Source organism: Ananas comosus, linkage group 14 (genome assembly GCF_001540865.1).
Source record: "Ananas comosus cultivar F153 linkage group 14, ASM154086v1, whole genome shotgun sequence".
In the NCBI taxonomy this organism is placed as follows: Eukaryota; Viridiplantae; Streptophyta; class Magnoliopsida; order Poales; family Bromeliaceae; genus Ananas; species Ananas comosus.
In genome coordinates this window covers 3,185,730-3,246,677 of record NC_033634.1, presented here as the reverse complement: position 1 = coordinate 3,246,677, position 60,948 = coordinate 3,185,730, and the positions used below count along the sequence as shown (strand labels likewise).

Here is a 60,948-nt window from a genome sequence, read left to right as displayed (position 1 = left end):
CAAGTTGTTCAAGTAATGATTCCTCAAATTATGACGAGACCTTAGAGCTATCACCACCCTACAACCACTAAGACCTCCATAGAAGGCAAAAAAAAAAAAAAAAAAAAAAAAAAATGGGTTGAAGGCCTAGGGCAAGTTGGGTGAAGGGTGGCAAAAGCTAAATCTGACACTTCGAGGGGAAGCATTTCTTGAAGAAGATCATGGCTGCAAAGAAAGAAACACTAGGGGATAAACCTTGGAGTGGAAACCCTATGAAGAGAGAAATTATTATCTCAATTTGGGCCACTAGGTTAGCTAAAGATTGCACTAATTTAAAAGACAACACATATTCTTGAAAGTATTTCTTTTTTGTCTGTAGGCGGGATCGTTCTTCTTGTAAGTTTTTATCACTTGATCACCAAAAGAGATAAGAGTGAAAAATTTGCATGTGTGAAATCCCATCTACGACAGCAACAAATTTAAACCATGTTTGGTTCAAGGGATAAAGAAAGCATAAGAGTTTTATTCCCCCCATTCTTTCAAACAGTGTGAAGAATTTACTATTCTTTTCTCCTAGTTAGCGGATTATTCCAAATTGAATCAATTCCTACCCATCTCAGTTGTTATATCTATTCCAAGAATACACCAAAATAGCTTGTTCTCGAGCCAAACGGTATCTTAGGATATACGTAGCATTTTCGGACTAGCCAACAACAACACATGCTATATTATCCATGGTGGGGTGAGAACAAGCTAGCGCACTTTATTGTCTCTAAAGAGTGGTACCACACAAGATCAAATAGTAATAGAATATTAGCCATTGCCACATCACCAACATCATTATCATCAACACCACAAATCAACAACATCATGCCATGTGAGACTACTTACATCCCTGCTGGAATGAGAATATAACAAAAAGGATGAATTAGGACTACAAAGAGGCCAAGGGGGTGAAAAGGAGTGGGATTATGATAAACTAGGCCTTGTTTTTATTTTATTTTATTTTTTGGGGCCATGTCCCCTCCATCTCACTACATTCCCTTTCCATCATTGTCCCCTTGTCTCCCTCTCTACAACTCTTTGCAAGGAGCAAAAGCCTCATCCATCCACTCCAGCACATGCTTTAGTCATATGCACTATCCATTCCTTTCCATGCATCCACAATGACCTTGAAAGAAGATAATGATGAGAGACAGAGAGCAGGTTGAGAGTGAGAATCAATTTGCAATGCTAATGGATGGTGTTTATGGAGTTTATTTATAAGCACTAATGTTAACAACATTGATTTCACTATTCGCGAGACCGATTTATCAGTTTCCTTAACATCACATCAAAAACACACATATATTGATAAAAAAGCAACCCCAGTGAAAAGAAACCCTGCCATGTCAAAGTATAGCACTTTACTATCATATTTACCAGTAGTAGTAGTTTTACACTTTGAATCATAAGATGGTATGCTGCAACTGTACTACACCACGGGCGGCCTTTCGAAAAATGTAGGTAAATCTCACAGCTGTGATATTGGTGTATTTATCTACATAACTGCAAGCATGTGGACTTAGAAAAGATCGTAACAAATATGATGTTATTTCATCACCATCCAAGCTTAAGTAGAAGGGTAAAATGCACAAGAAGTCCCCAGTACTTGCACAATACTGTGACTTGGTCAATAAGCTTTTCACTCAAAACCCGCAAAAATTTCGTAGATTGAAACAAGAGTAACTTCATTTCATATCATGTAAATTTCCATTTACCATTGCAACTTAATTATACACTCGGCACACAACAAAACCATCTGATTCTTACTAAGTGGATGAATGAATAAAAGTATTTAGTTCGAACTGAAATAAGCAAAACTACAATTAAAAATCAGACCTGCTGTGTTTATTTAACTTTCTTGAAGAAATAGAAGCTATCAAGGTTGCCCGAGGAGTGACGGACGGTAGAAAGCGTGGCTTTGCCCTATTTCGATCCGTTCACGAGGGTCGTTCATGGTTTCGTCTCTTAGAGCTTGAAGAATGTCCCGCGGATTAAGTTCTCTGCAGATCTCAAATCGAATTAATAAACACTGTCCTAAAAAGAAGAAAACTTTATTAGTTTCTATCCGAGAGAACGTGTCAACCCTAATGATGATTCCGGCTTGTATGGTTTGAGCCAGAAATGGCTTCTGGAAAGAGCTACAGACAGTGGCGAAGAACAGTAAGTATTTAGAAAAGAGGCCACAGTAGAAACTCCAACTTGAAGATTCTGCTTGTGCTCCAGAATGAAGTTGTTGAGGAGATTTAAATGAGAATAAGTGCTTCTTTGAACAGCTTTCTTCGAACAGCATTTATGTAGATGCTCTAGATGAACAAACAGGCCGGGATAGGGTCGTGCTTAAGGTTTAACAGGAATCAATCAATTAGGCCACAAGTTCAATGGATGCAAAGCAAATTGTTATCCAATCAGTTTTATATTTTTAAATAGCTAGCATCGAAAAGAAAGAAAGAAAGAAAAAAGTATAGTAAATCATTTATTTTCACTCTAATTGATAAACATAACATGATGGGTTAGTGTTAGAGCATAAAAGTAGAAAGGAAAGCATGCATGAAAAGTTCCTTATTCAAATGATTTTCTTTCTTTTAATTAACGGCTCAAGAAGAAAATGTATAGTGAGGTGTGACCTCTTTATGAGTATTTTGTAGAGCCTTTTCAGGATGGGGCACAGTTCAGCAGGAGCAACAGGTTTGTTTTCCTTCGGATGCAACACGCTTAAGCTGGGTTGACTGAGTAGCTCATAAAATGCGCCAATTGCAGAGACACCCTGCAAGATAATATAATCAATAAATAATCAATGGAATTTAACAAATTATGTAAGGGAGGTAGTGCAAATAGTGCAAGAAAACTCTAAGAGCAAGATAATAGCACACTTCTGTCAAGGTAAGTACTAAACAATCCTACCAGATGTAAAATTCAAATTTTCATGTTTGCCCTTCGAAAACTCACATTTTTTAAATATTTACCCTTGTAAAATGAGCTTTGGTACAAACAAAAGAAATGCCCCTTTGTCAAAGTGCTTGACTAAATATATGTACAAAAAAAACCACTGATAATGTGAAATGGTTGACTATCGCATTCAAGATAAGGAGGTTTTTAGTTCTTTTTTCAGAACAGGAAAATTCAAATTACAGGACTATTTATGTAAAAACATGTAATTCTGAAATGGATAAATCTAACTCTGTGGCATATATGTGCAAAGGACCCTATTATTTTTTTATGTTGCAAATTAAAGTACAAAGTATAAACCGTTTTGGGAAATATCTAAATAAGAAGTTCAAAAGATCAACCTGAATCATCCCTTTGCCTTTGATACTATCACCCATGTCAGGGCTCAGCTCACCCTTGGCGAGCATTTGCCCGTACCACGCATTGCGGCCTTTCAATAGGGTTACGTATGTATCAGCTAGTAGTGGGCCCGCAAGTTTCTCCGGCTGTTCCGTCAACAAGTGGGTGATGAATATCATCTCCGATGTGCAGTGAGCAAAGTATACTGATTTGCTTGTCGCACTCTCATTCGTCAGTGCTGCTACCATACCTGAAAACATAACATATATATAAATAGTTAGGATTCTGAAAAGAGTGCTAATGAATCAGGAAACCTGTTCAATCAATTTCAACCGCTAAGTTTATGTGAATCTTGTTAAGTGTTACTTGATAAATTAAAATAAAGCAGTATGTATAGAATAAAATCCTCATATTTTTTTTGCTGAAACTATTGCCAATGTTTCTTTTTCCTGTTTATGTCCTTCGGAATATGACAAACCTTTCAATGAGATACGTATTTAGGACTAAGTCCTTGGATGGAAAATCCTAGGATTTTCAATGCGAAATATTTATCATGACTACTAACAAAATTACAACACATTCTACTGCATGACTTGTACGCTTTTACATACAAATTAATGTTCTAAAGATCCATCTCTCCCTTCATGATCTCTCTTTTCTCTTCGCTTCTCGACATATTATAGATGCTGAAATTAGATAACTCAGGCTAGACTTAAGAGCTTGAAAGATATGTGGAAATAGCAGTCCACATGTGCCATTTCTCTCCCATGTAAAAATTCTTTCAGAATTCATTGTGTTCATACTGGATATTTGCAATCTCATGCATTGATTGTGGATCTAGAAGCTCAGTAACAAACTAGCTACTATTAGCTGCTCTATCTCATGCCTGTGCTATGCATTTATTCTCTAATTTTCGAAGAATTTGATCCATGAAACCAAGCCACACAAGCTCAAAATGAAAAGATCATAATGTGTAAGCAGCGAACTAGTCAAGTAGCAGTATTGGCAGATAGATTTACCAGCACCAATAGCATAGACATTCTTCAAGCCACCCATAACTTCATGAGTGACAAGATCACTATTGTCCCACACAATGAAATGTGGCTGCCTCAAAAAGTTTGCGAGAGGTTTCCTCCACTTTTCCGCCCCACAAATTCGAGCATTACCATACTCTTTGTTGTAAATTTCGGAAGCAATATTTGGGCCACCGAGATAAAGAATGTTCTCAATTGGAACTCCAGCTGCATTACATGCCGATATTCAGAAGAAGCAAATAAACAATATTTTGACAAAGTAATACAAAGTAAGAACAAACAAAAGAAAAACACAAAGAACAAATAAATGTATTTATGAAAATGAACAAGGTATAAAACTTAATACTGAGCAAGAATAGATTAGTTTTGCATGAGATCAAAGGGGAAAACATCAAAGGCTAATTATGATGGCAAAAGAAATAAAAGATATAATACAATAAAATCCAATAACCACCCGCATGAATTGTCAGACTTATTCTGAATTAAATTCAATAGTTACCAGTCATAAAGTAAGAAAGAAATATGAAAAAAAAATAACAATCCTTCCCTATAAGGATTAGTAACCATTAGTTATATTATGTTAGGTTTCATATTTTTATGGGTAGCACAAATTTAATGAAGATGATGATCAAGAACACGTTTGAAATTAGTTCAGGTTAGTAAATAATATAGAAGAACAGAAAGGTAACAATCCTCTCCATACAGCACTATGTTAGAAATTATATGTTACAAATACAAGTAGGCTTCATCTTTTCAATGGCTGGTGAAAATTGGATCAAGTTCAATGAGTACAGAACAAACAATGCATGAAACTTGCCCCTCTTAGAACTGTCCAATTACAGGAACACAATATAGAAGCTCTTCTTGTCGTAACGCACAATATCTTGTAGTTCAGTCATTCATGAACATTATTCAATATACCAAAAGTGAAAAATAATATATTCCTTAATATATCCAATATTCTACTCATCTTCTTATAAAGAATAAAAACAACTCTCAGCTGCAAATTAGATGATGAAAAAATCAATACACTACCCTTGATGAAACGGGGAGAGAGAGAAAGAGAGAGAGAGTTTACTTGCAGAGCTGATCATCAATGTCGGCGTTATTATACGTGGAACAGGATCTAATGACGCCTCTATACCTTTTGCAAGAGATATAATGATGGGCACGCTAATCCTCTCCTTCCAATACCTACTAATCTCTTCAAACACCTCCCTCGTCTCTGTTGACGGCAAACCATTCACCACAATGTCGGCGTCCCACACCGCCTCCTGCAAATTCGTCACCACCTTCATCGGACAAAGCGGTGTCTCAATCATGTTCAAACAAAAACCGTCTCTCAATATCTCATCTGCATAAAGCGTTCGATCACCAAGCCGCGCTTCGACATATTTCAAGTACGCACATCGACGGATCAAGCGGCGTAACACATCCTCTCTTGAATTTATCACCTCGAACAGATGTTCAGCCGTGGACCGGTCTACGGCCCGGCCAGGTCGGCGCCATATCCGGATTTGAACCTTCTCACGGAACGGGCCGTAGGCATCCTGCAAGAGGGCGGCAAAAACACTGCCCCATGCTCCAGCGCCTATGCCGACGATCTTCAACAGATCGCCATCGGACTTGCCAAGGAGGCAGCGGAGCTCATCTAGCCGCTCCTGGGCATTCCCATTGGAGTGTTGCAAGGATCCATTGGTGTGGATAGAACCTTGATCAGCTACGAGATTACCAATCATCTTTTTTCGAAAGCAGTGAATTACAACAATATTTTCAATGAAAAATGATGGATTATTTCCTCTTTCCAATCAACAAATGCTTGAAATACTCTTAACTATCTTATACTCGAAAGCTCAAGTTTTTGCAATTCTAACAATCTGAGGATTCAAATTTTCTCACTTCTCCCCAATACTAAAACCATAGATTTCTCCCAGGAATCCAATTTTCCTAGAATACAACTCCCCACCTCTATCATGCAAATGATCTCAAAACCCTTACAAACCCACAAAAAGATACCACCTTTCTCCCAAGAACCCGAATCTACAAGATACAATACAACTCCCCCACCTCTATTATACAACTGATTTTTCCCAAAACCCTAAAATCCCCCAAAAAAATTCCAGCTTTCTCCACTTGTTACGCCTCCAAACCCTCCCAAATCGATCGATTCCTCTTACCAACCTTATCAACCCCCTCCCCCGAAAACGCCCGATCTCTTACCAAATCAAAACCCCAATTCCCAAAGCGCTAGGGTTTTGGTCATCCACCGCAACCAACCCCCAACGCCACACACTCAGCTAAAAACCGAGGGAGGGCGAGTTCGGGATTTACCTAATCGGCCATTACTCTCGACCGTTCCCGCCGCCTCTTTGGAAGGCCCGGCATTGGGGTTGGGGGAGGGGGGAGGTGTCCCTTTAATGGCGAGCTCGAAAGGGAGTGGTAATGGCGGAGGCGAGAGCGAAAGCGGGGTGGATTTGGGGGGATGGGGAGGTTGGGTGGCCGCATTAATGGCGTGGAGGGATGGTGCCAACTCCCCCATCGCCATTAATGTTGGGGGGGGGGGGNCCATTAATGTGGGGGGGGAGAGAGCTCACACAATGAGAGGAGTTGCTCCTGGGAAAGGGAAAGGACAAAATCCAATAACTGTAATAATAAGCATATAATAGAAGCTGTCTGGCTAAATTGCACTTCTAGTCCTCAATTTTTCGTTTACAAAATAGTTTTCTGCCCTAAATGCCTCACTTCTGTTTTTGCCGTCAGTCGAAAAAATAATAATAATAATAATAATAGAATCGGAAGAACTTCAATTTTATAGCTATAAAAACAAATAGCAATTCTTGTTCGCTTGAAAATGTACTTTAATGTAAACTTCACCTCCGGTAGTTTTCAAACTTTTGTTTTGCTGAAGTAGTTTTCTGCCGTAAATGGCTCACTTCTGCTATTACCGTAACTTCACCTCAATTACCGACAAAAAAAAAAGTAAAGAAAAATTAATGAAATATTAACGATAAGAAACTTCAGGTTTTACATTGTTCACTTCGTGGCAAATAAACAATAGACCTGAAAGAACTTCAATTTCATAGCAACAGAAACAAGTAATGAAAGAAATGCAATTTTTATCTGAATTCTAGTTCTCTGCAAAATTTACTTTAATCTAAATCTCTCCTTTGGTAAAACAAACAAGCTGTAAGGCTACCGACGCTTTACTCCTCAAATTTTAATTTATTGTAAGTTTATGCCTCGAACTTTTTAAATTGTCACTACTAAATCATACAATCCAATTTATTTATCTTTGTAAATACAATATTATCGATTATAATACTACCATATAAGTACTACATTAGATTCATCACTATTAAGCCAACTAAATTGGGCTATAAAATTTAATTATTATATTTTTAAAAATTTGAACCAAAAAATATAATAAATTAAAATTTAAGGACCGCAACTTCGAACACTAAAAGTTTGAGGACCAAACATGTGATCTCCATACTCAGATTTTTGGCTATCTAAATTTTTTTTCTCCTTAAGTTGAAAATGTACTCAAATCAGTTGGAAAATATCCAGTTGAGCTTTTTTACCATCAAATACAATCAAATATTGCCATGATTTTTCTAATCTAACTATGTAAACAAAAAAATAATGTTGCAAAATATTTACACCAAAATAACAAAATACAGAGCCAAATTAAATTAAACTAATAAATGTGGAAGGAAAATTGTATAGATTTATTATATTATTATAGATATATATATATATATCTGTATCCAAGATAACAAGATGCATATTTATTTCAGTTTAGTTAACCGATTTATTTAAGAGGCTAAAACTATAACCATATGGAAAAAATCAATTTTCAAAATAGGGAGGTTTATTTACTTGAATGTCAAAGGATATTCTTTCAAAATAATTTATACAGTATAAAAAATTTTTAGTTGACTAATAATAAAAAAGTTTAACTTTTGCTCCTTAAAAAAATCTTATTTATTATGATTCGGTCAAATAGCATATTTGAGTGAGGCTACTATACTATCGGAAGCACGGAGCCTTCCGTGCTTCTAGCTCGTTTTCGATGTTGCGACTTTCGAATCGTCGATCGGCTCCGTTAAACTTGATCTAGAGTATTTGAAGTACCTAGAAAATAAATTTTATGATTTTACGATATCATTTGCCTAGTGAACGAAGGGGCTCAAAATCAACGGCTGAAAATAAAAATCTTACAAAATGTAATAATATGATATTAAAATTTTAAATCAAAGATATTGATCTTGTTTTATATAGTATAAAGAATTTTCTATCAAAATTTCACATGATTTGGATATTTCTACACCGTTAAACTTGCAAACGGCTCACTACGGCCATTGAAATTTGTTGATTTTGAGCCTATTCGATCACTAGGCAAATGATATCGAAAAATAATAAATTTATTTTCTATGTACTCCAAATACTCTAGATCAAGTTTAACGGAGCCGATCGATGATTCGAAAGTCGCAACATCGAAAACGAGCTGGTAGCACGGAAGGCTCTGTGCTTCCGATAACATGGTTGCCTCACTCTAGCATATTTTATCTATAAGATGTTTTATTTTATTTAAAAAAATAATTTGAAAGCTGAATATGATATACTATTCTAAATATTTGAGCATACTCCTTATTTGCTAAATACAATAAATTTTATAAGTAAATTAAAAAACTATGTTGAACAAAATATTCATACATGAAATTCTTTCCATAGTGCGTGAAATTCATAATTTGAAATTTAGTAGTAATTTTGTGAAGATCCATTTCCTGCTCTTCAACCTTCTCAAAGAGTGGGCATGGAGAATTTCTGATTTAAAATTTAGTGAAGAAAAAAATTTATAAATTGAAAAAATTATTATAAAATATTAATTAGGGCCTTCCTGGACAAAAATTTTTGAGAAAAATATTTTAGCTAACCAACTAGTCCGAAAATTTACTAATACTTTTCTTACAACATTTGAAATAATTATATGTCTCATAAAAAAATTATAGGATAGAATGATATTTTAGTATAATTTATAAATACAAAGGAAGAAAAAGATAATAAAGGTGCTTAAAATTTTGTTAGTCATTTATTGTGCCTTTCGGCGTAAAAGTTTCGACTCTGTCCTTACTTGCAAAAAAACACTAATAAAAGCACTTTTGGAGAAGTCACTGTACATTCAAACGTCACACTTCTATATTGTTGGAAATAGTAGGCAGCGGAAACTTACAAACCGGATAGCCAACGTATCCGGAAACCAAAATCGGATCGGATTGCTCGTTTTACAAGCCTTCTTGGATCGTCCTTGTCTCAATGCAACATATATAAAATATAATAAGGCCAAATCTTCTAATTCGATTATAATATTTTGAGCAGTGACTAGACCTAAAAAGTTAAGAGAGTTAAGCGTGTTAGAGTTACAGTAGTTCTATAATAGCTGCCTCGTAGAGAGCGAGACGTCGCATCAAGCCACCATACAAAAACTCATTCCAAGATATTTGGCAACACTATCTTGGATTGGATCAAATTAAATAGTAAAAAATGAACAATCATCTTATTCTCTATCTAGCAATAGTGATGATCATAACTCTTGTGATGTTGCTCCTTGGCCAACTCATGCTCTTGTTAATTAATTTATTACATGACCACCATCATTAATTTTTCAATTTCACATTTATTGTTTTCTCAAGATAACTCATATATCTATTGACATCAATGTCATTAAATAATAATGGGAATGGTATTTTGTTCATTTTTTCTTGTAGAAAAAATATTTTGCTTATAAATAAATCCCACGATATTTTACAAATTATACAACTTAACGATTGAATTTTAATCTTGAAATTATAAGTCATACTTATATTTGTGTGACTTGTATTTTGTTCATCAGATACATATCGCCATATACGCTAGTTTGTAAAGTGTTGTAAGATGAGAAGAATTATTCACAGTTAAAATCTAAAAAAACTTGAATTTCAAAATTTATTGTGTTTTGTACTCTCTTTTTTTTTTTTCTAGGGGACTCTATGGTTTCTTGAAAAAGTGCGAACAAAAATTGTTCGAGAAATTTTTTTTATGATTTTTTTTCAATCTTTTGTTCATTTGGCTTCCAAAAAAAACTAGCTTTTTTGAAAATTTATTTTTCCAAATTTTATAAAAAACTAGTATTTTCGTTTTTCTAAAAAAAGCAAAAAATGAAAATATTAATTTGTCAGGAAATTAGAAAATATTTTTTTTAAAAAAAAATTTAGTTTTTTTTAAAACCAAATCGACAGTTGATGAATATGCATAGAAAATTATTCCATTATTAAATTTTTAAAAATATGTAAAGTCGTTAATGAAAATTTCTTTGCTTCAATTTGCTCAGAGTATGTATTTATATATTTTTTTGTTGCTCAGCTACTCAAAAATTAAAGTTCTAAAAGTTAATAAATATCAAATTTACCTCAATCCTCTAAAAATCGGTTTTTTAAATCCCAGAAAATCTAAGATTGTTTTTGTCACACTTTGATTATATCACAATTTTTACAGAAACAATATATGAAAGTTGAACTTTATAGAAATACATTTGTTATTACTATATTTATAAAGATCTGTACGAAATTAACACTTTTTTAACTTAAATTTGTGAATTGTTCGTCACGGACACTGCGACGGAAATATCGCAATAATAACAATAATGGTGATAATAATAATGATGGCAAGTCAAAACTTGAAAACTATGGTCATTGCAATTGCATTTTTCATGAATCAGTGTGACAAAATAGCTTTTTAATGCAAATCATTTATTAACCCAGGTTTTGACCCACACAACCACAATCCTCTCACCTACATGTTGACTTATTAATATCAAAATTTTGCTGCCACACAAAGTACTTGTCATCATAGAGGTGGGGAGTTGGTTCTAATCCAAATCAGATGCTTTAATTTTCCTGATTTTGACTCCAACTTGACTCAAAAAAAAAAAAAAAAATTCTATACAATTTTCCGTAAATATATCGAATAATAAATATATTCATATAAGTTCAACTTTTAATTTTTATTCTCACAAAAATTCAATGATATTCATATTTGTCCTTCTGGTTTGTTAACGTTAGAGTACTATTTATTTTTTAACAGAAGGTAAGTAAAATTACATTTTTATCATTACAAATATGTTCCTTCAAAAATTTCAACTATTAGAATTATACAAAAAATACCCTCCCAAAAGTCATCTTCTTATTTTATTAGTAAATAAAATTATTATAATATAAGAGAAATAAAAAGGTCAATTTATCTCATTCACTAACTAAGGTTAAGTATTTTACCTATAATTACCTATTTTTTTTTAACAGTAGGGGTATATTTAAAACTATTAAGAGTTTTACAAAAATAAAAATAAAAAGTTAAACTTTGTAGAAATATATCTACTATTCGATATATTTACAGAAAACTATATGCAATTAACCCAATATATATATATATAGAGAGAGAGAGAGAGAGAGACTGGTATGCTTCTAGATACGGAACCCTCCGTGCTTTCAAATTGTTTTAGATATTGGGACTTTCGAATCGTCGATCAGTTCCGTTAGACTTGATCTAGAGTATTTAAAGTATCTAAAAAATAAATTTCATGATTTTTCGATATTATTTGCCTAGTGATCAAAAGGTCTTAAAATCAATAATTTTAATGGTTGTGATAAGCCGTTTGTAAGTTTAATGGTGTAGAAATATTTAAATCATGTGAAATTTGGATAAAATTTTTTTTATACTATATAAAATAAGATCAATATCTTTGATCTAAAATTTTATACTATATAAATTTTTTTCGATTACTAGGCATATGAAATCAAAAAATTGTAAAATTTATTTTCTAACTACTTCAAATACTCCAGATTAAGTCTAACGGAATCGATCATCGATTCGAAAGTCCCAACATGAAAAACGATTTGAAAGCACGGAAGACTCCGTGCTGCGAAGCATACTAGTCTCACTCACTCTCTCTCTCTCTATATACAACTAGCACTGTAGCTTCTTGGGCTTGTTTATGTAACACTGTTGCTTGAGTGGTGGTATTGGAGAAGCACTTCCTCCCCAAGTCCCAACTACTGCTTGTTTGGATGCAAGTGATCAGCTTTGTACATTACTGTTGAATACAGCTTAAGCCGACTTTTCGAGAACAACAGTTGTTTCATATTAAGTGCAATCGATGTTATTTCGATGAGTCGACGAGAGCTGTCGATAGGAAGGGGCACCCACAAAAAGCCCCTCATAGTTTGCTGTATGTGGGCCCCCCATCGTCAATTGAGGTCGCCAATTCGTACATCTAGAATAGTATAAGGTAGTAGAAGATTTTGAGTTCGAATATTATTAGGCTTCTAATTTTATTATTATTATTTTTTTATTTAAGTCAAGTTCACCTCTTGAGTTTATAGAAATATTTCAAGCGAAAGGTGAAGGAGAGTGTTGAATATATAAAATATTGAAATATAATTTTTTGGTAGCTTAAGTTTCTACATAGAATAACAACTACTTTCTAATACTGGACTGTAATACGGTAAAAACACACGTGGCACTGTTGTTCGGAGCAAGAACAAATAAACTTCAAAACTCCTAATTGAAGCTTGCGCTATTATTAAGGTTTTGTTTGGGATTGCGGAGAGATTGCGTTACGTGCGGTGAGAAAGTACGTTGGAAAAATACCCTGTTTGTTTCCGTACGTAATATTACGTTCCGCATATTGCGATGAGTCGGTTACGATATATTTTCTGCGGCCCCATTGGAGAACGTAGAAGCATAGCCCTTTATGCTTTTTCCTCAACTCCATTTTATCTAATAGCGTTAGATAGACCTCAATACCAAACTAAGCCTAAGATCAAAATCAAATTTAACTGCAGGTCTCTTTTCATCTCATGCTTAAAATTCAACGGTCCATTTCTAAATTTAAAAAAGGAAAAAAAAAATTGTCACTAGGTAAGATTAAAATATGAGACAAAAGATAAATGGTTAGTATATGTATAGAGCATGAATATTAAGTTTTCTAATAATAGTAAATAAGTATATGAACGAAAAACAACACTCTAGAATCATTGTAAATTTTAAACTTAAAAATTTATGTATGTACTAAATATTGGTTAAAATAGATTCAACTTTCTATCTCATAATAACAATAGGTCTAACAGACTAATAAATTGAGTTGGATTAAACTCAATAAGTTGAGTGGACCTGCGGTCCACACTAGACCTAATAGCAAGAGACTCTAAAATAGATCTAACGTTTCGTTGAATTGAGTCAAGTCGAAAACAGCGAGCGTAGTAGCTAAGCTTTTAGTGTGATTGATAGTTTGATACGCTATTTCTATGATCACATATTTTTGAAATAGTTTGTTAGCGCTTACGATCTACACTGAATTGAAACTTAGCTTAGTGCTTAATGTCTCTTGTGCAATTTAACCAAGAGGAAATATTAAGGACCAAAAAACAAAACCACTTCATCCATAAAACAAATTAATCGGAGAAATTTGTTCATCCATCGTCGTTGGCTAGCAACACTTTAGGTACATTTTATACACTCTATCTTTAAAATTTTATTCATTAAATATGTTATATGACATTTAATTACTTAAAAGGTTGATGTCGAAATAATTATTTTTGGATATCCATTTATAAAAATATTAATTATTAAAAATATTTGAGGTTTCAATAATACATTTTTAAATTTCATCTATAGTTTTTAAATAATGTATGGTAAAAATATATAAAACTTACATGAATTATGGATTATTTAATTTTGCTTTCCAACTTTTAAAAATTTTAATTTTACTATTCAATCCTTGAGTTTGTTTGATTTGAATTAGTAAACGGCGCTTTAATTTTAAAATTTGAACGAATCATTTATAATTACAAATTTATTTACTATACTTCATACAATTCTTATAATTATAAATTTACTAAAGTAATTAGCTTAAATTTTGAAGTCACTCAAATTAAATAAATTAAAAAATAGATAGTAAAAATCAAAATTTTGAAAGGTTGAGTTGCATGTTCAGAATGGTCCATGGTGATTTTAAAACAGTAATATTTAAAAATTAGGGCTTTTTTGGCAAATGGCCCCCTAAAAAAATTTTATTTTAAAACTAACCCTAACAAATTTATAATTATAAAAATGACCCTACTCCTGCCACGCAGGCGCTACGCAAGCGCCACATGGGCTGGCTAAGAGGTTGCTTGCCAAGTTGAACACGGTGAATCATTCACACCCGGACCTGACCCGTTACATTCCTAAAAGAGAAGAAAAGGAATATATAAATATGAAACATGGTGATTAATTCACCGTATTCAACTTGCCAAGCAACCTCCAGCCTGCCCACGTGGCGCTTGCGTGGCAGGAGTAGGGTCATTTTTGCAATTATAAATTTGTTGGGACTAGTTTTAAAATAAAATTTTTTCAGAGAGCCATTTGCAAAAAAAACCCTAAAAATTAGGCTCAGTGCGTAAGGCGTATGGATACACCTGGTGCAGGGAATAATTTTTCAGCAAATCTATTTGGACGGCTCAGATCACTTTACATAAACCCATAACTCCGCATCGAGAAGCCCTTTTAAACCCTAACCTTCGTCGCCTCTTTCTCTCTTCCTCTCCCCCTTCTCCGCTTTCTAAAACCCTAATCCCCGCCTCCTCCCCCTCCCTCTCTCTCTCTCGAAGTTCCCGAAACCCTAGCTTGCGAATCCTCCCCCTCCCATTCGAAACCCTAGCTCCTTCGCTCGGGGAGGGGGAGTTGGGTGGCGATGGCGCTCTACCTCCTCTACGAGTCGGCGCCGGGGTACTCGCTCTTCGAGGCGCACGGCCTCGACGAGATCGGCCAAAACACCGAGGCCGTGCGCAACTCCGTCCTCGACTTCACGCGCTTCAGCAAGGTCGTCAAATTCGTCGGCTTCCACCCCTTCGACTCCGCCCTCGACGCCCTCAACCAGTGCAACGCCATCTCCGAAGGTATTGCATGATGCACCTCCGAAACTGTAACCCTAGCCCGATTCCTCTTTATAGACATCTCCCTGCCGCGTCAGATGCAGAAGCATTAGGTTGGAGAGCTTCTGCTTTTGTTCTCTGCTGCTGCTGCTGCTGCTTGTTGGAGCAGTTTGGGTTGACTGCCCTTTCCGAGACCCAAATTGATATCTTTGCTACTTTTTAGGGATTATGCCTGATGTGGTTCGGAATTTCTTGAAGCTTCTGCAGAAGTACTGCAGTACTTGAGCTTTTTGAACAAGCACTAACATCTTTGTCATAAAAATCTCACCCAGCAGCTTCCTGCTGCAGCAGAAGCTTCAAATTGGAGCTTTTGCTTCCATGAGCTCTCTGCCGCTGCGAAAGCTCGAGGCACAGGCTGTTGCTCTCTCCAAGTTTGAAAAGATGAGTTATTTGCTGGATTTTTGCTGTTGTTTAGGGATTATGACTGATGAGTTGAGGAATTTCTTGGAGGCCAGCCTCCCAAAACAAAAGGAAACGAAGAAGGCTAAGTTCAGCCTTGGTGTGGCTGAACCAAAGGTCGGGTCTCAGATCTCAGAAGTGACAAAAATCCCCTGCCAGAGTAATGATTTTGTTCTTGAGCTTCTTCGCGGCATTAGGTTGCACTTTTCTAAGCTAGTCAAGGATGTAAAGGTTGGAGCTCTTAACTGTTCAATTTTGTTGTTTTAATTTTCTTTTACTATTTTATTGAAAGGTGACAGTTTTCTGTTTCCTTTTGCCTTCTATGTTGTTAACAGCCATCTGACTTGGAAAGGGCACAGTTGGGTTTGGGCCACAGTTACAGCAGGGCGAAGGTTAAGTTCAATGTTAATAGGGTGGATAACATGGTTATTCAAGCCATTTTTGTACTTGATACTCTGGACAAGGATATCAACTCCTTCTCAATGAGAGTCAGGTTTGCTAGCATTTAACAGAAGATATTTGAGCCATGCTTCCTTGGCATTGAGTTCTTAATAGAGTCTCTTTGCATTACTTTGTACATTGGCAAATCTTACTAGTGGTGTGAGTTATCTGATATATGTGCCGAAAAAATTGTTATTGTAACCCTTCTTCTATGTCTGTTTTATGGCCATGGTGGACAAACTGTAATGCCAGTTTGACCTTTGATGGGATTTATCTTATTATATGACTGTTGGAAAAACCTGTAGGTTTCACCTTCTTTTGGTGCACTTTTAGTATTTGCTTGTAACAGTAAAAGAATAAATGTTGTAATTTCAGAATAGAGTAGAATATGAAAAATGGATTCCTCAAATCATTCTCGTAGTGTTCCTTCTCTCATGTTGTCATGTGTTATGGGATTTGAGTACTATTTTCTGTGGAAAATGCTACCACCTTAATGACAATCCTTACTTAGTTGTCCCTCTACTCTTAAAGTCCCGTGGGCATTTCTTTTTTGAATTCTATTGCATCTAATCTAAATTGCAAACTTTGTTATTTTGTAAATTAAGGTATTAATTATTCTTGGCTGCCATATATCTGAATTAATTGGGTTTAAAGCCTATATGAGTGAGAAGTTTGAAGCATGTTCTTTTTCACTGGATTGACTATTGTAACCAGCTACATTTTTTTTTTGGTCTTTAGTGCTGCTTGTCAATATCATTTTCTGTTATTTTCTGTGTTGCTATAATGTCATTTACTATTTTGTATTTGGATTAACTAAAGTCATAATGTGTGGCTCTCAACTTTTTCCTCACCGCTCTACCTCTGTTATGCAGAGAATGGTACTCATGGCATTTTCCAGAGCTTGCGAAGATTGTCAATGACAATTATCTATATGCAAAAGTTGCAAAGTTTGTGAAGAACAAATCCGAATTGTCTAATGATCATATTCAAGCTCTAACAGACGTAGTTGGAGATGAGGACAAGGCAAATGAAATTGTTGAAGCAGCTAAAGCATCAATGGGTAGAGTCTATAATCCATTCTTTTTCTATAATTGGTAAATTTTACACTTTAAGGAGCTTTTACAAGTATGGGCCTGCAAAATCATCTATTTTCCTATATTCCCCTATAAACATGAATTTTCATATATACGTTGAAGGTGCAGTTTCTTACAATATATCCTAGTTAAGTTACGGAGTCATCCAATTCATAAGATAAGTTGATTTTCTATCATATAGTTTTCTATAGAGGGGCTGATTTGTGGGTACACGCTTCTATGTGTAAGAAGCTAAGTTTTTGAAGTGCCCAGAGAAAGTTCTAATTCTGCTGGGAAATATATGTATATAGATAATTTTCCATAATCTTTGCCGTACCTTTTCAGGACAGGATCTGTCTGTGGTTGATTTGATAAACGTTCAGCAATTTGCTCAGAGAGTTATGGATCTCTCTGAATACAGGAAGAAGCTTTATGAGTATCTTGTCACTAAAATGAATGACATTGCTCCGAATCTGGCTTCTCTGGTTGGGGAAGTTGTTGGTGCTCGCTTGATATCTCATGCTGGTAGTCTTTCAAATCTAGCCAAGTGCCCTGCCTCCACTCTTCAGATACTTGGTGCCGAGAAAGCTCTTTTCAGGTTTGGTTTCTTCATCTGCACTGCATTTTCAGGCTCTTTTGTAAAGTTCGGCACTATTCTTACTAGATAGTGCTATTTGCTTCTTACATGGTTTTTGCCTGAAACAAAGGGCCTGTTCAGATGGCTGAATATTTCTAGGGATGTATCTTTTTTTTTGGTGCCCTTAAAAGGGGCATTTTGCTGTTGATTGGAGAGTCATAAGAAGATTTTATGATTGAGTGAGGTCTGAGTAATTGCTTTTTTTTTCTTTGTCCATTTTGTTTTTTGTTTTGGCCTTTTGGCATACGGCAAATCTCCTCACATGGAGCTTCTCTGTCCTAGAGAATCAGAATTGTTAGTTATATACACAAGCTAAGAATAAAACTCCATACTGTAACCACAGGAAGAAAATCACGACCAACGCAAGTTATCATGGAATAACCTGGACCAAAATATTTACTCTGCATGGTGATTTAATTAAAACCTTACTCAGTTGACCTCCCTGGTCTGACTTATAAATAATTGGATAGGAGCGTTTAACTCCACCAGGGAAAATCAGATTCAGATAGGAAAAGAAGTTTTGGATTATTAAAATCCTGCTTGTTCCAGGTCTTGTAATTTCGAAAAAAATGGTTGCATTTTTTATCTTTAAATATTCCATTGACAAAGTATAGGATGCACTGGGTTACTGAATTTTAATTTTGGAGTTAGTATAGGGTATGGATTAGGTTGATTATCAACGAGGAATCATTTATTCTAGCTATTTTCTGAGCTACTAGGACTTTTTCTTGCTGCCCCTATTAAGCAGGCTCGAATATAATATCATCATTCTAAGTTTGAAATCTTTAATACTGGAAGCCTCTAAAATTGTAGTGATATTAGGTTAGTATTTGTAATGCATGTGGATCTCTTATATCTGCAAAACATTTCATTATGTGTCCAGATTTTATGATCTTCTGCATATATAAATCTGAAAATAGGTGAGAATGTCTTTTCTGTGGTGCTTGTATTGTTTAGTAATCACTTTTTTTTGGTTGGTTATAGGGCATTGAAAACTCGAGGGAACACTCCAAAGTATGGTTTAATATTTCACTCATCATTTATCGGACGGGCCTCTGCTAAGAACAAAGGTCGTTTAGCCCGTTATCTTGCAAACAAGTGTTCTATTGCATCCCGTATTGACTGTTTCTCTGGTTAGTGCAAGAAACCTTTTTTTTTTTCCCCTTTTTTAATAAATCTATCTTATTTTGTGTATTTGTCTCTATTCTGAATTCTCAATGATAACATAATTCATTGTAGAGATGAATACTTCTATTTTTGGGCAAAAACTTCGTGAGCAAGTGGAGGAGAGATTGGACTTTTACGACAAGGGTATTGCGCCTCGCAAGAATCTTGACGTGATGAAATCTGCTATCGAGAGGTTGATGAACACTGACGGTGAGATTTATTTTAGTAATCTATACCTATACATTAATCCTCCTTACTAAATCCTACATGTACCCACCCCCTTAATTTGAGGAGTGGGGCCTACTTTTTTTATTTTTACTTTTTCTCATTTTCTTTAGATTTATTAAGGTTTAAAGAGGTTTTTTTTTTTATCCATTTTCTTTACTTTTTGGTCTTCCACCCTCTTCATTAAATTTGCAAATTCGAACATTTGTTGTGTTTCATATTCGGAGTAAATTAATTGATTAAAAGTGATATATATATATAATATTTGTAAATTATCTTGCATATTATTATGAGTTTTTTTAGTCATATCAATGGCAATATGATATTTTACATGATTATTGTGTTATAAAAATAATTTTAAACATCCATTTGCATGATATGTGATCTTTTTTTAACAAGATTGAATAATTTTGTTGGAACAATCGATTCTTTTTTATTATAGTTTTATTTTTTTTAAAGTGTTTGTTTATAATATAGACTATATTTATTATTTTTTGTATTAAATTGATATTTTATTCTTTATACGTTTTTACTTTAACCGTTTCTATCCACTGTAACACGCGGGTCGCTACACTAGTTGCTCATTAACCTTAATATCGGAAGATGGTTTAAATTATTATAGATTGTCCCTGAAATTCAATATTTATTTTAGTGCTGTCCTCTGAGTTCCAATTTTAACCATTTAGTCCCTGAAAATTTCCTTCTGAATAACAATTAAGTAGTTACACTTGGTTTAACTCTGACGAAAGATATTGCATCAGCGTCATTGTTAGAGTTTGCTGATATGGCATTTATTTTTCCTGAGATTTCAATTTATTGATGATGCTGCCATAGGCTAACAAAATAGCGTGATTATTTCGCTCAACAACATACAGCTAATATATTATGAACGATTGAATTCTGAGGATGTAATAGAAATTAGGGACCAAATTTCATGGACTTTGTTCTGCGAGTTATTATCTTTTAGTAGAGATGCATAGTGTTACTGTGACGTTCTGATGCTCAAACTTTTGTTCTCTAATTTACGATATTTTCCCCTTTACTCTTTCAATATTTCCTTTCTGTTTATAATCATTTATTGGCCGTCGAATGTAGAGGGAGAGAAGGAAAATGAGGCATCTGGGAAAAAGAGCAAGAAAAAGAAATCAAAGAGTGAGGCAGCAAATGGCGATCCGATGGACGAGGACCAACCGAATAATGTTGCCGACGGGGATGCTTCCGTCGAGCCACAGACGGAAAAGAAGAAGAAGAAGAAGAAGCACAAGCTAGAGGAGGAAATGGTTACAGAAGCCGTCAACGGGGCGAACGGTCACGAAGCGGAGCAAAACGGGACTCCCGACAGGAAGAAAAAGAAGAAGAATCGGGAACACGCGGAGGACGGAGATGCTCAAATGGGCACGGAGGGAAAGAAGAAAAAGAAGAAGAAGACCAAGAGCGAGGACGACGAGTAATTTTAGGTGTTAGTTACGTTATTTTGAAATCTTTTTGCTTGTTTAATGAATGGTTTCTGGGCTCCTTTTTGACAATCATCAGTTTAGCATTTGATGGCATTGTAACCCTACTTTATAAAGGTGCTAAGAGTCTAGTGGGCCTGAGATGAAACCACTGTTAAAATGTTTGAATCTATTTATATTTCAGTACTCTTTTTTTGAAAAACTATTGTGTGCAATTGGTGGTGGATCTTTCTTAATAAGCCTAAGTAGAATGCGAAATTTGAATTTGGATTCAAGTTTAATTTCAGATATGTTTGTCTACTTCCCCGTAGCATTATTGTTGACGTGTTGGTAAATTTAATTTATATTGTTGCCTTAGATTGCGCATGTGAATCAACTAAAGTTTTATATCGTGTAATTAATTCTTTATCCACTAGTTTCATGTCAATCAAACTATTTTTCGAGCTTCAAACAGTTTCAAACAAAATATGATGGAACATTTTAAAACAAAGTAGACGTGATAATTTAACCTTTTCTTGTAAACAACCTTCCTGAAATAAAATAATCTCTCACTTGAATATTTAAACAGGGAGATACATGATTAATACAACGACTGTATGAAAAATTTTGATATCTGTACTAAAATTTAAAGCTAAATTATAAAAGACTCATTTCTTAATGATCTTTTATCCTCTCTCGCTATTCTACTCTTTGTCATCATTTCAAATAAGTTCAAAAAATTCATAGTTAATTAAATAAATAAAAATATCGGGTTAAGTACAGTTTTAAGGCTATTAATTTTTTATTGTGACACCCCAATAGTCCCACATCGGATGGAAATGGGTTGTTATTGGGTTTATATGAGACTTAGACACTAGTAATAATAACTGGGCTTAAGCATTTTGGGCTGGTTGTTGGGCCCAACGAGTTATTGTTGCTAGTGGGCTGGGTCGTTACATTTATTGACTAAATAATAGTTAAAACAATAATTATTATTAGAAAAGTGCAGGGACTCTGTATACATTTTCAATTTTTTCTTTTTTGTTTTTTGGGCCTTGTTAGGAATATTCCCTTAATCGTTTCATAGCTACAGAGATCCCACCTATATAAACCCTTTTATGCGCTCCTTTTTGCCCCTCTCTCTATCGTCTAGGGTTAGGGTTTTGGCGCCGTTCACGTTTCCCCGAATCCCCCGAATCCTCTACCGCCTCGCCCCATCGCGCTACGGATCCAATGGCGATCTCCTTCTCCGATCTCCACACCGAATCGGGCCTCAGAACCCTCGACGAGTTCCTCTCCGGAAAGAGCTTCGTCTCCGGGTAAGTAACCCCATCACTGTTGTAATCCTCCGATTTCGATTTGATCTAACCCCGTCGATCTCCTATTTACTTTGTTTTCGTGCTTAGAAAAGTAGAAAAATCTGAGTTTTAGTTGATTCGTGTGCTTCGTGGAGAATTTCACGTTTAATTGTGATAAAAATTTGTCCTTTTTATGCTTTATTGATGTGTTATGGTGGTTATTGTTCTTTATCAGAGATGTGATCAGCAAAGATGATGTCAAAGTGTTTGCCGCAGTGTCGGCGAAGCCTGGAGAGTCATTCCCGAATGCGTCCCGGTGGTATGAGAGTGTTTCTGCTGTTCTCGCGTCAAGGTTTGTTCTTATATGCAGTTGTAATGCTATATAAATCTGAATCAAACAGTTTTTTTTTTCAGGATTTTAAGATTCATTCACTACTTTGGTCTGAAGCTATATATATATATATTGCATTTTGGTAGTGTTACTATTAAACTGAAGAAATAATAGATGTGTAATTCAGAATTTTCTTTGAGGAATCTAGATAAAAATATAAGCTGGCTACTTAATTGATGAGATGTTTTGTTCTTGCTTATTATGTCTATGTCCACAAATTAAATCAGTTACTCAAAGTCAAATTAGATGAGGTATTCATCGATTAAGGTCCAACTCCTAAGTCCTACAACAGTGGGCTGTTAAATCGCCATTGAAAGAAGATGTTTGTAAACTGTAAATATTTTGACCTTTTCTTAAGGTTATGTCACGTCTTGAAGACTTTAAGATGAAACGAGATTTTATATTTTTTTTGATGATTTGAGAGAAGTTGTTTCTTTACTTTTGTAGAATTCTTGTTGCTCTAGAAATGTTGGTTGCCATATTTAAGAGTTTTGTTCAGTTGCTTATTTATTTATTTCCAATTCAAATTTTCTATTTGGTTTCATTTTTATATGGTCAATTCTGGATGTCTCAGATTCCCTGGCAAAGCACTTGGAGTGAAGATCTCAGGCCAAGCTGCTGCCTCAGCACCTGCACCAGCTGCCGAGCCCGCGAAGGTATTCCATTCTACTCCTTTTTTTATTCGGTTGCTTCTTTTTCTTTTTTTTTTCTCTCTTGCATTCTTGATTGTATGGACATAAACTATACTATTTCATTCTTGGTTTCTTTCTTTGTGAATAACACTTCTTAATCAGATAGTTTGGGAAGCGTCTTGTAAAAATATGGTAATTGCTATTTTTATCAATCATCTGAGAGCTCCCTGTCTCCTGAATGGCTTAGTAATTGTTTAGGAAGTTTGAATCAATCAAACCCAGAATGAATCCCTTCCTCATTCGAATTCGATTGCAAGCTGCACCTCTCTCTCTCAAAGGACCAACAAGATATATGAAACTGTTTTTTATGGTTTTGGGTGTTTTCCTTAGGCTAGAAACTCCTTTTATCTACGAGGTTCGAGTACTCAAAATAAGCCGTTTTTGGATTTATACTATGCGTTCATCTGAGTACTCATTTTCTGTAGCTTCGTTTTCAACTAAAGGATTCTTTCTTCATGTGCACACAGAAGGCTGCAGACGATGATGATGATGATTTGGATCTCTTTGGAGATGAGACTGAGGAGGAAAAGAAAGCAGCGGAGGAGCGGGAGGCGGCTGCGAAAGCATCTTCCAAGAAGAAGGAAAGTAAGCTCTCTTGGAACTATACTTTTAGTATCCTCAGCTTTTTATCAAGCAAATCTTGGCTTCAGTTTTATTTTTTTTACTCGGGACATAATAATTTTCTAACTCCATTGGCTATGCAAAGCTTGTTGAAAGTTTTTAGTAGATACTAATTTAAGAAATCCATTCTTAGGCGGAAAATCATCTGTCCTTCTTGATGTCAAGCCTTGGGATGATGAGACCGACATGAAGAAGTTGGAGGAGGCTGTTCGCAGCATTGAAATGCCAGGCCTTTTATGGGGAGCATGTGAGTTGTTTTTCTTACCTCCCTTTTTTTTTATCCTAACGGATAACTAATTTAAATAAAACTAAAGTTGTGTTACACCTTTAACTAGTATATATACATTTTTATCCTTATAAAGTTGATACTAGTATATATTTTTCCTTTTAAACCTGGAAATGATCCATTCATCGCTCCCTTCTGCTTGTTGACCAAGTGAGACCGGCCGCAATATTAACCTTTGAAATGTCTCTTTAAAATATAGACTTCAGAGGGATAGAAACATAATGTGTAAATTTTTGCATTGATGTATATGACTAAAGACTCCCTAACTTTTTCTGGCTCAACTTTGATAGAAAAGCTGCAAACAGAACTATTTTTCTCATATATTGATTTTTTTCCTTCCCTTTTTTGTGGTGCAGCAAAGCTTGTGCCTGTGGGTTATGGTATTAAGAAGCTGCAGATCATGATGACCATTGTTGATGACCTCGTTTCGGTCGACAGCCTCATCGAGGAGCATCTCACGGTCGAGCCGTGCAACGAGTATATTCAGAGCTGCGACATTGTCGCCTTCAACAAAATCTGAAAGATCCTGTTATGGTCTTTGTTCTTTTCCTTTGTTGCTTTCCCTTTTCCCCTCGCCTCCCCGTAAAACGGCATTTCCTTAGAAAGGAACATTGACATCTGAGTTTCAGCTATTGCGAGATGGGGGATTAACGGACGCCATTAAGGATTTTCTGTGTATTTTTGTGGTTTGTTTCGAGTTCCTGGAATGTGTTTTTAGTGTTTAATTTAATTAAATTTAAGTGACTTGTGTCTGAACGTGGACTTACTTTGAATCATGAATTTTCATATTTTGACATTTCTGAAATTTCTCTGCTCTGCAGGAAAGATGAAACGAGGCGCTTGCCCAGAGCTCTAATTTGAAACATGTACTGTTTTTAAATTTTAAATTTTAAATTTTAAGCTTTAAATTTTGTGGAATTGGATGCTGTTCAAGCATTATGTTCTATTAATAATCCTACACATTAAAATCTAACTATGTGTTGTTTAAGTTTCTTAAAAAATTAGTTTTAAAAAATTTTTATGATTAAAATTTTTTCTGATGAATGAAATTTGGTATAATGAGGCGCTCTGCAGAAGAATAATTAATAACTTGCGTGAAACATTATTCGTCCTCGAGGTTGAACCGGACCGGACCGGACCGGACCAACCGAACCGGTCGCAAGCTGATGAAGAACCGGACTCCCCCAATTGGTTATTCCTCAGCGTCAGTCACAGCCGTCCATTCAAACGCGCGAACCAACCAACGGCGGACGATGCAGCAGGACGAGGTGGGTCCCATCCGCGTCAACCCCCATATCGAGGTGTCGCCTCTCTTTTTCTCGATCCCTTTTCCTCTTCCTCGGTTTCTCCGTTATCTCCTCCATTTCTCCCCCCACCCCCCCTCCTCAGAAAAGGTTATCTCCTAATTCAATCTCTCTCTCTCCCTCCTTTTGTTTTAATTCTCTTCTTAATGATTCGTTGTAATCCTTATTGAGGAATTAAATCGGAAGAATTAGTGTGCACATCGATTAGATCTATTTCGAAATTTATTTGATTTGTTCATGATTTATGATAATTGGGTAATCCTTTCTGTTCTTTCGATTGCTTATCAGGTTGGTGATGAAGATCTAAATTTATATCTCTAATTTGATGCTGCATAAACAGGTTTTTTTGTAGCGATCGTATCGATTATCCTCTTAGTGTGTTAATAAATTTTTTATGCCATTTTTGCGTTTGTAGCTCGACTGATTAGGCTATGCCAATATGTGTTACGTGTTGCGCGATTTAAAAAAAAAAAAGTAAAAAAAAAAAATTTAGGGGAAAAAAGTCTCTTATTTTTATTTTTATTTATTCATTTATTTTTAGAGAATTCATGCTTCGCTCATTTTTTTAACAAATAAACTCTGCTGAAAATATGAAGCAATTAGACTTCTAATTTGGAACCTTAGGTATCAATCATTAAGTCTTTAGCCAACTGTGCTCGATACGGTCGGTGTAAATTAAAAATTTTTATGTGGTTGGTTGCGACGGCAAGTGCACTTTTTTACTCTTGTAATCACTAATCATTGGCTAGCTTTCTATGCAGTCTGGCTGGATGTCGCGTAGAAAACCTTTTAGATGTATAGATTGCAGACTCTCCACTGTCCACCCATACACTTCATTTAAAAGTATAAGAAAGTGGCAAGGATACCAAACGATTCAATCCGAATGCGTTTTTTTTTTTTTTGCCGCCAAGCGAACTTCCTAGGCAACACTCTTTTTGTAATGACATGGATCTGATTTCTTGTTGCAGAATCTCGTTTATGTCCATCATCTTGGTTTCTCAATCTATTTGAACTTCCGCAATAAACAAAATCGCGGGGAATGTCGAGTAGTAGCAGGTCCCATTGGTGCTTCCAGTGCCGCCAGAGAGTCCGCCCTCGAGGTCGCTACATGGTCTGCCCCAACTGCGACAATGGCTTCGTGCTCGAGCTTGATGATGTGGACTCCCTAATGATGACCCACTTCATCGATCCTGACTTCCACAGGGACCCTCGCTTTGGCGTAGTGGAGGCCCTATCCGCCATGATGAGGCCAGGGATGGTGGGAAGGAATCGGGAAGTCGATATCCGAGGCCGGCCGAGTATCTTCTCCGACATAGAGATGGAGTTTGGACCAGGCCCATGGTTGCTCTTCCGTGGCCAAATCCCTGCCCACATATCGGATGCCAATGGCTTCGATTTCTTCTTCAATGGCCGCAACGGTGTTGGGCTGCAGCGGGCCAACGTATCAGAATTGATCGACCAGTTGAGTCAGCATGACAATCGTGGCCCGCCGCCTGCTTCACAGTCATCTATCACCGCGATGCCGACTATTAAGATCAACCAGAGACATCTGAATGGGGATTCACACTGTCCTGTATGTAAGGAAAAGTTTGAGTTGGGTTCGGAGGCAAGAGAGATGCCCTGCCTGCATTTGTATCATTCAGATTGCATAGTTCCATGGTTGGAGCAGCATAACTCGTGCCCAGTATGCCGCTTTGTGTTGCCGCCGCAGGGATCGGCAGTTGGTTGTTCGAGGTCGAGATCGAGTCGTCAGAGTTCGGGCAGCGATGGGAGAAGCAATGAGCGGCAGAGGAGAAGGAATCCGTTCTCGTTTCTTTGGCCTTTTCGTTCATCAAGTTCTAGCTCTAATTCTCATTAGGCTGGTATCTGTGTTTGTTATGCTGCTTCCAGTGAATATAAGAACTTTATGGGTTACTTTCATATGGCCTGTTGATTGCTAGAAGTTACATATTCATATATTTTGAGTTTAGTTGCTTATCTGTTAAGTTTCCATTTCAGCCACATTTTTACTAGTTAAGCTGGGTGGCAAGGAAGTTTGCGCACGTCTTGGTAGTAGCTAAAACAATCGAAAGCTGCTTGTTTATATGCTTTTTCCTATCAATGTCAATTATGAACAGACAGAGGTATCAAAAAATGTATTCAAGGTTATATCCTTTTATATTATTAGACTTTGTGACGTTTATTATAATTACACTAGTCGATGGCAGATTCTTCTCGCTCATTTCCTTATCGAACTTCAAATGTAGCCATTTGGGGTTCTTTGTGGTAATTTTTCTGCAAGGTTCCTTGAAAATTTGGATGTCTTAAAAGACTAAGAACATCATACAAGTGCTATTCTACAGTTCTAGTGAGTGCTTATGTTCATCTTTATGCTTTCTTCTAACTTACAATGTTGTGCTATTCTACATGCTGAATAGCAATTGTGTTTAGCGATTATTGTAGTTGTGCTATTCTGCAGTTCTTGTGAGTGCATATATTTTCAAAGTTGTATGTCTTGTCCATCTTTGTGCTTTCTTCCAACCAATGGTGTGCTTACTCTACTTGCTGAATAATGATTGTACTTATTGATAATTTGAGTGTAGGATGGGCCTTTTAGGTATTAAAGCAGTTCAAGTATTGCCTGTGATAATTTGTTTGCATTTATTTAAGCTACATAGTTGGACTTGAAGATTCTTAATTTATTCAGACTTTTTCTGGAACCTGGGAATCGATCTGCAGAACCCTTATGATCAGTGCTTCTCCTATATATCTACTTCTATGGTAATCATGTTATGTAGTTGGCAATCATGTGTTATTCACTTTGAACATACAATAAAATTGCCATGACACTTAACCCTAGAAATCTTACTTTGCTATTGCGGAATGAGGACTAGTCAATGCAGTTCTATTTTATAAAGTTCTAATGCAGTGCTTTTACATGTTCATGCAAACAAAGAAATGGAAATGTATTCTACGGTCGTAGTTGTACAGCTGCTAAATCTACGATGAGCTCATTTGAATTAGTGTCTCGCAATTCTTAAACATTGCTTGAGTGGTGTCGATGATTCGTAAGGTAATTTGTGTTCTCACTGTTAGAAACCCTTCTTTTTGACATTCTCTTTAATGAAAACTCAAATCAAATAAGTTGATCACTTCCGACATGTCGCCGCATTTTTGATCTGAATATATGTTATGGGTATGCTTCCGTGCCTCTCAAGATGTTATTAATGAACTGGCAGTTCTTTGGGTATCCTTCTGTGCCTCTCAATATGTTATTAATGCACTGGCAGTTCTTTGGGGATGCTCTCTTGTGAACAAATCAGCGGCGTACGCCGTTATTTTGATTTTGTACTTCATTGACACATCAAAGACAAATCTTAGTATTTTTTTCTTTTCCCCTTAGTTTTATCGTGCAGAAATCAGTGCGTAACTTAATTGTTGTGTGCTCGGGCTGACACGTACCGTAATTCATGAAAATATTAGTTGGTGGTGCAATGTTCGTTACGATACGGCAACTCTCTAATCTCCTCTTATGATCATCTAATCTACTCTTATGATGATCGTACACGGTGTAATATGCTTTTATTGATTTTATTACTTTTTCGTTGGTCTAAAAATACACGCAATTTTAGGCTTTTGAAAATTCTTGCTTATGGTACAAGTGAAACAGACGCTTGTCGAAATTCTTGCTTACGGTACAAGTGAAACAGCAGGGTTGTCCCACTATTTGTTGGATTCGCATTAACATTGATTGTTGTGCTGTAGTTGTTCGTAATTTGTATAAAACCGTGACTAGGGATATTGTTTCACTTCATAAAACCTATGAGCAAACCGCAACGTCTCAGGGATTTCTCCCTCCCAACTCCGATTAAAGCATAATCCAAAAAGTCAACTTCAACCAAGGTTTCTTTTCGTTCGGAATTGCGAAGTTTCGTTTGGGATTGCGGGGATTGCGTCACGTGCGGTGAGAAAGTATGCATATCGCAATGAGTCGTAATATTGCGTTCCGCATATCGCAATGAGTCGGTTACGATATATTTTCTGCGGTTCCACTGAAAAACGCAGAAGAATATTCCTATATGTTTTTTTTTCAATTCCATTTTATCTAATGGCCTCAATACCAAACTAAGCCTTAACCATGGTAGTGAATAAAGAAAATGCTTTGCTTATAAACAGATCGCACAATATTTTACAAACTCCATTAACTCAATAGTTGAATTTCAACTTAATTTAGTTACAAGCATAACTCAATAGTTGAATTTCAACTTTGTTTAGTTACAAGTATAGCATTACTTGCGAATAAATGACAACACAATATCCACTACCTAAGAAGCTTAACAAAACAACCATATGCGAAATGAAAACCCAAAAAGGCGGTTTACTACTCTCCGACAAACATGACCTATTTTGGAATACGGTATCTAAAACTTTTAAAAAATTTGAAAAAAATTTTAAAACACTTCCAATCTTTCCTTCTTTAATGTTACGAAATGATGATAAAAACTGCCATCAGAGAAGCACCGCCGCCCTCACCAACGGCCATACCATTGCTGCCCTAGCTCAGAAAAAAGTCGTGATGTAACGAAAACAAAATCTTTTCTTCATATTGATATGAAGTAAACCTAAAACCCCAACATTAAACATATGGAATTCGCACATCTTAAATTGTCAGCATAACCGCCAGCATGGGCGAAAAGTTGTGAAGGTTCAACAACAAGCATGCGAAAAACACACAAAAAAAAAAAAAAAACTCTTACATTGATTCCATCGAAACAAGCACGAGCATGAACGCCTCCGGAAAATAAATAACTATTTTTAGAACGAGTCTTACAAAAGCACTTAATTGGTGAGCTCCATAATGGCGGTGACAATGTCACCGTCGGCCGCTACGAGCGCTCTGACGGCCTTGGCCCTAGTGACCCCAGCCTGGGTCATGACGAGCTCGATGTCCTTGGGCTCGACCCCGGTCTCATCCACCTCCTCGTTCTCATCCTGAGCCATGGCAGAGGCCTCGGGCTTCGAGACTACGTGGCTGAGGTCGGGCGCCTTGAATTGTTCGGCGGCCTGTGTCTGCAGCTGAGAGCTCAAGTCCTCAATCTTCGCCTCGCCAAATATTACGTAAGTGTCTGAGGCAGGGCTCTTGAAGACGTCCGGCTTTGAGATGACGAATAGTATCTGTGCGCCCAAAATAAAGCTTTAGTTATATGTGGGAATTTGACAAATCAGAAAAAAAGGGCTAATGCATCTAAAATCATCAATAACAGATATATTTAACTCTGAAAAATCCTATATACATTCCGATATTGGAACTTACACTCTTTTTAAGTTTTTAGGTGCATATATGAAATTTCAGATTTTTTCCAGGGACTTGTATGTGAATATTCCAAACTGGAAAACAAATTATGAGAGAAAAAATAGTGATAGAGAGCTCACATTCTTGCTCTTCTTGACAGTGACACGGCTGACACCTGGAATGGGTTTCATGCCGAGCTTCAGCATGGCCTTGCGGCTCTTTTTCTCGCTTCTGCTTTGTTTTGATCTTCCGCTAGCATCACCAGCTTGCCCTGCAAATAGAAGCAAATTTGTAACACAAAAAAGAGAAGCAATGATGCAAAACGATGCCTAAATAAATCAGCATCTTTTGATATGTGCATTACTAGTTGCCTAATAACTGTGATTGGGTTTATCATGAATTGAAAGAGATTTAAAAGAGATTAAAGAAGAGGAAAGAAAACATCAACACACCCTCAGCATCCTCCTCATCTTTGTCATCATCGTCCTCATCATCATCATCATCTTCATCATCGTCTTCAACAACAGGCTCTTCAGTCTGCAAAGTGTCCAAAAAATATTATTTTCTGGCTAAGCCAGTTTGGAAATCAGCTGAGATCAGCAAATCACCCATATTCAAATGAACAAGACAATTTGAGCAGTGAAAACAACTACTATATTTCCAGAAAGTGAAATGAAGGACATACTAAAGCCATCACATGTTAACAGCTTGACAGCACACAAGAAAAGAAAAATGTTGGTTAATAAACGTTAGAATATATCAAACTTCATCTTTTATTTATATAAAAAAAATAGAGAACATCGCCCTACTGAGTTCATATTTGCTTAGTTATGCTAATAATTAGAAACTTATGGCAAAACCTTCGCTAACATTGCACTTACCTTATAAAACGAAAGAGCACATAGCTCTACTCAGCATTCCTCACACATCGAATTTCTTACTACAACTAGTATTACACATTTGCATATGTCTACCAACCAAGTCTTGTTTTAGCTTCTGTGCATAAGTTGATGAAAATATGTAGCACCAGAGTCACTTAATACCAGTTACACATGCTAATGAATACCAGTTACACATGCTAATGACCATTTAATTGGACAGATAAAGGCAAGAAGGTACCCAACCAACATTTGCCAACAGCCCCTAAGACCTGTTCGGTTAAAAACCTCCACATGTTAAAATTAGGAGGGAGGAGGGACCTTCCCACCTATATGGACCGATTAAATTGTGGTTGGGAACTGCAATAGTCCATGATCCAGTTTCAACCGAATTTGATAACTTTGTGGGACCTAGTTCAACTCTTGCCGAAAAGCTAGCAACAAAATGCCAATTGAATCACACAACAGAGTTCAAGAAATTAAATGGACAAAAATCGAAGATAATGACCAAATGACATGTTGCTGAATGATATTTCATATAAATACTCACGAAGAATCAATCAGCAAGGCTCGTGCAGATTGCATTGTATCTGCCGTGTGCTAGCAGTAGCCAACACTTAAAACGAGCCCCAACAAAAGAGGCCATCAGCTGACTAATCATTTTGAGTGTCTAGTCAAGTGAAGAAAAGATCAAATGGAGAAAAAGAAAGAACCAGAGAGATGGTGAACTCAGAGAAGCCAAATGAAAAGATGATAAACTGAAAAACCCAAAAACGGAAACACAATCTTACTCAGAGAAGCCAAAAGAAAACATGATAAACTGAAAAAACCCTAAAAAGGAAACACAATCATTCACTCTCACAAATTTGATAAAAGCCCACAAGCAAAAACCATAATTTTTTTTTTCAAAAATTCGTCTAAATACACCAATTACTTTGGGCAAACAAATGACAGAATTTGTTCATGGAGCTTCCATAAATTAGTTTTTTCTTACATGAAATCTTCCATGTAGGGATCTTCTTCCCAAAATCCTAACCACCAAGGAGTTATATTCAGTAGAAGTTCAATTCAGGTACGATAAGTCAGCAAACTTAATCATCTTAAACAATCACATCTAGACAGTCTACAGTGTCTAAAAAGGTTTACATAGGATTATCATTTCTTTCCATTTTGAGAAAGAAGCAAAATTTAAGAGATATTGAGCATTTCAGAAACATCCCATTAACCACATAGAATGTAGACAACTGATTATTGATCATCAAGCATAAAGACAACCAAACATCCAACCCAACTTAGCCAACTCAAATTAGCCTCAAATAGACCATAATTTAACCCAGTCTAACAACATATGCTTCTCTGTGTTGTAATTGCGCCAACAAACTATCTTAAGTACAAGAATTCTCCTATTCCAATACATCCCCGTAAAGCCTTTAACTGCTCAGCCATGACAATGAACCTTGCTCACAATTGATCATATATTGTACATTGAGATCTTTACTTTTTTATTAAAAAAGGACAAAGATCATATAAAGTAAGTACTCCAAACAATTTAACTGGGATTACTGCATGAAGCTTTGTATGACACAAAGATACTTCTCAACCCTTTTTTTTTTTACTTTCTCTTTTGGTAAGCCTCGACCAAAACAAAGAAACTCAACATGAAATATATGCTTCCCAGCAACCACACAAAAGCACCATCGACACAACCTAAACCAATTAAAAAAAAAGGATCTTTTATGTCATTGCTAATGCAATAACAATCAAAACCTACGGGCTCCTCTAGATCTGCATGCGATCCCTTTAAATCACCAAATACAACATCTCTTAACAAACATTTCCTAATGAAAAATCCTCAAACGATCAATAAAGAGGTAAATCAACTCTTAATTCACCAAAAATCTAAACTTTCGACAACATGCCAATCAAATCAGTAAAGAGGTAAAATCTCCTCTTAATACTCCAATAAACTTATCTTTCGACAACATAACGATCGATTCAGTAAAGAGGTAAAATCTCCTCTTAATGCTCCAAAAACCTAAACTTTTGACAACAACCGATCAGATCAATAAGGAGAGATAAAATCTCCTCTTGGTACTCCAAAACTCTAACTTTCTACAACATACCGATCAATTCAACCCCATCAATATCAGTTTCAGAACAACCAGGATATCATGAGAGAGAGAGAGAGAGAGAGAGAGAGAGAGAGAGAGAGAGCTCACATCGATCTTCTGCTGCTCGAGGTGGGCAGCAAGGAGCTCCTCCTGCGTCTGGGCCGTCATGGCGATGGGATCGATGGGATCTATAAAACCCTAGAAGAGAGTCGCCGCAGAGGAGAGGAAAGGGAGAAGGGAAATGGAGAAGGAACCCTAGAGAACGGATAAAACCCTAAGCCCCAAAATGGTGACCGAGAGCGACGGCGAGGGTTGAGGGTTTATATAACCCAAGAGCCGAGGCCGAAATTACGGAAATACCCTTCGACACGTACGTTTATGTAGTAAGCTGGTTGGGCCGGGTTCGGGTTCGGGTCGGGTCATGCTGAGTTCGAGTCACTTTTGGTCCTCGATTCTTGGTTCGCTTTTCGTCTCGGTTTTTTGGGTTTCGGGCCTCGGATTATATTCGAATTTCGGATTTATTTTAATTTTCGATTTTTCAGTTTTGGATTGTTCCGAGTTTATCAATTCGGTCAAAATTTAAGTAATTTTCAAGGATCGATATCTCTAAAAAAGGAAAAAAAAAATGCTTTGGGAGTATTTAGTTCTTGAAAAATATTCTTAGAAAATAATTTTTTGGCTTAAATAATATTTTTCGCCCGTTGATTGTAAAAGAACATATTTTAATTTTATAAAAAGTATTCTTTTCCTCTTCCAAATCTTTTATTTGAAAAAATAAAAAATAAAAAATAAGCTTTTTTCAAAAAAAAAATTTCACAATTTTTTGGGAAACAAACATTACTATAACAAAAAGCTAAAATAAAATTTTGAGTCCAAAGAAAAATTCTTGTTCTACTAACAGAATCATATTTACTATGCACAGAAAATAAATAATTTAACTCTAATCAGAGTGAAATAAATAGTGAGTGGGCTTCAATGGATTGTTTTGTTAGTGAAAAATATGGCCCTCGCAATGATACAATCACGCACAGCTCCAAATTGAAAATTTTACTTTTCATTTTAAGAAGAAAGCAGTTTGAATTAATTTTAAGATAAGTACAAAAACTACAAATACTTCTCCAAACAACTTTATCCGAACAGCATCAAAAAAAAAAAAAAAAAAAAAAAAGAAATTCTTTCTGATAGAGTGAAAATGGGCCTAGGGAATAACAGCACAAGAATGAAAGCTGAGCAAGAAACAAATTTATTAGGGAAAAATAGTATGTATACAGATATAGCACAAGATTATGATCCTCACTCAACTCAAGCATATGCCTTAGTTTTCCAACAATGATAGTTCCAGAGTATAAGAAGGTTGTTGTTCTTAGCTTTACTCTCTTCAGTATCTGGCACGAGCCGCGCCGATCCCTGCGCTCGAAGAGTGCCTGGAAAGTTCATATGAAGGGGGGAAAGTTAGTAGGACAAATGTTTGGCTCGTACATAAATTTTTTTACACGAGAAAAGATTTTGAAGTTACAGTGCTTCTTCAAATAGCTCTACTCTATTCGATTCAGCAGCTCATAAAGCGAAAATCAAGGTTATTAAATCAGAGGAACAACATTAAACCAGGATAGAATTTAATTATTTATGTCTTAGTAAAAGAGTATGTTAAAGATAAAACACAAGCAGCAATTACAAACTCATTAGGCTCACGGTTTCTAACTGAAATATTACGTATCTAATGGTTCCAGCACAAAGCTAAAGGGAAACTTCAAAGAGAGTTCCAAGTACAAGAGAAATCTTTTCCCCCATTTACTTCTCGTCAATGTATTGTAGGAGCTGGGCCTACCCCTGAAGTCCAATAATGCCTGGAAATTCATATAAAAGTTTAAAAGATTAGCAAAGTTAAATTCAAGGATGCAAATGTGAGAAGCAGAATTATACAAAGTGTAATAGCACGACAGAAAATATAGAACCTATCCTGTGATGTAAAAGAGGTAAATGAGATGCTTCAAATAATTGTAACTTGGTGCCCAACTATTTCAGTTAAATCTTACACCTTAAAAATTCCTACTTCCTTGCAATCCCATCTCTATGTTTCACCTTTTTTTTTTTTTTTGAGTCCATCAATAGTCTCTTTATACGCCATATGCTCAATTTCTAGCAGATACAAGAAATAGCCGACAGATACTTCACCCAGGCACAACACCGCAAGATAATAGGTGCTATGTTCTGGGAGTACGCTGTTTAAGTAAAATTTCAGGGTCCAAATCGCAAATGGCAATTTGTTGAAATTTCAGGAAAGATAAACATGTAGCAAAGGAAACAAGGAGCCCACCACAAGCAACTCTTCCGCCAGCATTTCCAGTGGTCTTGCTAAGCTCATGTCCACCTAAAACAACAGAGCACGACAGGTTAAATTTGAAGGATGCATAGTTTTGTTTCTAATTATAGCAATAGACAGAATGTAAAAGACTGCATTTAGAACGATCACTTAAAGTACCATATACAACAACATAAAAAGTTGACACTTTGTCCTCTTGCTTTTTCTCACTATCCACGTGCAGCGCACAATGGAAGAACATTAGGATGATCACAAAAGTATGAGCGTGGATAATGGACCACCTACTAGTCTGGTTTACATTATCGGAATTTTAAAATAATGTAATATAACTTTGTAAGCTTCTAAAAGGTTATACTGAAATCAATCTGACAAAACTAAATCAGTTCCCACGAGAATAAGCTGAAAGAATTCACAGAAAAAAATTAAACTAATAGAGATTACCCTTTCCGAGATCATCAGGATCAGCATGAACAACGACAGCTCTCCCGATGATCGAATTTTGTCCAGTAAGTGGAATCTGCAATGAGAAAATCAAACCGGAGAATTTCGAAGAGCTTCAGAAGAATAAGATGACAGGAAAATTAATAATTACTCACCTGGTTGTCCACTATAGTGAAAGTAGCCGTGCCTGACATTTGAAAATATGCCAATATCAGAACTGCTGTTAACAGCGGAAGATTACAAGGATGGCAGATGCGAGTAGAACAAAGAAAGAAAACAAAAATAGAGTGGCAGTTCCTTAGGTGTGATTTATGGCCTCATGAACAATATTAACAAAGGCACCGGCAAAGGCATGCAAGCAATCAACATACTGCATAGTTCTTGGCAATGACCAGATGCATGAGCAATTTTACATGCGGCAAGTGTAGGTTGCATTTAATATACTTGTGAAATGAAGTAGAAGACAAAGAATGTACACACCAAATAAAAATTGGAGAGCTAATAAAAATCAAGAAAATGAAACAATAGGATACATCTGAGGTCCCAATTAACTCTATTATAGTATGGTAGCATAGTAAGAATACACCAAATTTTTTAGTACGGGGCAATATTCTAAGCACAAACTAATCATAAAAACAAGATTTTATAGTTGATTGTATCAATTCTTAATCAGGTAATTAGCCATATGCCATGTTTAACCTACTCACGTCTACCTAAGATACATAGCAGTAATTGCTCAGGTAGTCTACAGTGGCACCTAGACTTTAAGTGGCTAAGGTATGTCCTGTGAAGTCAAGTGACCACCTGCATAAGCTGTTGCATGCACCGCTTTTTTTTTTTTTTTTAATTAGTATTAGAACAGTAGCTGCATTACCATCCTCGCCAGCAGTCACATTTCCGAGATCACCAGCATGGCGGTGCTCATCTTCGGGCGCCCCATGTTCCTTCCCAGCAGGATTGAAATGTGGCCCTGCATCAGGGGGGAAAAAGAGAAAAAAGAAAGAAACGTCAAGATTCAGAAATATTATAATTTCAACTAATGACTTCTACTCTGATACGATTGACGTGTCGATAGTAAAGATAATTACCGGTTGACATGCAGCCGTTGGTAGTGTCACCAAGTGCATGGACATGGAAGCCATGAAGCCCCGGTTTGAGGCCGGATATGCTCCCAGTCACAGTTGTTGGACCTAAATCAATGAAACAAGGGGAAAGAGAAAAACAAAGTGGCATATGAAGCAATCATCTATGTCAAATTTTGTAAATAGTACAATGAAAATGAACTTGAGATTGGGTATTATATCTACCATCTCCTTCCTGGGTGAAGTAGATTGTGCCTTTGACACCCTCGTTGCTACCCAGAACAGCGACGGCATTCACCATTTTTTTTTTTGTGATCTATAAATGAACAGAATAGGGCTATGAAAAGTAGAAAACATGAGAAAAAAAAACAAGCAAAGCTAATCATAAACAATAAGGACTACTACATATAGGACGAGAAATATATACAACTAGCTCTCTCATCTTTGGAAACAAAGATGACGACTTCGACCAAACAAAGACTAAATAAGGCTGGTTGAATACTCAATTCTCCAACTTCATCGTACTGAGCAATAAACAAAAAAAAAAAAAAAAAAAAAAAAAAGAAAAAAAAAAAAGAAAAAGTAAAGCCAAGTTTAGAAAACCTTAACTAGTTAGTGTCGAATACTGACCGAGTCGCAGAAATACAGGCAAGTTATCTCAACCATTTATTCAAAAAAGAGGGAAATAATTTCCACTCAGGCACTAATTCTGAAAGGAATGCATACAAACAAAACTATTTAGAAACTGCATTCATAGAATATCTTACTTTTCTAAATACATTAGTCCTTGAAATTTCACATATCTTGCACTTTAGTCCCTTAATCTCCGACTTAAAAAAAAAAATTTGCTTCTTTTTTATTTACAAAATGAGAAATTTACCTCCATTTGTAAAATGATACACTAATTTCATATCTTTTTTTCAAAATAAGACTAAAAGGCAGCGTAGACTAAAGCATTCGAGTGAAAATTACAGGGACCATGTCAAAATATTATCACGATCGATTCAGGGGCTACACATACACTTCATCCAAAAACCCAATACGAAAAAATCCCATCTCTATACCTCATGATTCAATAGCAATAAAAGACACAAACACCTTTCTAAACCAAAATTAACATGAAATATTGGAACCTAATCTTCGATCTGATCCTATAGAGCATATCAAAGGAACAAAATCTCAACAAATTTTACAAAAAACAAAGAAGAGGTGATAGAGAGGAGGGCTCAGAAACCCTAAGCTTTTACCTCAGGCGACCCCTTCGTGGAGAAGAAGCGGAGAGGAGGGTCGAAGAAGAAGAGTTCGCGGTGAGCGCTCGCGATGCTTCGGAGATGAACCACCACTCGTTCTCTACCGCTCACTGTGATCGGGACCCGACCGGGCCGGGCCAGAACCGGGCTTGGATCCGGCCCGGTTTAATTTTCAACGTCACAGTCCAGCGTGGTGGGAGGAAGTCTACTTTGTGACACTTACACGGCATCATCAATAACAAGTCAACCATATATCTCATTATTAAAAAAAATAATAAAAATATTTTTTATAATCATGATGTGATGAATAATCTAAAAAAAAAATATTTGATTGATTTGAGACGCCACATCATCAATATAGTCGATGCATTCTAGAATTTTTTCCAGCATAGGTCCAGTTTCATGTGGATTCACAGACCTTTCAAAATATCTATATTTATTAATCTATTCTATTAACATATATGAATTTTTTTGATTAAAATCTTATGTGGCATCATCCCCTTAATATTGGGGGGAGGGGGCCCTCTTTTCCATCCTCTCTTTGCATTTCATTATTTTTTTTTCTCATCCCCTCTCTTTGTAATCCATTATCCTAGCACATTCTTAATGAAATTCAAAGCTATCATCTATAGCACTCTCTTACTCTCTTCTTCACCACTTTCTGTCTTCCATCTTTCGACGTTGTGATAACCTAAATCCCCTACCTGTTTCCAAAAGCCCTTTCTCAATGGATTTCTCTATTTAGGGATCGATCTATTTTCTAATTTAGAAATAATGCATAGTAGGGGTCATGGCCACAACGATAGATTTTTGATTGACTATTGTAGTTTGGGCCATGGCTACTATACTATTATGAGTATTGGAGCCCTCGTACTCATAAATTGTTTTCAATGATGGAGCTTCCGAATCGACGATCCACTCTGTTAAATATGATCTAGAATATTTAAAACTTCTAGAAAATAAATTTCGTAAATTTTCGAAATCATAATAAAGTCCATCAAGTGGGCATAAAATGAACGGTCAAAATCGAACGACGTCCTAAAAAAGGATGATCAGATCCTTCAATTCAAGATCGGATTTATTGATCTTTATCTATGTAGTGAATAGAATTTTCTATCAAAAATTTAACAAATTCTGATTCTTTTACACCGTTAAACTAGCAAGTATCCCATACCGGCCGTTAAAAATTGTCAAATTTGTGACCTCTTGATCGTACGGTAAATGATGTCGAAAAATTATAAAATTTGATTTCTAGAAGTTTTAAATGCTGTAAATAACATTTAACGGTGTGGATCGTCGATTCGGAAGCTCTATCATCGAAAATAACTTATGAGTACGAGGGTGATCGTACTAATAATAGTATAGTAGCCAGACCCCTGTAGTTTGATACTCTTTTAACATGTCATAATTGTTATACCATTTTTATTTGATGATTTTATTGTGAAAGCTTAGAAAAGCAAAGTTTTTCATGATATGTAATTTTTTTTTAACACGGTTGATTACTTTTGAATTATTAATTTTTTAATCGTAATTTAGCTTTTTTTTTATTTATAATATGATCTTTGTATGCTATTTTTGTATTTTATTGGTATTTTATTTTTGTAATTTTTTTCAACAGTATTTATTCGTCACAATGTGCGAATCACTACACTAGTATTATATTAAGGGTTAAATAATTGTGTACTCCTTTAAAGTTTAAAAATATTTTACAAATTTTGAATTAATTTGTATTTCTCTCTAAATTTGTAATATCTCCAATTAAATTTTTCTCAATTTTCATTAAATTCTTTAGTTTCCTCTCTTCTTTCTCTTTTGTTTTTTATTTTCCGCCTACTAAATCAGTTTCATTTTCTTTTCAAATAAGCCAATTACTCCTCTTTTCTTGATATAGAGTAATTTAAAATTGAATGAAAAGAGAAAAAATAGAAATTTGGTAAGAGATACTCCTCTCGATTAGGGTCATTTTTTTTAGTAGATCAGATTGGAAGCTAAGATGAAAGATTGCACGAAAAGAGAAAAAAAAAAAAAAAAAAAAAAAAAAAAAAAAAAAAAAAACCAAGAAGGATTTAAAAAAATGGACAAAAACTTAATCAGAATGGTATTTTCGTATTACAAGTTTAAAGGAATATACATATTTATTTAAAATTTGAAGAAATATATTATTTATTTTTAAACTTAGGAAGGGTACATTAGTATTTAACTCTCATATTAATCCTGATGTAAGCCACACAAATCCCAAATTTAAGCTCCTGTTTGTTTTTTAGGATTTCGAAAGTTGAATTCGTGGCTCTGACAAAACGATGAGGATCAGTAGCTCTTTCAACTCTGAAGTCGCAAGATCATCGAAACTCCCGCTCACGATTATAGAGAGATTAACATTTTGACTTCGGTGAGGTGAGGGGTGAAGTTGAGTTCGTGAAATTCACAAATTTCTCACTTTCTAACTTTCTGCTTTCAAAAAGTCCCTAAGTTCACATAAGATCTCAAACCCGACCCTTTTAGCCAATATTCTATAATCTTAATCTTGTAAAAATATACTAAAACTCTTGAAAACTGATTTGAAATTGAGAAATTCTACTCATATACACTCTAAAAAGGGGTGTAAATTTAGACATTGATATTTTTGTGTGTCATTGGTGAAGAGTATTTGCTTGATTTTGGAAAAAGTTTTCTTTTGGTTCTTAATATCACTCCACTAATTTCCAGTATTTTTGTGCAAGTTCAATAGTTAGAAAAAATACAATATTTTTTATAATAGAGTTTCCAAATAGACGGCATAATTAAATATGATCTATGCCATTTAAACCGTCTAAAAATCAAATTTTATTTTATTTTTTTTATGTTATTTCCTTATGCATGGATATAAAAATGAATGCATGAAAAAGAATATCCTTCCAAAAGTAATGATTTGATTTTTTTTGTAGCTAAAATTTAGAGCTTAGATCTTATTTAAATAATTTTTAAAAAATTCTAAAAAAAATCCAGCTAATTTAAAATCTTTTATATCTTCAAACAAGTAAACACATTGTATCGGTCTTTAAAAATTACAAATTTTGTGACCTAAAACTTACAAATTTATTTTGTGACTTTTTGATCGTTTGATTAATTATGTCAAAAAAGCATAAACTTTAATTTTTAAAAATAATCTAAATTATGTTCAACGGTATCGATCATCGATTTAAATACTCTATAATTAAACATAATCAGTAATAAATCACACCATTTACTACCAATAGTAGTCCAACAAAACTCGGCTACAAAGAGATTAATAAATAATACTTAATAAAAATTTGAATACACTCAAAATGTCACATAAACAGTCTTATTACCCTCACTCTTGAGTCTTGAGCATGATAAGTATATGAAAAAAAAAAAATAATATATCATATGCAAATTTAGCCAATCAGAAGAAATATTGACCCACTTATATAATTTAGGAAAAACTTCAAAAACCCCCTGTGATTTCGTAGTTTCTCACTTTGCTCCCCTGTGGTTTAAAATGTATCAATTTGCCCCCCTGTGGTTTCTTTTTTCTCTTTTTTATTTATCAATTTCATTATTTTTTTTTTCTTAAATCAATGATAAAGTTAAAATTAAAGGGCACTAAAATAAATATTTGATAAATCTAGATGGGTATCTGAAGTTTTTTGTATATAATTTAATGAAATATTAACGAAAAAGCTACCGAAAAGATAAAAACAAACCACAGGAGGGGCAATTTGATACATTTTAAACCATAGAGAGGCAAAGTGAGAAACTATGAAACCACATGGGGGGTTTTTGAAGTTTTTCCTTATAATTTAAAAAGAAACAACTTAAAAATAGTCTTAGCAAATATAACCATAACCATATCCACTCCCACCATACAACTACATTTATATCCCCATTGTACTTGATCATAAATGTTTTATTAGTTTCTCACTTATTATTGCATCATATATCTAACTTATTATTATTATTGCACCATATATATATATATCTAGTTACCTTTGTCATTATTATTATATTTATTATTATATTCCTTGCTAATATCCTCAGCTATGAGTTGAGCCTCTTCTGAAGTGCCATAGAGTCCTCTTCTTGCTAAACCCACACAATAAAGCCCATTTTTCCCTTTCCATTGGTTTGGGTACTTTTGCTTGGCCATCCCATCATCTCCAATCAAATACTCATCACTCTAAACACAAGAGTAATCCAAATTTCATTTCTTAGCAAACAATAATAATGCATGTATACAAATAAAAGAATGAGATAATTGCATATGGCTTCAAATAATAAACATATTCCTACAAAACTTAAGTTATCAGATTTATTCATCAAACAATTCTCTCGCATGCAAATATATTATTCTGCTCACAAAAGATTAACCGCAGTTAGCGAAGGAGTAAAATGATTTTTTACTCCTTATATATATATATATATATATATATATATATATATATATATATATATATATAATTTATATTTCAATGTTGAGTCCCGTCATCTTTCTCACCCTCTACTCTTTATCCATTGCGATACTTTTTATTCATTGCAACAGCGAGACCTTCGATGGCAGCGACGTCGAAGGCGGGGTGGTAAAAATGTGGCATGCCACACATGCCGCAGCAAAGGTGAAGAGAGAGAGAAAGAGAAAGAAAGATAATTTTTTGTAAAAATAAATTTATAAGAGCAAAATAGTTATTTTACACTTTCACCCTATCAATGCCAACAGCGGAGACATATATGAGCGACTCATAACTTCAGAACTTTTCGAGAAACATATTTGCAAACTAGTAAATTTTTAAAGAGATAAATCTAATCATCAAAATTTTGTAAGGATTTATCTATTATTTGATATATTTACAGGAACCTATATAAAATTAACTATAAAAGAAAAGTAGCAGAATATTCCGTTAGATCGTAGGATAATGCATCATCAAGAAAGGCTATATAAATATCATTTACAATATGCTGTAAAATTCGTGATACTCTTAGATTGGACTCGTAATATTAAAACTTCTAAAGTCTAATAAGCGTCTATTTCAAAACATAATATGATGTAACGCAAGGTTCAATACCTGTAGCCATTCTTTTATTGTGCTCTTGTAGCCCGTCGCGAAAATAATTGCATCAAACGGATACGAATTGCCATCGGAAAATTCCACATTATTGCCTTTCACGCTCGACACAGCTGGTAAAACCTGGACATGATTTCGAGTAACGCACTTGTTAGTTCATTTCATTTTCATTTGAACGAAAATAAAAGACCAAAATAATTGTAGATTACCGATTTAGAATGATCATAGGTATTCATTGATGGTATGACTAGTTATTTAACCATGTTATACATAATCTTTTGAGATAAAAAAAAAGGGTAATTGTAGTACTAAACTTTCGAAAAATGCCTCATATTAATTCCGATCTGAAGAGAAATAATTATTGTCCGCGCCTGGTGCATCTGTTCATTCCTGGAGCACATCTCATAATAATTTCATTAATCTAAACCACCCAATTTCTGAGTAGATTATAGGTTGCAACTCAATGGGTGATAGGAATTGAGACATGTTGATATTATACACGCACTAAATGGATCTCAAAATAACATAGTCACATTACTGAAACAACAAAGGTTACAAAGAAAGCATATTTGCTTATCGAGAATTCATATACATAGGATCATTGGCACTAAACCATTAATTCCATAAACTCGAGTCTGTATAAATACGCTGCCAATTCATTTAAACCATTTAGACACAGCACCCACAGGTCTCGATTGTGACTCGGTCACAGTATAAGATGCTGGCTTATTTAAGCCAACAGTATAATCAGCTGAGTTGATATGAAACTAATAAAGTTGAACTACGTCTCGCTGAAAAAGATGTCTTTGAACTCGATCGACATAAGTCGTAAATACGAATAGCATGGCATAATATGACCTAACAAATACATATGTGAATTCGATACATAAATAAAAAATGCTATATATATATTTACCTGAATTTCTCCACTCCTGATCTTATCATATGTGCCGACATCTAAAACCGGATAAAGAGGGGTGTTTATTTTCATGTCAAACGGTCCAATTGCCGGCCTTCTTATACCGTACTTTGATGTGTCCCCGTACTTCAGATAGCAAAGAAAAAGAAGGAATGCGTCCACTAGACGAACCGGCAAAAACTTCGTCAGAATCATGCCCAGAAGCCACATCTCTCTTGACAAAATATGAAGCTGCAACCAAAAATGACGCACCTAAGTTATTCATACTAAAAATATTGTTGAAAATAAATATTAAAAATATAGTTCTCATGTGGCGTAAGTTTTTAAACAATAATAACTGTTTCATATCATATTATTTAACATAATATTAGAGTAAGAAATATATATATGAACTTGAATCCCGCTTATACTGTATTCTGATAACTTAAGCTACCAGAAGTTATTTCACATTAGCTAAGAAAAATTGGTAAATAAGACAAGACGAAAACATATTAGAGGACATGATAATCGAATACAGTGAGTTTGTCTCCTAATTGCATATTTTCCGTAGAATGTTATGGAATGTCGATGGATCGGTTGGGGAATGGTTTTTGCAAAACCCGAAACCAAGCTCGAAAAACAAAAACTAAACTAAAAAATCAAACCTGGTTATTAATATAATAAATATTAAATTAAAACCACAAATATACATCAATTATTAGTATAAACGTCTAAATAATTATATTTTAGATACATAAAATAGGTTTAATATGGGTTTGACTTCAGAGCCGGGTTCATTTTCAAGTTCGATTTGAGTACAGACAAAAATTATAACCAAAAGTGATATACTCGAATTTTCATTTCTATACCCAATAATCAAGATCGTACTAATTTAACATCGGTTAAACTCGTCCACATTCGGATACGGATTCGAAAAAAAAAAATCTCAAATACCCATACCCGGTGAGATCCGAGCACGGATAACATGTAAGGTACGTACGTATAATAAAAGTCTCAAAGGAACCCCATGGGCCCCACCTTTTTAGCGGGTCAAAGATCCTTTGACCCGTAACCAATCTGTTTGTTAAAGGGGTTGACCGACCCACACCCACCAAATTCTGAGAGAAGGTCTAATTACATAAAGTGCACTGTTCTATAATGTTATTTTTATTTTCTACATTATTATTATATACTACTTATTTTTTTGTCAACAGTACTATTATACTTATTTTTTTATTAATTTTTAATATTTTAGATTTATTTTGAATTTTTGTATTTGTTATTTTTTCTCATAATTATTTTTTTGTAAGTTTATTATTTATAGAGTAGAGAAGATAAAAAGAAGAATAATTCAGAAATATCCTTAAAAAATAGTATAATTTAAGAAGGTAAAAGAAATGAAAAATAAAATATAATTAAATCCATAACAAATGAAAAAAAAAAAAAAACACACGTCCGAGTAGGAGTGAAAGTGGTTAGAATAAACTCCAAGCGAATTCGACACCGAATTCGATAAGATGCGAACATGGACGTTAAAATTAGCATTCTACAATTTTGAATTTGCGTAAAAAAGAAGGATCCCAATATAGTTTCTTAAAAAATCCAATCTATTCGACCAATTTCACCCCTAAGCGATCAAAGGAACATTATTAATTAATATATATTGTAGGAAAATAAAGTGATTTTCTATCTTATTTTTCTTATTTTACTATAACTTTTCTGTTAAAATTACATTTATATTTGTTAAAATATTAAATTTTTACTGGATAAAAAAATATAGATATACTTAGTTTGAATAACAACAACGTGAATCTTTGGACCAATTACATGTCTTATTCACTAATTATTTCAGTTCATATATATTTTTATAATTGTTATCGAAATAATATTTTGAATATACATTTAACTAATATTCGTAATCAAAGAAGAATATAAATGCATAGTTATCAATCCAATTGTATTCCATTGTTTTAATCCGTACGTCCTAGTCGAAGACGCTTACACGACACGTAAACGACACTGTTATCCACCTGTTAGTGAGTCATTATGTTGACTTGGACCCAACCGAACCCGACCCGTTTTGTCAACGAATCCCAACAACAATCGGGCAAGGTTAGGTTGCCCAAATGGGTCCCAAATCAAGCTAGGAGTCCAAGTCAATCGGGCGTGGCCGAGAGTGGATGCCCTTCTCTATACCCCGACTGGGTCTATAGGGTCTCCGTACCCGTACCCGTACCCGTACCCGTATCCGTAGGAATTCTCATCCGCACCCCGCACGGAAATCTCGCAAATTTTTAAAAATATACAAATTATTTTTTTATTTAACTTAAAATTTTATTTAATCGTTGAGTATTTTTTATTTTTTATTGAATTTTCAAGTATAATATATTAAGTTATATATATATATATATATATATATATATATATATATATATATATATATATATATCAATCGGATATTATTTGGTTAAATTAAAAATATGTTAAAAAAAAATTTATACAGTAATATGTAGGCTAGGGCTACTATACTTTTATGAATATAAATCTCTTTACATTTATAAATTTTTGACTGTTGAATGAAAGAATGTGTAGTTAGAATAAAAATGGCTCCAGTTAGATTAATAGTGATTCCTTAGACCAACCGCCTCTAGAGCAAGTGGCAAAGGGCTTGGTGGTTGGTACCCGAAGTTCCAAATTCGAATCCTAGTTAATTCATATTTTTAGCTAAGTTTATTTCTAAATAAAATAAATGAAGCAGGTAACGTGCTACCTATCTCTCAAATAAAAAAAATAAATAAGTGATCCCTTAGAGTTGAGTAGTGGTTGATTAAATAGTATGATCTAATGAGTAAAAATAATCAAAAGAATAAATATAACGATCGAAAATTTATAAGTATAAAAAAAATCTATACTCATAACAGTATATAGTATAGTAGCCGGACTCTGTATTATTATTATAGAGATTATAGCGAGTGGGAATTTTGCAGGGCGCGGAGTAGTATCTCCGACCCGCCTTATTCTCTCCGTCCCCTCCCGCAGGCAGGGAGAATTCCTTATTCGTCCCTGTCCCTGCAGGGACAAAGTACTATTCCCGTTTCATTCGGGGCGGATCGTCGCGGAATCTGGGTCCACCGGAAGAATTGCCATGCCTAAAGAGTTGTAAGAACTTTATTTTTATGTTACTGATCGTTCCTAGAGTAAGTATCAAAGGGTTTGATGGTTGGTATCCGAGACCCAAGTTCGAATTCTAGTTGATTCACATTTCTAGCTAAGTTTATTTCTAAAATGAAATAAACGAAGCGGGTAGCGTGCTACCTATCTTTCAAAAAAAAAAAAAAAACTTTATTTTCATGTTACCAGCTTTTGCTTCTTGCTTTTTGCTTCTTTGTCGAGCTGGACGAAGATGTTAGAATGTCTTATTCCGTCACAATTATTCCCGTTAACATCTAACGAAAAATTGTTTACATTGCGCACATGCATAATAAAAACGAAGATATAAAACATTATTTCATCATTAAATTAGTGTATATTATCGGCAAACAACCTCTTTCTTATGACACAATAAAATTGGTTTGGATCGACCGTCCCTAAAGCGAGTGGCAAAGAACCAATTGGTTTGGATCGACCGTCCCTAGAGCAAGTCGTAAAGGACTTGATGATTGATACTCGAGACCTAAATTCGAATCCTAATTGATTCATATTTTTTTACTAAATTTATTTCTAAATAAAATAAACGAAGCGAGTAGCGTGCTTACCTATTTTTCTTAAAAAAAAAAAAAAAAAGTTTGGAAAACTTTTGGTACGGTGCAATTGCTACAATAAAGTTTTTAATATATTTTTTTAATTATTAAGGTGTGCTAATTTTACTGTAAGTGAACTGTACATGCGCAGTTTTATTATTTAATTTATTATAATTTTATCTTCAATCAATCGAAACTTGAATTTTTCAAAATGATATAAATAAATTCAAACCACTCATGAAAAAGAAAAAAAAAATAAAAAATAATAGTCATAAATTCACTCCGTAATTAGTAATCAGTAGAACTGGAAGTTCCACTGCCATACAAACAAAACTACCAAAAAAAAAAAAAAAAATCTAATTTCAATCTATCTAAAAATCTACTTTAACGTGAATTTTGTATCACCATTTTTGGTAAAACAAACGTAGCCTTAATTAGTACATGTCCTATCAGATGTATGCGTCGGTAGCGCACGGATAAGACAAAAAATTATAAAATATAATAGAAAAGTAAAATAAATTAAAAAATCATAGAATAATAAAATAAAAAATACGTTAAATTATAAAAACAAACCATTTTGAATCACATGATGACACAGTAAAAAAAAAAAAAAAAAAAAACCTAAATCACACGGGAGTAAAGTAAAACTTATTAGGGAACCACGGGTGTTAAAATGAAATCAAACTAAATCAAAGGTGCCAATTGTAGTTTACCACAAAAAAAAAATAAATAAAGACAAAAAAATCTGAAAACGAACGACAAGTAAATCCAATATTAGAAAAAGTGAAAAAAACCGAGCCCAAAAAATCCGCATAAATCAACGCCACCGGTCCGGTCCGGTTCGAAAAGAAAGAAAAAAAAAAAAGTGAAAACTCACCGGGCTCCGGACGACAATTGACGTTTTTGCCCCCGCCTCGGCGAGATCGAGAGCGATCTCCATCCCGGAGTTGCCGGAGCCGACGACGAGCACCCGCATCCCGGCGTAGCCCGAACCGGAGCGGTACTCGCTCGAGTGGCGGACCGGGCCCGGGAACCCGTCCAGGCCGGGCAGCGCGGGCAGGGCGGGGGCGCAGTTCTCCCCCGCGGCGACGACGACGAAGCGCGCTGCGTACTCCTCCTCGGCGCCCGTGTCGAGGGCGCGCGCGCGCACCCGCCAGGTGCTCGACGGCGGGTCGAAGAGAGCGGCGGCGACGCGGCGGCGGAGGCGGACGCGCGCGGCGAAGCGCGCGGCGTAGAGCTCGAGGTAGCGGAGGAAGTCGCGGGCCGGGACGAAGGTGGGGGCGTCGCGGGGGAAGGGGAGGAGCGGGAGCGCGCAGAAGCGCTTGGCGAGGTGGAGGTGGAGGCGGTCGTAGGCGCGGTGGCGCCACAGCGGGGCGACGCAGTCGTCGCGCTCCAGGATGAGGCTCGGCACGGAGCGCGCCGCCAGGCACGCCGCCACGGCGAGCCCCGAGGGCCCGGCGCCGACGATGACCACCACGGCCTCCTCGCTCGCCCCCGACATTTTAGGGGTTTGGGGAGTGGTGTCGGAGTCGTGCATTGCGCTCCTCCTCGCTCTCTCTCTCTCTCTCTCTCTCTCTCTCTCTGTTTTGGAGAGGAAGAGGACGACGACACAGGGGAGGAGGGGTACGAATATTACGGGGGAGTTTGTGGGATTATTTACATGGTGGGCCCTGTACTATCGTGTAATTACAACACCGTCCCCATACTCTTTTTTTTATCGGTAAACTTCAAATACCCCCTTGTGGTTTCACACTTTCTCACTTTAGTACCATGTGGTTTAAAGTGTATCAAGTTAGCCCCTGTGGTTTTGCAACTTCTCACTTTAGCACCCTATAGTTTAAAGTATATTAAGTCAGTACTCTGTGGTTTCACTTTTCTCTTTTTATTATTCATTTTACTAATTTTTTTATTAAATCAGTGATAAAGTTAAAATTAAAGGATATTAAAATAAATATTCGATAAACCTAATGTATATGGAAGAAGACTATGTTTATTATTATTATTTTTTCTTTTTAGAAATTTATGGTAAAGATATCAAAGCATGAAAAAATGAAAATCATGGGATACCAAATTACACGTAGTTAAATTATTATATACCAAAGTATGAAATAGTAAAATCATGGTACACCAAATTTGACATAGTTAAATCATGAGACACTAAAGTAAAAAGAGAAAACAGCCGAGTAAACAATTATAAAACAATTTAATATATGTTTTTTGAAGTCTATGGGATGNTTCTATTTTTTTATTTTGAGCAGAGTTATTTGCACATATGCATGTACTAGGGTATAAATTTTATATTTTATTTTATACAAAAATTATTATTTTTAAATTAATTTTTATTAGTTTTTTTTTAATACTAAAAAATTTTATAATTCATTAATAAGAATTTTAAGTACTTGAATAGTGGAGATAAGATGTACACATTATAAATAAAATGTATAACTAATATATTTTTAAAAATATAAATATTTACTGATAGAATGTAAATTTGCAAAGAGAAAATTTGAAAGATTTTACTAAATATAGTGGAAAGCAAAAATGATATTTTTATTAGCTTAAACAACAAAATATTCAGCTAAGTGATTTTAAATCTGCTTTAAAAAAATATGTTGAGAGTATTTTTATTATAGTAATTTTTTTATAATAGTAGCACGCATTTGGACAAATATGTTATTAAACAATATTATAATAGAACTAAAGTGATCTTTGCTGAACTGTATAATTTGGTGTTTTAAATTCTGCTTTTGAAAAAATTATCAAAATTATTTTAAAATAACATTTTTTTTCTAATAGTATTATTCAAGTAGTATTTAATTATTCTGATGAAATTTATTGTAAAATAGAATTAAACCAACTTTTAATTCTTATAATAATAATTTTGCATATATTGTCACCCTCCCTTATAGCCTTAAAAAAAAAAAAACAAATTCTTCTTATAAAATGATTAGTAAATTTTTTTTTCTGATGTGAATTTGAATTGGTAAGGATGGAATCATAAAATCAGAAGAGTAGAGGGACTAATAGGAGATTTTACAGTACTGGGTCGCGTGGGGTTTGCGTAGCGTGGAAGCGTTTCGTTTCCCAAGTGGCGATACGTTACGTTGTCGGGGCCCACGCGTGCGTCGCGCTCCACTATAAGAAGCTGCATGGACCGGGTCTGCCACGTCACCCATAGACCGTGTTCAATTACAATAATTCTTTAATTCAAAGTTCATGTTCAAATACATAAACCAGCCGATATTCATATTCAAATACATAAGCCCGATTATTATAATTAGGGTTTCCGATCTCTTACATATATAATTATAATTTTTTTTTTATTCGATATGGGACTATTAGAGTGTTACGTAATGTAATGTAGTGATACGTAAAATAATATATGAATTTAACAAGTATAAAAAGGCTAAAAATATTATATTATTGTTGATATAGTAAATAATGTAGAGGATCATATTTTGAAAAATCTATGACATTCTCCTTGGGGGAAAGAGGCAATAAATTAATGAGTGAACCAAATTAATCATGCTTGTCTGGAAAGGGTTTCTTTTCTGTTATGTGGGTGGGTTCAGATCATAAATACTGTCTGACATTTTTTTTTTTTTCTGTTACTACAAATTTGACTTTTCTTCTTGCCACATTAGCAATTAGTGATATTAATTAGAAAATGAAATAATAATAATTGCTAGTTTCTTTGAAGGGAAAACTTCAAATACCCACGTGTGGTTTCGTACTTTCTTATTTTAATACTTTATAATTTAAAATATAAATTATATGGTTTCGCACTTTCTCACGTTAGTATTCTGTGGTTTAAAGTGTATTAAGTTAGTACTCTGTGGTTTCATTTTTATATCAAATTAGTACCCTGTGGTTTTATTTTTTTCTTTTTATTATCTATTTCGGAGTATTTTTTTAGTTAAATCAGTGACAAGGTTAAAACTAAATGATACTAAAATAAATATTCGATAAACCTAGGTAGAATATCTGAAGTTTTTTGTACATAATTTAACGAAATATTAAACCACAAGGTACTAAAATGAGAAAGTTCGAAACCACATGATACTAACTTGTGATACATTTTAATCCACAGGGTATTAAAATAAGAAAGTGCGAAACCACGGGATATTTGAAGTTTTTCCTTCTTTGAATTAATACATAATAATAACTTACTTATTATGAGAATTTATTTATTGCATGTGATTTTATCTCTCCTTTCAAAAATTGTCTAGAGGATAATATTTTTAGGAACAATTTTCTCTATATCCTTTTAAAACTATCTAATTTCATAAATACTTATTTAAAAATTAAAATATCATGTATACCCCCGAGCATTTGAAAATCTTTCAAAAATAATTTTACAATCAAGTTTCCACCCAAATTAAAGTTAATTAGTATTTAAATTCCAACTTTACCCCTCTAATATTTCAAAATTAATAAACTCTATCCAGACTAAAACAATTAAAAATAAATATTTCTATTTGGAATAGATTGTAGTTAAATTTTATTTTATTTTGCTTCATTGTTAATTTAACTGCAATTTATTCCAAATAGAAATATTTATTTTTAATTAAAATGAATGATTTTTTAAAATTAAAATCAATTGAATTTTACTTAGATAATTTTGAAATATAATAGATAATATTTATGAAATAAAATTATTGACCATTGAATACATAAGAGGGGAAAAGTTAGAATTAAAATACTAATTAACTTTAATTTAGATAGAAATTCGATGGTAGGGTTATTTTTGAAAGTTTTTCAAATTGAGTTGTGATATCAATTTTTAGATGGGTATTTATAAAATTAGATGGTTTTATAAGGGTATGGAGGAAATTTTTCCATATTTTTAATCTTGTATACTCAACATGTAATAATACTTTCAGAAAAAAAAAAGGCTATTTGGAATTTGAGATTTGAAAGTTTAAATTTAAAATTTTAAAAATGATATATTAAAACGTTTAGGAGGCTAGAGGGGTAAACTTGTAATTTTATATAACATGTAAGATAATCCGCCATCAATAATACGTGATACCTACTCCCGCTTGGTAATATTTTCAGAATAATCCTATATCATTTGTAATGCTATATTACCGACCATATTACAAACTAAATAAATCAAACGTAGTAATCTTGAGTTCTTGACAGAATTACTTGTAATCCTGTAATTCTGACATGATAACTTGAACCAAACATGCCCATAAAAAAAAAGCTATTTGGAATTGGAGTATGAACAAATCAAAAAAAAAAAAAAACTATTTCTATATAACATGTTTTCTAATAAATAAATTAGTGTTTTTCTCTCCACCTTAGAAAAGGAACCACATCTTTAAGTTGAAATAGAAAGAACAAAAAATATGAGGGCAGTTTTAATCTATACCTTAAAACTTACATTAATTATGAAAAATTTTGAATCAACTATACGATCTTTCAAAATTTTAATTTTACTATATTTCTTTAAATTTTTTTAATTTGGATCAGCCAAAAAGTTTTTGACTTTAAAATTTAAAATAATTACTTACTTTACTAAATTTATAATTATGACAATTACATAAAATATACCATATAAATCTATAAAAATAAGCAACGTGTTCAAATGTTAAAGCCAAGGCGTCGTTGATCAACTCAAATCAAACAAACAGAAAAATTATATAATAAAGTTAAATGTTTAAAAAATTAATTAGTTAAATTAAGAAAAAACTTCAAAAACCCCCCTGTGGTTTCGTAATTTTTTATTTTAGTACCCTGTGGTTTAAAGTGTATCAAGTTAGTATCTTATGGTTTCGCACTTTCTCACTTTAGTACCCTGTGGTTTAAAGTGTATTAAGTTAATACTCTGTGATTTTATTTTTGTATCAAGTTAGTATCCTGTGATTTTATTTTTTTCTTAATGAAATATTAAACCACATGAAACTAAAGTGAGAAAGTACGAAACCATATGGTACTAACTTGATACACTTTAAACCGCATGATACTAAAGTGAGAAAATGCAAAACCACATGGAACTAACTTGATGCACTTTAAACCACGGGTACTAAAATGAGAAAGAGTGAAGCCACAATAAGAATATTTGAAATTTTTTCTAAATTAAAATGGTTCAAAATTTAAACAAATTCTGCACCATTTTAGCCTAGGAGAAAGTACAGACCAAGGAAAGAGACCTGTTATTGGGAACTGGGAAGGTCATTGTGGTTTATGCCTTTTGGGCTACTAACACTTGTATGCATGGAGACATGTAGATTTTTTTGATGACAATGTGTGAACAACCAATTAATGCCACAATTTATTAGACATTTACCGCCCGTTTGGTTCGGGTTAAGAAAAAATAGCTATTCCAGAGATAGAGTTAAGTTCAGGATTAAAATAGTATTAAAATTTTTTTGTGTTTGGTTGGAGGTTGGAGTTAGTCTAGGATAGTGAAAAAAAATATTTGGTTGGAGTAGATGAGATAAGAAGATAATGATTGATAAAGAAGAAAAAGGTGAGAGCTCGGAATGCGTGCCGGGTTAAAGTTGGGAGGGGGAGTGGGGTTAATGATTGATAAAGAAGAAAAAGGTGAGGGATCGGGATGCGTGCGGGGTTAAAGTTGGGAGGGGAAGTGGGATTAGTAAACCCCACTAACCCGGTTTGGGGTGGGGTTTAACCCCACCCCAAAAGAGTGGTGTTTGGGTATAAATTGGGGGTTAAGGGGTTATTCCACCCCTTAACCCCCGACCAAACGGTGGCATTATGTACCAACTTTTATCATCCTAAGCAGCAAGGCTATTTTTCTTTTTAAATTTTTGGAAAGATGCCTGTAGGTTGTATACACGCACACATTTCTTTTGAAACAGAAATGCAATTCGAGTTATAAAACATGCATGCATCATTATGAAAGATTATACTTACCAGCTATTCTATACGGTGGTAATATTTGTTTAGGATTTGTATGATATATATACGGCATAAAAAGCATAAATAAAGCAATTGCCTATAGTAATAATGGTCGTAAAGAACATGAGGACCCTTCTCCATGTGTTTCTTTGTCTTGCTATTGATTGATTGTGTTAATGAATTATTAAGGCCCTAACAAAAAAAAAAGCATTAGGATAAAGTTAAATGATGTGGTTGGGGCTAACGATCGTTCTGCATATATTTTCAACAAAAATATATGAATAAAAAATAGCAAAAATAATAAAATATAAATATATAAAGAAAAGATAATAATAATTTACATAGTTCACAACTTGTCTATATCCAAGAGGAGGAGAGATATATTTTTTATTTGAAAAATTCAGAATGCACAGTTACACTTTTGTATTTATTTCAATTTAAATATAAGAGTCTTATAATTATTGCCAGCTTTCTAAATTACAAGAAAAAATTCAAACATTTTATCCTAAATGAATTTCTCTAAATCGGATCGAAACTCAATAAATTACTGATTAAGTTTTCGAGCTTCTCCTTGTATTTCACTTGCTTCATTTGTGGCTTTGAGAAAAATCAAATTAGAGTTGATAACTTTTTCGAGTCAACATCCTATTGTTAGCCTATGAAAAATCAACATGCACCAGTTTCATACATGCCATGAAATGTTGGTGAAAGAATCAAAATTTTAAAATTTGAATTTTATTCTATTTGAATTTTAAATTATTTATTTAATATTTATTGTTATTTATTATTTATTATTTTTATTATTTTATTTATTTAGTGAGAAAGAAATCAACGGGATATTCTCCCGTACCATTTCTTGAGCAAAACGAAATTTCATTCCATTGCGCAGGATACGTTTTTTTCTCGCAACGAAAAAGAGCGTGAAATTTCCTTCCTCTTTTTTCCTCCTCTAATAATACAGAGTAGCTAGAAAAATATTAGTATATATGTTTATCCATATTTATCAATTCTTTTCATCTTTTATTTTCCTCTTGCACGATTGTGCTTGTAGAAGGAGGAATTCAGTTGTACCTTGGAGTGTTATTTCCGGTTAATCCCGTATGTAAAGACGAGAATACACTTTAGGGTAGTGTCTCGCACGTTTCTGGATAAGATCAAATCTTTATTAAAATATATGTATTTATGTGTAAGTTGATTTATTTATTTTAATCATTAAACTAATTAGATTCTAATCACAATCAGATTTCAGCCCAGTATTTTCCCAACACAAAAGACATGCATATCTTAACCATCCAATTAAATTATCTCATTCATACCTCAAAAGATTTTGATGGACTCAGTGCACTGTAAATTAACTTTCATATTTATATTTTTTTTATATTTAGAAATTTTATGGGTCTGATAAATATCTTTGTACCCTGCATGAGAAAAAGGCAAATATCCAAAAGTGCAATGAATCCCCACTCGGCAATTTTGTTTTAGATTTTGCCAAAAAATTTTTCTTCTTCTTCTTCTTTTTGGTTAAAAAAAGAGTGATTTTAAGTACAACTTGGCCATATTTAAAAAAAAAGAAAAAATAAAAAAACAAAATAAAAAAATTTAAATTATTTTCTAGTTGTGTCCTACCATGTCATGTTGTGTTATTTTCAAGTTACCATATCATGTATCAATTATCCCTTCCAACTTATGATCATATTTAAAATATCCTTAAATGGGTTCATAATTTGATTGAACTTGTTTATGGCTTTTCGTAAATCATAAAATTAACACATTATTATGTGTTTATGGTAATTCAAAAAGTCCCCATTATGTTCTCTCTAGAAAAAAGAAAAAAAAAAAAGAAAGAAAGAAGACAAAAATTTTATACAAAAAAACTTTTCTCCAGTGCGATGCATTATAGGGCATCATATTATATCAATTTAATATGTCAATGTATGATTGGCGTATTATATATCCTATTTATTTGGAAGATATTTTTCTGCTTATTAAATATAAAGGTGTGGATGATCAATAAATAAAATTAGGGCTTTTTTTTTTTGTGGAATTTAGTTTTTTTTTCTTTGTGGAATTTAGTTGAGAACAGGGCCAATTCTCATTAATGGATGGGGGCCTAAGAGTCTCTGTTGAATGCAGCAAATAATGAGCAATAAATTTACTTGTCCCTTCCGAAAAGAGGAAAGTAAAATTAATACATATTTGTAAACATACTCTTGCAAAATCCCAATACTCATGTGTAGTTGACAAGCTTTAGATGTTACATGCATTTGGAATGGATTTGTCCCCCACATTTATCAATTATATTGAGCAGAGTTATTCTTAAAAGATTTGGTTTGATTTGTTCATATAAAAGCATTAGTTAGATCAAGACCATACAAGATATGGTCATTTCCACCCAATTTAGTCAAGAAATATAATGAGGCGAGTAACATTACATAAGATCGCAAAGATGTAAGGACCAAATTGTAATAATTCGAAAGTTCGAGGACCAAAATGACACCTCCTAAGAGAGGGATGGACTGGTGGTTGTCCTTCATTTTTCTCCTGTATGGTTTCACTACATTTCCTATTTCGAATTCTACGAAATTCATCTTTTGTTGCCTTCTTATCGCAACTGCGAAGTTTTGTTTAGGGATGGCAACCAGGCGGGGCCGGGATTGAGGGCCCCTTTCTGCCTCCGTCCCTGCGAGTTTTTAGAATCTCCGTTCCTGTCCTGTCTCTGCCAATGGAAAAAAAAAAAAAAAATTCTCTTGTGCCCCTCTCAGTGGAGAGGTGTACCCCTCTCGGAGGAGAGGTGTGACTTCGTGGATTTTCATAATATATACTAACTTAATTTTGTTTACAATTTTGTTAAATTTAATATAATTTTAATTCAAATTAACATAAATTTAATCTTTTCTATTTAAATTTCAAATTAGTAAGTATAACAAATAAAATCAGGATTGAGGGTTCCTTCCGGTCTCTATCCCTGCCAATAGAAAAAAAACAAAAAAATCCCGTGCAACTCTGCGTGAGAATCTCCACTCCCGCGGGACGCCGTGGATTTTCAAAAAATATACTAACTTAATTTTGATTTAAAGTTTTGTTAAATTTAATATAATTTTCATTCAAATTAATTTAAACTTAATCTAATTAGTAAGTTTATTTTTTATTTATTTTTTAAATTAGTATCTATAACAGATCAAATTACTAAATATTTATAGCAATAAAATGAACTAATGTACAGTATAAAAAAAATCAAATATATTTAAAATATTTGATTAAATTTAAAATATATTAAAGGCATTAAAGTTAGTATTATGTATTTATAACTAAATACATAATGCTAATGTACTTATGGCCTACTCTTTCCAAGAACAACTATTTTTGCAGCTAATTTGGTGGGTCACATGCGGAAACAGTTGATCACTTTTTTTCTTGATGCTTGTTCTCCAGATTCCTCATGGTGATGTCTCTAGAGGATGTCCAACCGAGTGATTTGGGAGAAGATGCGCATCTAATTTGGGATTTATGTACAAGGCGGAAGGGTGCGCAACCTATGCACAACGGTTTAATTAGAGTAATAGCTTGTTGGTGGGTCATATAGGAGACCAAAAATAGAGTGATTTTTAGAAAATCCATGGCAGATCCAATACGTGGAATCTATAAGATTAATCCACTGTCATCTCTGTGGGGAAAATTATGACACGTAGCGGGACCCTGATAGTGTTAGTGGAGTGGTGATTTTTTTTTTTTTTTTGACCTATTCACTTTTTCACCTATCTCGAGGCTCTGCTGCCTCACCCATATAATTTAGTTTATCGTCTGAATAAATAAAACGGGTATCGTGCTATCTTTTTTCCAAAAAAAAAAAAAAAAAAGCTAATCTACTTAAGGCCATATTATCTCCTTTTTTTTTAAAAAAAAAAATTACAAGTAGAGGACACTTGAATGGTAGTTAGTAGATAAGTAGATGGGACAAGTTGATGTTGTAGAATGGTAGAGCTATCAACTATTCAAGCACAAACTTTTAACAAGTTAGATAAAGCATAGTGCTCACCATATCCTCATGGCCTTATATATAAACCCAACAGTGAAAGGAGCCAAAGGCAATGTATGAGTTTTTGCCCATTCATTCATTCATTCCTGCTCCCTTTGTGTGTTTTTGTAGTAGGAGGTGAGAATGGGACCTGGTGGGCCTGGTGGGCCTGGGTGGGCTCCTCTTCCTGCAGGCCCACCTGGGTGGGGCCCCGGACCCGGTGGGCCATTCTGGGGCCCCGGGTTTCTCGGCTTCTTCGAGCCATGGTTAGTTCTTCTTGTTTCCGTAACATTATATCTAGTAGGGATCAAAATCAAAATATCCACTAAACTCGAACAGAAATTATCGAATCGACACCAATCTGTGCCTGTCACGTCAGTATTACAGCAATTTTACGTCAAAATTAGCAAGGCTTGTAGAGAAAAGAGACTTTTAACTGACGTACGATATGAGCTCAATTATAAGAAACAAAATGTTGACGACCGAAGTGACAAATCGGGTAATGGTTAGTGATCTGTGGTTCAACTAACCTTTTTCTGTTGTTTGGCTTGCAGCTTGTACTTTCTCTGCTGCTGCTGCTTGGTACAGGATTGCTGTGGGCCCCTCTTTGGTGGGCCCCCTGGCCCACTGGGCCCACCTGGGCCCCCATTTTGACACTTTCTCAGCCCATCAACAAGTCTTTCTTAGAATTAATATATGCTCAGAGAGGATGCAGATCAAAGACTCAGTTTGCTGAGATTTTTTTTTCTTTTTTTTCCCTTTTTTTTTGGGGGTGGTTTTGGGGTCAGTGAAGACGGAGTAATCCAAATCCAACATAAACAACATATTCACCTTGTAGTGTTTGATTTGCTTGCTCAGTCAAGATTCGAGCAAAAAGGCCAGAAAATATGATTTCAGCTTGCTTTTCTAGCATCTGCAGTGAAGCTTTTTTGAAAACATCTGCAACAAAAAGTGCGTAATATATGTTAGATGTTAAAGCGAAAACTTACCAGCAGATTCCGCAGATAAACCATGCTCCAAATACACGAGGATGCGGACTTCTCACATTTGCCGGCATTTGAAACCGTGTTTGCTTAATCAGGATTCAAATATATTCATATTGTTTCAAAGTGTATACCTGCAATAGTAAGAAAAATATCATACTGCAGCAAAATATAGAACAAATAAATTGGGTAATCATCATAAAGTACATGGGAAAGATGTGCAATGTTAACATCCTACAATACATTCTGTAAAATTCTGATACACATACATATACATGAACACTTGTATGGCTTCAAATTGTATCCACTTCCAGAAAATTATCAAAGATATGTAAAAATATATGCGACAAACCTCGGATTTGGTAGCTGGATCCAATAAATATTATCCAACCTGGTTTCACTACTATCTAATTGGAAACCAAAAATTGGAATTTTTGGAATATCTCAACCAACAGAACCAAATTCACCTAAACATTTAAATTCAGTTTGGTTATTCAGTTTCAGCAAAATAAAGCACAATATACCAAACCCTTGCCATACAATGGAAAAAGGATTAGCTACTCTTAGCTGCCAATTTTTAATAACAGCTATTACACTATTACATGGCCTATTTCAATGAGAGATGGGTACTAAAAAAGGAAAAAATGACATTAAAAAAATGGAATGAATCACATAAAAGTCAAAAAGTTAGTTGATTAGAGAGACA

The 60,948-nt window shown here is 34.5% G+C and overlaps 7 protein-coding genes across 21 annotated transcripts; 3 read left to right on the top strand and 4 right to left on the bottom strand.

The window, feature by feature from the left end:
* Window positions 778-6,901, bottom strand: LOC109720741 (probable glycerol-3-phosphate dehydrogenase [NAD(+)] 1, cytosolic). Of its 3 annotated transcripts, XM_020248034.1 has the most exons (6): window positions 5,422-6,901; window positions 4,329-4,550; window positions 3,312-3,559; window positions 2,649-2,788; window positions 1,861-2,024; window positions 778-1,150 (listed from the first exon to the last, which is right to left on the bottom strand). In XM_020248034.1, exons 1-5 carry the CDS (start codon window positions 6,080-6,082, stop codon window positions 1,901-1,903), a joined length of 1,395 nt encoding a protein of 464 aa, XP_020103623.1. In that variant the 5' UTR covers window positions 6,083-6,901; the 3' UTR covers window positions 778-1,150; window positions 1,861-1,900. The 3 variants fall into 3 exon arrangements, with proteins under 3 accessions (XP_020103623.1, XP_020103622.1, XP_020103624.1); XM_020248033.1 differs by lacking the exon at window positions 778-1,150 and having other exon boundaries at window positions 1,668-2,024; XM_020248035.1 differs by lacking the exon at window positions 778-1,150 and having other exon boundaries at window positions 1,919-2,053.
* LOC109720740 (nucleolar protein 56-like) lies at window positions 14,951-20,950 on the top strand. The gene is made up of 8 exons (XM_020248032.1): window positions 14,951-15,316; window positions 15,768-15,982; window positions 16,087-16,244; window positions 17,065-17,252; window positions 17,611-17,863; window positions 18,887-19,035; window positions 19,142-19,279; window positions 20,390-20,950. The coding sequence occupies exons 1-8, from the start codon at window positions 15,112-15,114 to the stop codon at window positions 20,743-20,745; spliced, it is 1,662 nt and encodes a 553-aa protein (XP_020103621.1). The 5' UTR covers window positions 14,951-15,111; the 3' UTR covers window positions 20,746-20,950.
* Window positions 21,845-24,771, top strand: LOC109719952 (elongation factor 1-beta). Of its 2 annotated transcripts, none has more exons than XM_020246812.1 (6): window positions 21,845-22,046; window positions 22,261-22,377; window positions 22,991-23,072; window positions 23,579-23,693; window positions 23,863-23,976; window positions 24,372-24,771. In XM_020246812.1, exons 1-6 carry the CDS (start codon window positions 21,961-21,963, stop codon window positions 24,533-24,535), a joined length of 678 nt encoding a protein of 225 aa, XP_020102401.1. In that variant the 5' UTR covers window positions 21,845-21,960; the 3' UTR covers window positions 24,536-24,771. The 2 variants fall into 2 exon arrangements, with proteins under 2 accessions (XP_020102401.1, XP_020102399.1); XM_020246810.1 differs by having other exon boundaries at window positions 23,576-23,693.
* LOC109719950 (probable E3 ubiquitin-protein ligase RHC1A) lies at window positions 25,297-27,510 on the top strand. 6 transcript variants are annotated; one of them, XM_020246809.1, is made up of 3 exons: window positions 25,347-25,409; window positions 25,608-25,659; window positions 26,288-27,510. In XM_020246809.1, exon 3 carries the CDS (start codon window positions 26,359-26,361, stop codon window positions 27,175-27,177), a length of 819 nt encoding a protein of 272 aa, XP_020102398.1. In that variant the 5' UTR covers window positions 25,347-25,409; window positions 25,608-25,659; window positions 26,288-26,358; the 3' UTR covers window positions 27,178-27,510. The 6 variants fall into 6 exon arrangements, with proteins under 6 accessions (XP_020102393.1, XP_020102398.1, XP_020102397.1 ...); XM_020246808.1 differs by lacking the exon at window positions 25,608-25,659 and adding an exon at window positions 26,081-26,162 and having other exon boundaries at window positions 25,348-25,409; XM_020246806.1 differs by lacking the exons at window positions 25,347-25,409; window positions 25,608-25,659 and adding exons at window positions 25,416-25,607; window positions 26,081-26,162.
* LOC109719953 (nascent polypeptide-associated complex subunit alpha-like protein 1) lies at window positions 29,908-33,880 on the bottom strand. Its single transcript, XM_020246813.1, has 4 exons — window positions 33,689-33,880; window positions 31,044-31,128; window positions 30,732-30,862; window positions 29,908-30,473 (listed from the first exon to the last, which is right to left on the bottom strand). Exons 1-4 carry the CDS (start codon window positions 33,746-33,748, stop codon window positions 30,138-30,140), a joined length of 612 nt encoding a protein of 203 aa, XP_020102402.1. The 5' UTR covers window positions 33,749-33,880; the 3' UTR covers window positions 29,908-30,137.
* Window positions 34,801-38,817, bottom strand: LOC109720674 (superoxide dismutase [Cu-Zn]-like). Of its 7 annotated transcripts, none has more exons than XR_002219031.1 (9): window positions 38,674-38,793; window positions 37,652-37,742; window positions 37,433-37,534; window positions 37,219-37,314; window positions 36,500-36,531; window positions 36,345-36,420; window positions 35,898-35,951; window positions 35,273-35,427; window positions 34,801-35,004 (listed from the first exon to the last, which is right to left on the bottom strand). XR_002219031.1 is itself a non-coding variant. In XM_020247933.1 (9 exons), exons 2-9 carry the CDS (start codon window positions 37,725-37,727, stop codon window positions 34,959-34,961), a joined length of 501 nt encoding a protein of 166 aa, XP_020103522.1. In that variant the 5' UTR covers window positions 37,728-37,742; window positions 38,674-38,817; the 3' UTR covers window positions 34,801-34,958. The 7 variants fall into 7 exon arrangements, 4 of the variants coding, with proteins under 4 accessions (XP_020103522.1, XP_020103521.1, XP_020103519.1 ...); XR_002219032.1 differs by having other exon boundaries at window positions 35,294-35,427; XR_002219033.1 differs by having other exon boundaries at window positions 35,351-35,427.
* LOC109720089 (probable indole-3-pyruvate monooxygenase YUCCA10) lies at window positions 42,454-50,003 on the bottom strand. The gene is made up of 4 exons (XM_020246972.1): window positions 49,252-50,003; window positions 44,653-44,886; window positions 43,737-43,859; window positions 42,454-42,853 (listed from the first exon to the last, which is right to left on the bottom strand). The coding sequence occupies exons 1-4, from the start codon at window positions 49,909-49,911 to the stop codon at window positions 42,656-42,658; spliced, it is 1,215 nt and encodes a 404-aa protein (XP_020102561.1). The 5' UTR covers window positions 49,912-50,003; the 3' UTR covers window positions 42,454-42,655.

Coding starts and splice junctions, on each gene's coding strand:
- LOC109719950 (XM_020246804.1), top strand. CDS start 26,359: ATGTCGAGTAGTAGCAGGTCCCATTGGTGCTTCCAGTGCCGCCAGAGA.
- LOC109720089 (XM_020246972.1), bottom strand. CDS start 49,911: ATGCACGACTCCGACACCACTCCCCAAACCCCTAAAATGTCGGGGGCG. Junction 43,860..44,652: donor TCAGGAGTGGAGAAATTCAG/GTAAATATATAT, acceptor AATCATGTCCAG/GTTTTACCAGCTGTGTCGAG. Junction 42,854..43,736: donor CAATAAAAGAATGGCTACAG/GTATTGAACCTT, acceptor TCTTGTGTTTAG/AGTGATGAGTATTTGATTGG.
- LOC109720740 (XM_020248032.1), top strand. CDS start 15,112: ATGGCGCTCTACCTCCTCTACGAGTCGGCGCCGGGGTACTCGCTCTTC. Junction 16,245..17,064: donor TCCTTCTCAATGAGAGTCAG/GTTTGCTAGCAT, acceptor TCTGTTATGCAG/AGAATGGTACTCATGGCATT. Junction 19,280..20,389: donor GAGGTTGATGAACACTGACG/GTGAGATTTATT, acceptor CGTCGAATGTAG/AGGGAGAGAAGGAAAATGAG.
- LOC109720741 (XM_020248034.1), bottom strand. CDS start 6,082: ATGATTGGTAATCTCGTAGCTGATCAAGGTTCTATCCACACCAATGGA. Junction 3,560..4,328: donor TGTCTATGCTATTGGTGCTG/GTAAATCTATCT, acceptor TTATGTTTTCAG/GTATGGTAGCAGCACTGACG. Junction 2,789..3,311: donor AAGGCAAAGGGATGATTCAG/GTTGATCTTTTG, acceptor ATTATCTTGCAG/GGTGTCTCTGCAATTGGCGC.
- LOC109719952 (XM_020246810.1), top strand. CDS start 21,961: ATGGCGATCTCCTTCTCCGATCTCCACACCGAATCGGGCCTCAGAACC. Junction 22,047..22,260: donor GGAAAGAGCTTCGTCTCCGG/GTAAGTAACCCC, acceptor GTTCTTTATCAG/AGATGTGATCAGCAAAGATG. Junction 22,378..22,990: donor TCTGCTGTTCTCGCGTCAAG/GTTTGTTCTTAT, acceptor TGGATGTCTCAG/ATTCCCTGGCAAAGCACTTG.
- LOC109719953 (XM_020246813.1), bottom strand. CDS start 33,748: ATGACGGCCCAGACGCAGGAGGAGCTCCTTGCTGCCCACCTCGAGCAG. Junction 31,129..33,688: donor TCGAGCAGCAGAAGATCGAT/GTGAGCTCTCTC, acceptor GACACTTTGCAG/ACTGAAGAGCCTGTTGTTGA. Junction 30,863..31,043: donor AGATGAGGAGGATGCTGAGG/GTGTGTTGATGT, acceptor TTCTATTTGCAG/GGCAAGCTGGTGATGCTAGC.
- LOC109720674 (XM_020247933.1), bottom strand. CDS start 37,727: ATGGTGAATGCCGTCGCTGTTCTGGGTAGCAACGAGGGTGTCAAAGGC. Junction 37,535..37,651: donor CTTCACCCAGGAAGGAGATG/GTAGATATAATA, acceptor TCATTGATTTAG/GTCCAACAACTGTGACTGGG. Junction 35,952..36,344: donor TCCTGATGATCTCGGAAAGG/GTAATCTCTATT, acceptor CTGTTGTTTTAG/GTGGACATGAGCTTAGCAAG.